This window comes from Carcharhinus amblyrhynchos, chromosome 26 (assembly GCF_965287045.1).
Source record: "Carcharhinus amblyrhynchos chromosome 26, sCarAmb.v2.hapA, whole genome shotgun sequence".
Taxonomy (NCBI): Eukaryota; Metazoa; Chordata; class Chondrichthyes; order Carcharhiniformes; family Carcharhinidae; genus Carcharhinus; species Carcharhinus amblyrhynchos.
The window spans coordinates 34,384,267-34,456,355 of record NC_137349.1 but is presented as its reverse complement, the minus strand read 5'-3'; positions in this window follow the sequence as shown (position 1 = coordinate 34,456,355).

The window sequence follows — 72,089 nt, the reverse complement described above, 5'->3', positions numbered from 1 at the left end:
CAGAGTAACAGTGAAGGAAAAGCAGTGAAGATCAGTGGAAGGGCAAGGTAGAGAGGGAGAAAGGGAAATGAGCTGGAATAGGGAGATAAAGGATGCAGAGAGGCAAGTGAGAAATCACAGAATTCAAGACAATGGCCAGAAAGTAGAGGCGGCACAGTGGTTAGCACTGCTGCCTGACAGTGCTAGGGACCCAGGTTCAATCCCAGCCTTGGGTGATTGCCTGCGTGGAGTCTACATGTTCTCCCCATGTCTCCGTGGGTTTCCATCAGGTTTCCTCACATGTTCCAAAGATGTGCAGATTAGGTGGAATGGCCATGTTAAAAAAAAAAAATTGCCTCTTAATATCAGGGGGATTAGACGGGTAAATGTATGGGGCTACGGGGATAGAGCCGGGGTGGGTTGTTGCCGGTGATGAGCCAAATGACCTCCTCCTGCACTGTAGGGGGTATATGAAAAGTGAGAGTCTGGCAGAAGGAGAAAGAGATGAAGAAACGGGAGAAAGATGCCAAGGGTAAGGAGACTGACAGAGAGAAAAAGAAACAGAGAGAGGAATGGAGTTAGATACAGGCATGGTTTGGGGCCAGCTCAGGGGCTGGCTTATTTATTTTTTTTCCTCAATGAGCTCAGAGTAGTCAGTTCAAAGTTAAAGGATAGTTGTGTGAATTGACTCCATTTTGCTTTGTGTGCGCAGTGGATATTAATGCACATGAGAGACCAATATAAACCGTGTTAAATTGTGCAGAAATAGCTGACAGAAGCTATCTGGAATACTCTGATTTGTGTCACAATAAGCTATTCGAGTTTTCGCGGTGATGGTAAAGTAATTGATGGATGCACATAAAACACAATCGCAGCGAAAACGCCTTGTGACGAACCGAGATTATACGTTTAACGTATTGTTCTGTGAGATCATGCCGTTATTGTCGGGCCCTCGTAGACTACAATAATATCTGGGCTTCAATATAAGTCAAAGCTCATTAGCTGGAAAGCTGTCACATGTCTGAACTCATTTCCTGTGCTTTCAATCAGTACACTCAGTGGACCTTTTTTTACTGAATTGGTCTCCAGTGGTACAAGCAATTCCTTTCAAATTAACACCTTGAAAACGGAAACCTTTTCCGAATAACTGAACCAAACGTTAACAAAAAAATACATTCCAATGCAACCTGATTTCAACGGCTCGGTCCATTTCTCAGCCCAGTGCCTTTTGTTGAGTCAGAATGTTTATCCCACTCACATTTTTCACTCTCCGCTGCTAAATGATGCTCTGTTATCGAAACATAAGAACATGGAGGATAGGAGCAGGAGGGGGCCGTTCGTCTCTTCGAGCCTGCTCCACCATTTATGACGATCATGGCTGATCATCCAACTCAATAGCCTAATCCTGCTTTCTCCCCATAACCTTTGATCCCATTCTCCCCAAGTGCTATACCCCTTGAATACATTCAATGTTTTATCATCAACTGCTTCCTGTGGTAATGAATTCCACAGGCTCACCACTCTTTGGGTGAAGAAATGTCTCCTCATCTCCGTCCTACCCCAAATTGTCAGACTACCTACAGGCAGCAGTTGAGAGTCAACCACACTGCTGTGACTCCAGAGTCGCATGTAGGCCAGACCAGATAAGGACGGCAGATTTCCTCTCCTAAAGGACATTAGTGAACCAGATGGTATTTTTGTGCAGTCAACAATGGTTTCATGATCATCAGTACATTCTTAATCCCAGATATTTTTTATTGAATTCAATTTCCACCATCTGCTGTGGCGGGATTTGAACCTGGGTCCCCGGAACATTAGCTGAGTTGCTGGATTAATAGTCTACCATGAGGGCATCACCTCCCTTTACATGACTGATCTAGTATAATATCTGATCACTGGTAAGCCCCAGGATGGTTACTGTGCGGGATTCTGAGCTCTGAAGTGCAGTCTGAACTTTCCAGTGTTTGCCAGCATAGATTGTATCAGATTCCAGTGAGAATGAGACATTTGCTTTACATGCCTACCTCAATTGGCCTACACCCAGCAATATGGTTCTGCTATGTGATAGTTAGTCCATTGTCACCCCCTCCCCTCAATTGTTCAACCCTTTAATTAAACGTATAGCAGCTACATCGCATCATGGCTTACAATGGGCAAGTGCTCCAGTGCATCATTCTCTTTATAATAAATTTGAAGGTGGCTCATTGTGGCTCCAACAAGCAATGATTTCATAACTAATATAACATATGTACAAGATAAGGGTCTGGCAGAATGCACAAGTCTACTGTCTCCTCCTCCCTGACTCCAACAGAGAAACCTCCCTACCCCAGAATACCCGAAGCTTGCTCCCAATTGGTTCAGCTTCCTGCGCCTTCCTTCCATAGTGTCTGGTTCGATCACATGACCCTCAAGAGATTGCCCCCATAAAGGGGCCATGTTGCTACATTCCTTTTCCCCCCAATTCTTGAGTCCACCTATAAAGGAAAACAAAAAGAAACACCATCATACACAGGCTTACAAGCATTATAACATAGAATCATTGAATCCCTACAGTGCAGAAGGAGGTCATTCAGCCCATCAAGCCTGCACTGACTCTGTGGCAGAACATTCCAACCAGGCCCTATCCCCATAACGCCACATATTTATCCCTAATCCCCTGACCTATCCATCTTGGGATACTAAGGGGCAATTTAGTGTGGCCATTCCTCCTAACCTGCCCATCTTTGGAGTGTAGGAGGAAATTGGAGCATCCAAATGAAACCCACACAGGGAGAATGTGCAAACTCCACACAAGTAGTCACCTGAGGCTATAATTGAACCCAGGTTCCTGGTACTATGAGGCAGCAGTGCTAGCCACTGTGCCACCATGTCACTAATAACACATTAGTGACACCTAAGAAAAAGTCCAGTCACAAAGTCAGTCAACCTGAGTCTGACGGAACATCTCAGCTTGCACTGAATCCTTCAGAAAGCAAGGAATCCGGGACGATAGATGCAAAAGGCTAAACTCACAAACCTGGGATTGAGATGCTCCTGGTAGCTTCTTCCTCTCAGCTTTACAAACCCGCAGGCTGTCTAAGTTCCACATAGGCCGCAGGTATCCCTGGTTCTGGAGCTGGCATACACAAGTCACACATCTGCTGGTCTCCTGGATCAGGCCCAACCTCTTCTTCAAATGGTCCATATGTTTTTACTCACAGCAACTTTGTACTTCTACAACATAGGAGACTGGTAGGTCTTCCTGACACCCAGGTTGGTCTACCCCAACGATTCTCGCCAAAACTAAGTCTTCAAACTGGGAGGCTCAGTCCTCTTTTTTTCGAGACATGATTTTCTTTCTGCCTAGCCTCCACCCTCCTCAACAAATTTGCGAATACCAAATCCAAATGACTTCGCAGGCAGTGCGCCATTAACAATTCAGCTGGTGGAGTCCCTGTGGTAGCAGTCAGTGTAGTATTATACAGCAACAAGAAACATGCCAAATGTAAAGGCAGTGGCCTCTGAACTCGCTTTTTCATACATAGATGCTTCAAATGTTTGCACAGCTCATTCTGCGAACCCATTGGAAGCTGGGTGCTAAGGAGCTGACCGAACATGAGGGATACAATTTGACTGAACAAATTTACTGAACTTCTCAGCTGTAAATGCAGTGTCATTGTCCGCCACTGAGACCTCTGGGATGCCACAGATGGTAACTATCTGCCTCAGATGGTGGTTGTGGCTGTTGTATATTTTATCAACTGGACATCCAGCCATTTAGAATGAGCATCAACCAACATGTGAAACATAAGTTTGACAGCTGTGCTCAGGACAGAGTAATGGTGCAGTGGTAACATCATAAAACTAGTAATCTACAGCCCAGGCTAATGCTCTAAGGACATGGGTTCAAATCCCACTACAGAGGCTGGTGAATTGTAAGGTCAATTCATAATTTCTGGTATTGAGGGATTATTTTATGGATGGCACAGTGGTTAGCATTGCTGCCTTACTGCTCCAGGGACTTGGATTCGATTCCTGGCTTGTGTCACTGTCTGTGTGGAGTCTGCACATTCTCCCCATGTCTGCGTGGGTTTCCTCCAGATGCTCCGGTTTCCTCCCTGAATCCAAAGGTGTGTGGGTTAGGTGCATTGACCATGCTAAATCGTCCCTTAGTGTCCCAGGATGTATAGGTGTGAGGGATTAACGGGGTAAATATTTGGGGGTGGGACGTGGGTGGGGTCGATGTTGGTGCAGACTCGATGGACCGAGAGGCCTCCTTCTGCACCGTGGGGATACTATGATGTCCCATGAACAGTATTGCAAAGTCTATATGCAGTCTTGACCACGGCTGACCTGGCCACTCTCCCATGGATGCATATTTGCTGGTGGCAGCAATGACTCACATCTCCAGCGCTGGCTGACCAATCTTTTGATTTCTTTATCAATGCCTGGCCAACAAATGTAACTTTGTGTGAGTGCTTTTATCCTGCTTTGCAACACTAACTAAATGTTGAGGGTGGCACCAAGTGGGATGAGACGACACATGATCCCTGGGGCACGCATGCATGAAGGGACGGTTCACCCTCCATAAGAGTCACTGTGGATGGAAGGGCAGCACGGTAGCATAATGGTTAGCATTGCTGCCTCACAGCACAAGGGACCTGGGTTCGATTCCTGGCTTAGTTCTGCGTGGAGTTTGCTCATTCTCCCCGTGTCTGTGTGGGTTTCCTCCGGGTGCTCCCGTTTCCTCCCACAGTCCAACAATGTGTGGGTTAGGTGGATTGGCCATGACAAATTGACCCTAGTTTCGGGGGGGGATTAGTAGGGTAAATATGTGGGCTTATGGGGATAGGGTAGGATTGTTGTTGGCGCAGACTCGATGGGCCGAAAGGTCTCCTTCTGCACTGTAGGGATTCCATGATTCTAAGAAGTCACACCAGGATGGGTAAATCTAACCACATCAGAGGTCCTGTGAGCCGTTTTCCAAAAATAAAATGGGCTTCTGATGGACAGCACACACAGAATATGATCAATAAACGAACAAAGGCACTCAGGGCACGAGAGGAAACATTACAGGTGGATTGTGTTGGCTGTGGTTCCGTGGGCAATGAACCAACACGCTTCTTTAGAGAAGAAACATAACAAAACTATTAAGGAAGCTTGTGCAGATAGACAAAAGCCTAATCAAAATCATTATCCGTAGGAACGAAGTAGATATGATGGGTGTCAAAACTAGATTTGCAAAGCCGAGTGGAAACTAATTAATTTCATTCTTCACGACAGGCTCCTACATCAGATAGAGCGGGAGAGGGAGGTGCAAGGAAAGTAAGGATTGATAAGAATTATTACATGTCAGAGGACATCCTTCAACTTTCAGCAAATTCCATTTGGCTAAGCCGTGATTTAAATGTTTTAGCAGTTCAGCTTGTCTTGTGGTAAATAGAAATTGGTGCGAGGGAATTAAAGGGGACATTCACAATCTATAATGACACAGGAGACGCACTGATAAAAGATATCCTCACAATTTGTTACATGTGGAAATTGGAAAAAAATTGCTTCCCGTTCCTCCCCACCCCCAGCACCCAAAGCAAATGAGCTGAACACTTGCAGCTTCTGATCCTAATCAATACTGAAGTATTCCTCGGCTAAGGTTTCTGTCCCAGATGAATTCTCGGTGACCTTGGAGTACTCCGCGCTGGCATTGGATACAAAGAAATGGAAAATTACCCTGTTTTGGAGCAATGATGCTTTCTTTGTGCTGACCACAAATTAAGTCATTAACAACAACATAGAAATAGCTGACAAACAGTAAAAACCACATTCCATGGTGTCCATTTATATATGACACTGCTGACTCCCGTCTTTAACCAAGAGTTTAACTGACTGTCAGCCATGGTTCTGTGGATGTGCTCCCCACCACAGCCAGAGATTGTGGTCCACAGCCCTACTCCAGACACTCGAGGCAGACGCTCCGGTAGAGTGATCAGGAAGTTCGACCCTGTCAGAGGCCCTGGGCAGAAACTTATGGATATGACGTTAAAGTTCAATGTTTATTTATTAGGGCCGCAAGTCGGCTCACATTCACACTGCAACGAAGTGACTGTGAAAATTCCCTAGTCGCCACACTCGTTCAGTACACTGAGGGAGAACTTAGCACGGCCAATGCACGGCCAAGGCCAGCACAACCTTCGGAACGTGGGAGGAAACAGGAACATCCGGAGGAAACCCACACAGACACGGGGGAGAACGTGCAGACTCCGCTCAGACAGTGACCCAAACCGGGAATTGAACCCAGGTCCCCGGTGCTGCGAGGCAGCAGTGCTAACCGCTAAATGCCACCAATGTCTCAGCTGAGACCCTTGCCTCGCTCCTTTTCAGAAAGCAGTGAGACAGGATTAATCGTCAACCTCGTGTAAAGGCGATCCTAGGTGACAGCAATCATAATCTGACAGAATTTCTCATTCAGCTTTTGGTTTGATTTATTATTGTGACGTGTATTGGGATATAGTGAAAAGTATTGTTTTGTGTGTGCTATACAGACAAAATATACCATTTATAGAATACATAGCGGAGACGTTGAGGAGAAGGTGCCAAATTAGTGTTACATTCACTGCTAGGGTGTAGAGAAAGATCAACTTAATATAAGGTAGGTCCATCAAAAGTTTGATGGCAGCAGGGAAGTTGTTCTTGAATCAGTTGGTACATGACATCAGACTTTTGTATCTTTTTCCTGATGGAAGAAGGTAGAAGAGAATATGTCCAGGGTGCGTGAGATCCTTGATTGTGCTGGCTGCTTTTCTGGGGCAGTGGGAAGTGTAGACAGAGTCAACAGATGGGAGGCTGGTTTGAGTGATGGATTGGGCTTCATTCATGATTCTTTGTCATTTCTTATGGTCTTGGGCAGAGCAGGAGCCATACCATGCTGTGATACAACCAGAAAGAATGCTTCCTATTGTACATCTGTAAAAATTGGTGAGAGACGTAGCGGACAGGCCAAATTTTCTTGGCCTCCTGAGAAATTAGAGACATTGGTGGGCTTTCTGAACTATTGCATCGGCATGAAGGGGCCAGGACAGGTCACTGATGACCTGGACATCTAGGAAAGTGAAGTTCTCGACCATATCCACTTCATCCCCATTGATGAGTGGTGTGGGTCTAAGATTAGTGTTTCAAACCAGAATAGAAGCAATTGTAGGGATATGAAGGCAAAGTTAACAAAGGTAAACTGGGAAACTAGATTAAAAGGTAGAACATTAGAGATGCCCAGTACAGACTTTTAGAGAGATATTTAACAACTCTCAACAAAGTGGGAAAGGAAAATGTTTTGAGAACACGGCATCATCTCTGGCTAAATAAAAATTGAAGAATAGTATTAAATTGAAAGGAACACTGTACAAATCTGAAAAGATTAGCAGTAGGTCAGGAGATAGATCAGATTTTAAGAACCAACAAAGAGTGACCAACAAATTAGAGAGGGGGGAAAATAAAGTATGAGAGAAAGTTAGCCAATAATATAAAAGAAGTAGCAAGAGTTCCTACAGGTATTTAAATAGAAAAAAAAAATTAGTGTTGGTCCTTGAGAGGGTGAGTCTAACCAATTAATAATAGATGAAAATGGTAAGGGAGTTTAACAGATATATTGTGTCCATTTTTACTGCAGAAGACTTAGAAAACTACCGAGAGGTAATTTGAAATCTTGAGATGAAAGAAAAGGGGGGATTTAAAACAATCACCAAAGGAAAGATACCCAGGAGACTATTAGACCTGAAGGCAAGCAGGTCCCCAGGTGCAGATGTCCTGCATTCCAGGGTCGTAAAAGAATTGGCTGCTAAGATAGTAGATGCATTAGCTGTCTTCCTAAATTCCTGAGATCCTGAAAGAATCCCATTGGATTGGAAGATAACTTGCATCTTTGTCCAAGAAAAAGAGGGAGCCAGAAAGCAGGAAACTGTTGAACATGAGGACAAGCAGAATAGAAACAGGAGTAGACCGTATTGTCCATCGAGTCTGCCCTGCTATTCAATATGATGACGGGTGATCCTGGGCTTCAGCTCTATTTTTCCGCCTCCTCTCTATATCCCATAATTCGGTGAGAGACCAAAAATCTGTCTAATTCAGCCTTTGATATATTCAACAATATTTATTAGCTAACAGGGAGTGGAGAAGAGTGATAAATATTTACTTATTTATGTTTTTAGTGTCACAAGTAGGCTTGCATTAACACTGCAATGAAGCTACTGTGAATATTCCCGAGTTGCCACACTCTGACGCCTGTTCGGGTACACTGAGGGAGAATTTAGAATGGCCAGACGTCCATTAGTGGGGAGCAGGTGTAAACTCCGTGCCATGCCATGCCTGCTAAATGACCTCCGCTGATGTCTCCCAGCCTGTTGCATTTCTAGAACAGTGAAATGGGCTGGGCGAATCGCCTCCCCCCCATCATAGGCCATCAGCTCTTCTGTATTCAGCAGTACCAGTGTGGAAGTGATGGCTGCTGCCAGTACCTCACCCACCCGAGGCCTGGGATTGAGGAGATGTCCAGGCATTGGTAGGTGATGGTGGGAAAGTTGTTCATAAGTTGGGGTTTGTCAGGGAGGAAACTTAGCAACAGCAGGGGCTGGCACTGAGTGCCTCGCTCCTTCCTGGAACTAACTCCCTCGATTAGGCAGCCAGTCCCTTTCAATGAATGACCTACCCAAAGAGCTAATTGCTCCCTTTAGGCCCTCAATTGATGGACAGCATAGTGAGTGGGTCATCCATCCCACTTATTAGATTGGGATGGAGCAGAAAGTGACAGAGTCCCTATCTGGCAGCCGCCAGTGATAGCCCCGGCAATGCCAAACTCATCAGCGAGGAGGGCTCGAGACTCTGCCTGATGTCCTCAAGGTGATGTGTCAATCCCGAGGTCTTGTTTGCTCCCCTAAGACACAAAAGAAGAGCAAGGGTTTTGTCCCTGGCCTCTTGGTCAATATTCAGCCTGCCTTCAACAGGTCATTATTCACATTGTTTATCTTGTGGGAGCTTGCTAGGCACTGTTTGGCCACATTAAAGTCGGGACTGTATGTCATTGGCTCCAAGCCGTTTCTGGATATCCCAAAGGTTTGAAAGTTGCGGTGTGAAATGCAAATCTTTCTTATTTTTGAGAGTACACACCTGACGTACTTCAGATGCCACGACACTCAGTATTGGACACTCAGCAATAACCTGTTCAGTGATGCCCAGTTTGGGTTTCACCAGGGTCACTCAGCTCCTGACCTCATTACAGCCTTGGTTCAAACATGGACGAAAAAGGCTGAATACCAGGGGTGAGGTGAAAATGACAGCCCATGACATTAAGGTCACAGTCAACCAAGCTTGGCATCAAGAAGCCCTAGCAAAACTGGAAACAATGGGTATCGGGAGGCAACCTCTCCATTGATAGGAATCAAACCAGACACAGAGGAAGATGGTTGTGCTTGTGGACGATCAGTATTGTCAGCTCCAGGACATCCCTCTAGGAGTCCCTCAGGGTAGCGTCCTAGGCCCAACCATCTTCAGCCGCTTCATCAATGACCTTCCCTCCGTCAAAAAGTCAGAAGTGGGGATGTTTGCTGATGATTGCACAATGTTCAGCACCATTCACAACTCGTCAGATACTGAAGCTGTCCATGCTCAAATGCAACAAGATCGAGACAATATCTCGTCTTGGGCTAACAAGTGGCAAATAATATTCACACCACACATGTGGCGTGAATCACCGTCACCACTAAGAGACACTCAAACCACTGGCCCTTGACATTCAATGGTGTTACCATCACTGAATCCCCCACTGTCAACATCCTTCGAGTTACCATTGACCAGAAACTCAACTGGACTCACCATATAAACAAGAGTAGGTCAGAGGCTTGAAATATTGCAGCGAGTAACTCACCTCCTGACTCCCCAGAGTCTATCCATCATCTACAAGGCACAAGTCAGGAGTATGATGGAATACTTCTCACTTGCCTGGATGTGTACAGCTCCAAAAACACTCAAGTACCTTGACACCTCCCAAGAGAAAGCAGCCCACTTGATTGGCACCACATCTACAAACATCCACTCCCTCCACCAACGACACTCAGCAGCAGCAGTGTGTACTGTCTACAAGATGCACTGATGTAATTTATCAAAGATCCTTAGCAGCTTCCAAACCCATGACCACTTCGATCTGGAAGGACAAGGACAGCAGATACATGGGAACACCGCCATCTGCAAGTTCCCTCCAAGCCACTCATCACCCTGTCTTGGAAATATATTGGCATTCCTTTGCAGTCACTGAGTCAAAGCCCTGGAATTCCCTCCCTAATGGCATTGAGGGTCAACCCACAGCACATGGACAGCAGCGATTCAAGGCAGCTCACTACTACCTTCTAGGGCAACTAGGGATGGGGAATAAATACTGGCCATGTCCAACGAATGAATAAAAAAAAATCTATGCAGAGAAATGAGGCCCAGCGCAACCCGAGCTCTCTGCTGGTCTAAAGCCCTGAATTTATAAAAAGCTCCTGCCATTCTGCAATCTTCTCAAAATGACAACCATCCATCTATAATAGTTAGATGTGTGTGCTTCCTATATGCCTTAAGAAACCAACCTCCCCGTAGGTCCATTTTATCAGCAGTTTGTAACTAAACGAGCCCAGAACTTCCTCAAAATAAATTACACTGTTGTTGCACCAGGGAAAAAAAAACTCTGGTGCCTGCTGATAGCCTGAGATAGAATTACATGTGGTTATCGGGACTGTATTCTCGTTTGTGCAGCCATTGGTATACAACACATGTAAAATGAGGACAAAGCAGCTTCATTATATCCAAATTCATGGGAAAACCGTAAAAGCCAGACTAAAACAAGAATTCAGTCATGTTGCGCTGTTACTGGCTCCACCACCTGGGTATACTCTCATATTAGTGCAGTGGGAGGAACTATTTCTCACACAGGGCGTCCTGTGCATGGCATCCATTGACTACAGTGCCTGGCGCAGTTGCGTCTCTTGGTATTGGGGGGGGGGGGAGAGACGGGGTGGGGGGGAGCAATTTTCCTGCCTCACCATCTTGCCCTTTCAACCTCCTGGCGTACACACAATGGGCGGGATTTTCCGGCCACATTCACCCCAAAACCCTGAAACTCCCATCTGAGGTCATCAAATCTTTGCATGGTACACCCCTTGTTCCTCAGCCAAGACGATGAGTAATCTTTCCTGAGTGGAAGAATGTGAAGGGTGTAGGAAGCTCTCACTATTCTGGGTCTTCTTTCTGGAACAAGCTGCTTCACAAACCATCTAGAAGGCAAAGTGTTTTCACACCTTGCTCTTGACTACTGGCTCTGGATGGTTCATCGTGAGACTTCCTAGCTGCTATTCGGAGCACCCTGATTGGGCTTACCTTTGCCATTCAGAAACCAATCACAAGTCAGATTCACTTTCCGGACGAGGTCACTGAGGGTCAGGTGACAACAGATTACGTACATTATTGAGCTTCCTATATAGTATGCATTGACATGCGAATCTCTCTGAGTCATAGAATCCCTACAGTGCAGATGGAGGCCATTTGGCCCACTGAGCCTGCATGGACAACAATTCCACCAGGTCCTGTCCCTGTAACCTCATGTATTTGCCCTGCTAATCCCCCGACACTAAGAGAGAATTCAGCATGGCCAATCCAGCTAACCTGCACATCTTTGGACTGTGGGAGAAAACCAGAGCACCTGGAGGAAACCCACACAGACATGGGGAGAATGTGCAAACTCCACTCAGATAGTCAGCCAAGGCTGGAATTGAACCCGGGTCCCTGGCAGCAATGCTAATCACCGTGCCAGCCCGAAGCATGACATGCTGCCACACACTATCTCCAAATTGTTGAAGTGGCAAGGAGTTTGAGTGGGTTTTTTCTGTGGACTCCCTCAGTTGACACCATTGATTACATTACAGCAATCTGGAGAAACCAGAAACCCCGTGAGACTGAGAGGCTCTGTCTCGCTACTGCTTTGCTGTGATAGTGAGGCTTATGATAGATCTGCTCCAGCACAAAGAGCTTCAGTGGCCTGACAAGACGCGCCCATGCATTCCCGAGCCTCTCCCAAAATGATCCTGCATGCCAAGCATGAGACCACTGTTATGTTGGGGTGTAGCCGCTTTAAGGAAATGGGTCAGCTCGTCCTGGGTGTGGGATAATTTGCCCAGGAAGTGCCCTGAGAGAGCAGTTGTTGATTGTAACGTGGAGCAAAGACCTGTAAGAAATGTTGTGGAGTGAGATTTTGAGGATCCTCCTTTGTAGTAAAGAATCTAACGCTGGTGATGAATTTCATCCCAAAAGAACTCTTCCAGTGTGGCCAATAAAAATATAACAAAATTTACTCCAACTTATAAACCAAAGAAAACGTTTAATAAAGAAACTTCATTACTCCAACACTTGAGGCCTCATCCTGGGCCATTCCAAGCTCCTCACAATTCCCAACATTTTAATTTATACTGAGTCAGCTGATCAGCACATCAACCTGTCATTGGTTACATGGTTTACTGGGTCAGCTCACCCCTACAGCTTGTTACCATTGGTCACATCACAACAGAGCCAATGTTAAATTTGAGCCGGTTAAATTCTAACAATGAAGGTTGGAGTCTTTGATGAATCATAAGGTTAAAGATGAGTCTTTTACCTTACGGGCCGTCTGCCGATATCCTCAGTGCAGAGTGTAAAGAAAACCCTCGGAGGATGAGTAAGACCATGGTGGGTGTTGTGGGAAACAATATGGTCTCGGACGCCATCAATGGTTGCACGTCTGTCTCCATGGCCATCGCTGGCATCGGGTTGCAGTCAATCAGAGGAAGACTTGGTCATCAGGTGACTGGGAATATCGAGCACTCAAGGAGAAGCAAGTGCAGGAGCCAGCGTGGTAAAAAGTAAAGAATTTAACAGCCACCTTCTCCATGACTGAGAGAGCAGTGTTGATGAACAAGTATGACTTCAGGCCTTCATGCAGAGCAGTCACTGAGGTGTCTTGTTGTTTCTTCAATAAAGTTGTCCTTCTTGTACTTTAGGCACACTCAAGAGATCTCTGCAACGGGAGCACATGGACATGTGTTGTCAGGCCACTGAAGCTCGTTACACTGGAGCAGATCTATCATAAGCCTCAGTATTACAGCAATGCAGTAGTGAGACAGAGACACTCAGTCTCACAGGGTTTCTGGTTTCTCCAGGTGCTGTAATGTAATCAATGGTATCAACTAAGGGAGTCCACAGAAAAACCCACTCAAATTCTTCACCATTTCAGCAACTTGGAGATAGTGTGACAGCATTTCACGCTTAAGGCTGGCATAGTGGCTAGCACTGCTGCCTCATCGCGCCAGAGACCCGGGTTCAATTTCCTGCCTGGGTCACTTTTCAGAGAGATCCCAGAATGACCTGTGCTGTCATTCTGTTCCCGAGCAGCGGTAGCCTTCTTGAATAGTTCCTGACTCTTCTGACCTCCATCCTATGTGTTTCTCCTTCCCTGTCCATCATAAGGGCAAGGAGCAGTGTGTCTATAGGAAAGAACATACTCCCATCAAACTTTGGGTGTTGGGGAATGTGATGACTTCAGTCAGGCTAATGAGGTTGGCTTGCTAGAGTATGAACTACCTGATGAGTCCCATCTGATGATTAATTCAAGGAGCTTCATGCTCCCTATTTAAAGCAGGTCTGTCAGACTCTCAGCCTGCATTCAGCAGGGAACAACTGGAGAGTTGGCTGTGTACAGATGTATGGTGTAAATAAAGTAACTTAGTGACATGACTTTTTGCCTTCGTGGAGTTATTACAGGGGGACATTGGATCAACTGGCTTGATTCTGCGAAGGGCAATCAGAAAACAGAGTCTCTGTCGAGAAAAGCACAAAATATATAAGGTTCACAGTGGCACAGTAGTTAGCACCGCTGTCTAACAATATCAGGGGACACAGGTTCAATTCTGGCCTCGGGTCACTGTGTGCGTGGAGTTTGTACATTCTCCCCATGTCTGCATGAGTTTCCTCCGGATGCTCCGGTTTCCTCCCACAATCCAAAGATGTGAGTGTTAGGGTGAATGGCCATGCTAAATTGACCCTAGTGTCACAGGGTTAGTAAGCAGGGCGGTTATGGGAATAAGGCCTGGATGAGATTGTGTTTGGCGCCAGACTCGATGGGCCGAATGCCCTCCTTCTGCACTGTCGGAAATCTATAATTCCATAAAATTCAAACGTTCCCGCTGGTGGGTGGGCCCTGGCACACCACCCGATCGACCGTGACCAGCAGATTGGGCGAGCAACCAAGACGTGGACAAATGGATGGTTTGGTGGAAACATACTTGGCCGAATCCTCCTGTAAGTAAATTCAGTTCTAATGTCCCTGTTATAAAATATGCATCAAAATGAACTAGCAGGTGAAAGACTTAATTCCCAGCAGTGGCTGCTGAGCTTTTGTGAGATTAAGATCAATCATATTTAGTGGTCTGAAAATACAGTTTGGGGAGAGTGTTATGCTTGGATCAAGGCCGGTGACTGGAGTGTTATGACTGGAGTAGGAATACTGTGTAATGAGAGTTAATGTGCATTGATTGGGTCCATTAGAATTTTACGCTTGAGCAAGAATGATGCCTACATCAGTGGTGATGTATTTATTTAGATTACACGCGAGGTCTGAAGAGTGTGGGGGTGGGAAGTGCAGCGCGGGGGAAACCAAAATCAAAATGGATGTGACTCAGCTAAAAGTGTCAGAGACGGCTGTGGGGGTGGGAGGTGATAGGGGCTCAGTGGCCTCGATGGACTAAATCACCTTCCCACAAGAATTGTTTCATAGTCTTATGGTGTGTCTAAGGAAGATCTGTATTTATAAAGCACCTTTGCCAACCTTAGGACATTCCAAGATGTCTTTCAACTAACAAAACACTTTTGAAATGTGGACAATGTTCTAAATGCAACACTGCAGCCTAGTTCTGTGCTAACACAAATACTTTGATCATGAGCAATGTGCTATGAGTTGGAACTGTTTTAGTGATGTAGGTTGAGGGATGAGTATCATAGAATTTCTACAGTGCAGAAGGAGGCCACTTGGCCCATCGAGTCTGTCCCCTCACTTTGGCAGAGCATCTTACCCAGGCCTGTTCTCCCACCCTATACCTGCAATTCCTCACTTTTACTATGGATAATGCATCTCATTTACAGACACTAAGGGGCAATCTACCACGGGGTCCATCCACCTCACCCGTACATCTTTGGACTGTGGGAGAAAACCGGAGCATCTGGAAGAAACCAACGCAGACGTAGGGAGAACATGCAAACGCTACACAGACAGTCATGGAAACCCGACAGTGCTGAAGGAGGCCATTCGGCCCACTGAGTCAGCACCGACAATAATCCTACCCCAAGCCCTATCCCCACAACCCCACACACTTACCCCACTAATTCCTCTAACCTAAACATCTCGAGACACTAAGGAGCAATTTAGCCTGGTCAATTAACCTAACTTGAATAATTTTACTCTCATTTTATGATTCTAAAACTTCATTCTAATCCTTTTAAACGCTAACAATGCTTTAATTCAATGTCTTACAGCTCCACTGCCATCAGACTTTTGAATGGACCTACATTGCATTAAGTTGATTTTTCTCTACACCCCTAGCTATGACTGTAACATTACATTCTACACCCTCTTGTTTCCTTCTCTATTAACGGTATGCTTTGTCTGTATAGCGTGCAAGAAATAATACTTTTCACTGTATACTAATACGTGACAATAATAAATCAAATCAAATCTTTGGAGTATGGGAGGAAACCAGAGCACCCAGTGGAAACCCCTGCAGACACAGGGAGAACGCGCAAACCTCACACAGACAGTCACCCAAGGCCAGAATTGAACCCGGGTGCCTGGCACTGAGGCAGCAGTGCTAACCACTGTGCCACCCTGGCCAGCACACCAGGGAAAAAAAAATCCCTGCTCTTTTGTGAAACAGTACAATGGGGTCTTTTGTATCAATCTGAGGGAGCTGAGTCCTTGGTTTAACAACTTATCTAATAGATGCTGTCTCCGATGGTCTCATTTAGTGTCAGACAGAAGTGTTATCCTAGATTTTGTCCTCTAATCTTTGGACTGGGACTTAAACGATTAACTTTATAAGTTAGACGTGGGAGTATTAGCACCAGGACACAGCGAACGGCTCAAATGACTTAGGCAAACACTGGAAAACACCAAATATCTCAAAGGGGGAATGGTTTTGTACATTGAATCAGCACATGTGCTATGTGGGAGTTATATGATGCTAATGTGGCTGTTGAAAATTGAGGTCCTGCTTTGGGAAGAACTGTGGAAAACATGGAACATGTGGGTGTATTTTCTTACCAGTGCTGTCCCTGCATAAGCACTTAACATGCTCATAGTAAATTCCTGTGAGCACAGATGATAAGAAAAATCCTGGTTGCCTAATAACTGAACATATTCCTCCAAGGTATTGCTGTCAGTAGCACTGTATTATTTTCAGACAATGGCACTTTGTTGACATGGTGCTTTTGAAGTTCTCCACATCTGTGAAGACAATGCCTGAGTAATTGGCCGACTCTTCAAACGTGTTGAACTTGATGAAGAACAAAGCATTGTAGACAAGCGATGAATAACGTCTGTGGGACACGGTAATAATATTTGTGGCCCCAGGTGTTGATTACACTGGATTCTTGGTTTCTCTCTTCTATTAGACGTTGTTGCTACCTTTGAGTGTGCTTAACAATGTGGCTATTACTGCTACCAAACAGGGAGACAGACACACTTCAGCACAGCTACTGAGGGGATTGTTTTCAAAGTGGGTACAAAGGGTGTCCCAGCTGTCTGGATGACGTGGGGAGCTTCTGATAAAGCTATAATCAAATGGCTTTTTGATTAATGATGGGTCTGCGTCAATCTGAACGTGAATGTCGCCTCCAGTGACAAAGCTGTGCACCGCACTCTTCGATGATTCAATAACAAATTAATCATAACTCCTTGAGGACATGCTCTGCAGAGTAAACTGCTGAGGCACCCTGACTAATGACCATTACAAAGCGGGTTATTGAGTTGGGAGTCTCCCCACGCCAGAAATAGGTGCAAGACATGAGAAAGTTTCTTCATGTTTGTTGAAGTATCTATCACTACTTTCATGTGGGCTGCAATGTTACATTGATTGGGAAAAGGTGACTGTGAATGTATTTATGAAGAAAAAGTAACTTCATTGCAGTGTTACTTTAAGCCTACTTCTGACAATAATGAAGGAAGATGGATAAGTCTTAAGTTTATTTATTAGTGACGCAGGTAGGCTTACATTAACACTGTAATGAACTTAGTGTGAAAATCACCTAGTCGCCACACCCCACTTTGGATACACTGAGGGAGAATTTAGCATGGCCAATGTATCCAACCAGCACATTTTTCAGCCTGTGGGAGGAAAACGAAGCACCCGGAGGAAACCCATGCAGACACGTGGGGAACATGCAGACTCCGCACAGACAGTGATCCAAGCTGGTAATTGAACCCGACTCCTTGAGGCAGCGGTGCTAATCACTGTGCCACCGTGCCATCCCAATGGACAGCGTCCTTGCTGCTGAAAAATGTGATGCATTCAGAGAATCTGACTGCAATATCTGGGCTGCACACTCGACAACACTTACTGCTCTGAACTGTGGGAAACACCAGCTACATAGGTGAGACTCCACAGGGCTGTGATTATTAAATTTGTCACAGCCGTGCGGCAAAGCAGGACACACTCTATTCTGCAAAGGTTAATGGTTTGAATGTTTTTACTCAATGATAAATTATTAAAACAAGAACTGATATAATCACAATGTCAACAGCAAATATACCTCAGACAATAAAAACAGCTCATATTCCTGTATGTTAATTATATGAACTGGTTAACTGCAATATTGTGTGAGTTTAATGGCAAGAAAAACCATTTATTATTATGCTTTACTCTTATTCCTTGACACAGCAGCAAGCATTTAAAATGGGATCCATTGGCAGGTAGGTTATCTGTAACATTCCAGGGTTATTCCTTCCGGGGCAACATCTTCAAGGATTTTGCTTTCCAGGGTTTCACTTCCCAGGGTTCCACCTTCTGGCACGTCACCCTCTTTGCCCCACAAGGCTGTGGAGGCCAGGTCATTGAGTGTCTTTAAGACAGAGACAGATAAGTTCTTGATTAATAAGGGGATCGGGGATTATGGGGAAAAGGCAGGAGAATGGGGATGAGAAAAGTATCAGCCACGATTGAATGGCGGAGCTGACTCGATGGGCTGAGTGGCCTAATTCTGCTCCTATGTTTTGTGGTCTTATGGTCTTACCTTCCAGGTTTTTTGCCTTCGAGGGTTTTGCCATCTTAGACACACAAGTCCCAATCGGGGCAATAGTTCTCACACGAGTCCCAACCTGGGATAATAATGTTACAATGTTATCACTGGTTACATTCTATCTGTAACGTGACCAATGGTAACAAGCTGTAGGGGTCAGCTGACCCAGTAAACCGTGCAACCAATGACAGAATGATGTGATGATCAGCTGACCAGCTGAGTCAGCATAAATTAAAACATGTTGGGAATTGTGGGGAACTTGGAATGGCCCAGGATGAGGCCTCAAGTGTTGGAGTAATGATGTTTCTTTATTAAACATTTTTCTTTGATTTATAAGTTGGAGTAAGTTTTATTATATTTTTACTGTTTACACTGGAAGAGTTCCTTCTGGATCAACAAATAGTTCTGCCCTCTGTCTGTTCATCCTTACCTTCAATTGATTATAATTTACAATTTCCTCTCATTGGAACTCTACCTTAAAATTGAGAGTCAGTCTTTGAAGAAAGGTAGGGGAGAGTCAACGATCAGGCAGACTGATCTCCCAGGCTAGGGGAGAGTCAACGATCAGACAGGTTGATGCCCCAGGCTAGGGGAGAGCCAACGATCAGGCAGACTGATCTCCCAGGCTAGGGGAGAGCCAACGATCAGGCAGACTGATAAGGTTTAACCAAGATGTTGCTTGATGCAATTTTTCAAAGCCATCTCGGCCTTTTGGCTGAGATGAAGTATTGGATGAAGCCCAGAGTGGGCTGCAATGCCTCATCCTGTCAATGTGGATCTGGTTTGTTTCTCTTCTTGGGACAATGAATTGGATTCAATTTGATTTTTTTTTGGATGGAATCAAATTAAAAAAAAATGTGTTAAAGTAAAACAAATTAAGTGGATTGTTGGAACTGGACTAAAACATAATTAAATCAATTCTTGGAGGTGGACAATGATTTTCATTCCTATTAATCGGTCTGCCATTTTCCAGCTCTTGTAATCACGCACTTCATAATTCTGATTCTAACAAGTTCATTTCTGCTCACCAAGGGATCAAAGCAGCCTTACTTGCCATTTCCTCACTACCATTGCTGTAGCAACAGCCTTCACACTGTCAGAGGATAAGCCGCACTTTCTCCTTCTCACCCTTCTGTCCTCCTGAATCACGAGCGTTAAAACAAACATGCAGAACCAATAAATTCTTAATGAAATGGCCAGTGCTGTAAGTGCAAGCTGCAAGGAAATGGGGAGGAAGGTTCACATGTGGGAAATTTCATTTAGTTCAAAGATGGTAAAAGGCAAATAACAAAGCAATGATGTATTATAGCTCATTCGGGAAGTCTGAGTTCTTTGGCAACATGCACTTTACATGCTGGCTTCAGGCTGAAGCTATGAATAGTGATGGGAAAGGCTCCAACATTCTCTCCATTGCATATCCTTTTTTTATTCATTCATGGGATATGGGCGTCGCTGGCTGACCAGCATTTACTGCCCATCCCTAGTGCCCGAGGGCAAAGGACAAAGAAAATTACAGCACAGGAACAGGCCCTTCGACCCTCCAAGCCTGCACTGACCATGCTGCCTGACTTATCTAAAACCTCCTACCCTTCCGGGGACCATATCCCTCTATTCCCATCCTATTCAAGACGCCCCTTAAAAGTCACTACCATATCTGCTTCCACAACTCTCCAGGCAACGAGTTCCAGGCACACACCACCCTCTGTGTAAAAAAATCTGCCTCGTACATCTCCTTTAAACACTGCCCCTTGAATCTTAAATCCATATCCCCTAGTAATTGATTCTTCCACCCTGGGAAAAAGCTTCTGACTATCCACTCTGTCCTTGCCTCTCATAATCTTGTAGACTTCTTTCAGGTCACCTCTCAACACTCGTCGTTTCTTTGAGAACAAACCAAGTTTCTCCAACCTCTCCTCGTAGCTAATTCCCTCCATACCAGGCAACGTCCTGGTAAATCTTTCCTGTACCCTCTCCAAAACCTCCATATCCTTCTGGTAATGTGGTGACCAGAATTGAACACTATATTTCAAGTGCAGCCTAACTAAGATTCTATAAAGCAGCAACATGACTTGCCAATTTTTAAACTCAATGCCCTGGCCGATGAAGCAAGCATGTCATATGCCTTCTTGACTACCTTCTCCACCTGCATTGCCACTTTCAGTGACCTGTGTACCTGTACACCCAGATCCCTTTGCCTATCAATACTCTTTTGGGTTCTACCACTTACTGTATATTTCCTATTTGTATTCGACTTTCCAAAATGCATTACCTCACATCTGTCCGGATTAAACTCCATCTGCCATCTCTCCACCAAGTTTCCAACTGATCTGCATCCTGCTGTATTCTCTGATGTTCCTCATCGCTATCCGCAAATCCACCAACCTTTGCGTTGTCTGCAAACTTACTAATTAAACCAGTTACATTTTCCTCCAAATTATATATATATATATATATAGATATCATAAATACAAATATAGCAAAGATCCCAAAACGAATCCCTGAGGAATGCCAGTTGTCACAGCCCAGTTGAGAGACAATCACATTGTTGTGGCTCTAGAGTCACGTATAGGCCAGACCAGGTCAGGGTGGCAGATTTCCTTCCCTAAAGGATATTAGTGAACGAGGTGGGTTTTTCCAACAATCGACAAAGGTTTCATCAGTAATTTCTTAATTCCATATATTTTAGCTGACCAGGAATCTCCCACTCTCACACCAATGTGCAATGGAAGGATTTGCAGACTGGTGCTTAACCCATTTGGCTCCATTATGAACACATTTTCCTGAGCCGACAAATCCCAGGGATGAGACTCAACCCAGAACTTCTTACTTAGAGGCAAGAATGATGCCCATTGTGTTACAAGGTTCCCATTAAATACTAGGTATCTCTCCTTGTGTGAAAGTGTGTTGCAGATTTAGAATTGCCAGGTAATTAGTTGGTGTGCTCTGTAAGTTTGGAGGACAGATTTGTTTGTGGTTACACTTGTGCAGCTAGTCATTGAATGTTCTAGCAGGTCAGTCAGCACTTCAAGTCTGCATTGGTATTTCTCATCCATAAAACAGCCAGTCTAATTCAATTCTTCTTCTCATTTCCGATGCTCTTTAGAATTCTTACAGGTAAATGAATGCATCTGTTCTCCCAATTGCCCATAGTCACAAAGGTGAAAATAGCTATGGGAGTTGTGACAACCGCCATGTCCTATCTCTGGGGTAATGAGGAAACTATCTCACTGCAGGAATTCAACTCCTTTCCTATACCCACTCAGTCTTCTCATGTGTCCATCGGAGACCACATGACATCATTGAAGGTCTCATATCCACCTGCATTTAGGTTATGGACAAGGCACTGTTCTCATGGACTGGCCTTTATTCATAATGGCACCTTGGGGTTGCTCAGAGCAAGAGCGAGAGCACATCCCCCATCACGGAAGCCGTGGACAACCTGTATCCGAGATCACTATCACCGACCAAAACAGAAAGTGCTGGAAAATCTCAGCAGGTCTGGCAGCATCTGTAAGGAGAGGAAAGAGCTGACGTTTCGAGTCCAGATGACCCTTCAAAAAGTTTCAGATTCCAGCATCCACAGTAATTTGCTTTTGTCACCATTGTTGACGTCAGTGCAGCCTTCTCAAAAGTCAACCCATGGAAGGCGACTGGCCCAGATGGGGTACCAGGATAAGCACTCAGGTCCTGTGTAGACCAGTTAGTGGGGGGTATTTGCAGGCATCTTCAACCTCTCTTTACACCAATCTAAGGTGTCTACCTGAGTCAAGGAGATGACATCACCCCAGTACCAAAGAAAAGGCAGCCAGCATGCCTGAATAACTATTGTCCGGTGGCTCTGATACCCATTTTATGAAGTGTTTCGAAAGATTAGTCATGGCACAAATCAATTCCGGCCTCCCAGATCCACTATGGGGTTCACTTATCGCTGCAACAGGTCCACAGCAGACGCCATCTTCTTGGCCCTACACTCAACCCTGGGAACATCTAGATAACAAACACACCCAAGTCAGGCTTCTATTCATAGACTACAGTTCAGCCTTTAACACCATTATTCCTATAAGTCTCATCTCCAAATTTCATGGCTTGGCTCCTCCCTCTGCAGCTGGACCCTAGACTTCCGAACCCACAGACAGTAATCGGTAAAGATAGGCAACAACAACTCCTCCACGATCGTCCTCAACACCGGTGCCCCACAAAGCTGTGTCTCCAGCCCCCAGCTATACTCCTTATACATCTTTGACTGTGTGGCCAAATTCCCCTCCTACTCAATTTTCAAGCTTACTGATGACAACACTGTTGTGTGTCGTATCTCAACAAATGGTGAGACACAGTGCAGGAATGAGAGCGAATCTTGTGAACTGGTACAGCAACAATAATCTCTCCCTCGGTGTCAGTAAGACAAAGGAGATTGTCATTGATTTCAGGAAGCGTAGTGGAGGACATGGCCCTGTCTATATCACTGGGGGCAAAGTAGAAATGGTTGAGAGATTCTGGTTTTGCGGTTTCTGGAACAATCTGTCCTGGTCCCTTGATTCCGACACTATAGTTAGGAAAGCCCACCAACACTTTCAAGATTTCTTCCTTCCCTGCTTTGCTGGTGATTTCTAACATTCTGAAAGTGACTACACCTCCCATGGATTTTAGGTGCCATTCTCTGCAGTCCAGCCCTTCTTGCAGCAATGGAACACCTTTCGCAGCTATCCTATGGACGCCCGAAGAGGAAGAGCGGGAGCAATATAGCAGCAAGGCCAGCAACAAGGGTGACTGTCTTTCTCGCAGCCACGTGTTGCTGTGTGGACCAACTGCAGTTCGAAGGAGATAATATTCACAGCATAGGGTTCACATATAGAGAGAGCGAGATCCAGCCTCCTCTCCATGACGAAGTACTACATTTTAAAACACCTCAGTTGGGCCAAGGACATTTAGTTAAAACCTTTCACCAAACAAGCTTGACAGGCCAATTACCGTTGAATGCAGAGCCATACGGATCATACGGGATTGTTCTTCTTTACTAACAATCCCTGACCTTAATCTCCTCATACTAGTTTGGGGTGGGTAGAGGGGAAAGGAGAACAGAGCATCAAAACAGGCACAGGTTCATGTGACACGTCAACCTACAGCCTCCTGGGCCAGAGCTGCCAAGTGAACATACATTGTCGTTGGTCCTCATGGTTACCACAGTCCAGAATTGCTTGCTTTCCATTTCTTGGCCCTTGGGAGGTTGGGTAGATGAGTTGTTTGGAAGTGTGTGCAATCTCTCTGACACCTCAATTTCACTTCTGCCTACCCCTGGTGAAGACTCTTGATGTATGCAGTGTCTTTCTAATTGAATCTTTTACACATAACTCAGTCAGCCACAAGCCAGGACCTGCCAGGATCTTGGAGAACATGTCTCAAGTGTTTCTGTTGTCCTCCTATGAGTCTCCTGGCTCCTTTGGAGACAACACATTGGCACAGTGGTTAGCACTGCTGCCTCATAACACCAGGGACCCAGGTTTGATTCCAGCCTTGGGTGACTGTGCGGAGTTGGCACATTTTCCCTGCGTCTGCATGGGTTTCCTCCGGGTGCTCCAGTTTCCTCCCACAGTCCAAAGATGTGCAGGTTAGGTTGATTGGCCATGCTAAAATGCCCTTTAGTTTCTCAAGATATGTAGGTTACATGGATTATTCATGGGAATGGGTTTGCAGGGATTGGGCAGGGCAAGACACTCCGTCAGCGAGTCAGTGCAGACTTGATGGGCTGAATGGCCTCCTACTGCATTGTAGGGATCCAATGACTCTGTCAAGACTAAGTCCTGAATTGAAAAGTTGCTTTGAGAGTTTGGTATCGACACGAGCAGCATATCTTGACCAGTGTCTTTTGTTGCTGGACAGGTTGGTTTCAGAGAGGATGCTTCTGTTGGACTGCCTTCCTTAAAGTTTATTTATTCATCACAGGTCGGCTTACATTAACACTGCAGTGAAGTTACTGTGAAACTCCCCTAGTCACCACACTCCAGCGCCTGTTTGGGTACACTGAGGGAGAATTTAGCATGGCCAATGCACCTAACCGGCACATCTTTCAGGCTGTGGGAAGAAACCGGAGCACCTGGAGGAAACCCACACAGACATGGGGAGAACGTGCAAACTCCACACAGACAGTGACCCAAGTTGGGAATCGATCCCAGGACCCTAGTGCTGAGAGGCAACAACGTCATTGTGCCACCCTTGTCACCAGGTTTGGAAGATCTTGCAAAGGCACTGCAGGTGGTTCCTCTCCAGTGCTTGGAGGAGTTGACTGTAAGTCTGCACTGTGTAGGGATCACTCCCCGGTAATCCGTCACCCGAGTCTTGGGTATTAGACAGCACTAAAGTCATAACTTAGTGACAGCAACGAGGATATCACAACATACAAGGCTATATATCATATGCTGGAAAATGGGCTTAGAATAGATGGGTGCTTATTGGCTGGCATAATGGGCTGAGAGGTCTCTTGCTGTGCTGTAAAACTCTATGACGTCCAGCTCTGTACATCTATTCTATTGACTAGATTGTATTCAGGATGTTATCAGATCCCATTGCTCTCACTAATGTAGATAGCTGCTTCTTAATATCATGTGGATTGAGGTCAAGCAGCTGAACACTGGCATTTAAGATGGTGAAAACATGAGGACAAGGCAAAGTAGAATGACATGGTAGTACAGTGGTTAGCACTGCTGTCTCATTGCACCAGGGATCTGAGTTCGTTTCCTGGCTTGGGTGACTCTGCTGAGTCTGCACATTCTCCCTGTGCAGGTTCCCTCCGGTTTCCTCCCATGGTCTGAAGAATGTGCTGATTAGTTGCATTGACCCGAACAGGCGCCAGAGTGTGTGACTAGAGGAATTTCACAATAATTTCATTGCAGTGTAAATGTAAGCTTTACTTGTGACTAATAAATAAACTTTTAAAACTCTCCAATTTTGACTGAAGATATTTGTGACCATTATGAGCACTTCAGCTCAATTTCTTGACGAACATGCTCCAATATCTTTGAGAATGGGATTGCTCATGAAGGCTGCTCCCCTGCTAGTTTCCTGACTTCTCACGGACGTATGTATGGATGACGCTGTTTGCCTGATCTCCAAGTGGCTGGGGCAGCTGTGTTCCCATTGTAACTGGCTGCTTTCAGTGTTTAGCATGAAGGTAGATAGTGTTATGATGCGGAGGTGATTTTTCCCTCTGCACGATTTTGGAACAACCCAAAGGAAAACCTGGCCTTCTAATCTTATACAAATGTGCATGAGATAGTAGGAAGCTTGTGGTTTTGGTAAATTAAAGAGGAATCTGACACGCTCTATCAAGAACAATTAACAGGTCTTTATTTTAAAACTGGTGACTTTATTAAAACAATTAACAAATTGAATAAACTCCTCAATCGAATGCTGTTCGAATATTATATTCAGGAATAATAAAATAAATCCTTATAGGATGCAGTCACTCTCAAATAATATAATACCAGGCATATGTTGGAAGTATGAACTTTTCTCTGTTGGTTCTGTCTAGAACACTTTGAGTTGGTATCTCTTTCTTTTTAGATGGTGATTTTCTGAACATAGATATATTAAACTGCAGGATTCTAAATGAGAACCTTGCCTCTCCCTCCTTCTGACTAAAGAGGTGGCAAGCTTACTCTGACAGTTATTCCCCTTGTTTGGGTTTATACACCTGGAATTACCTCACTGTATTCCTGCAATCTGAGTGGCTTGAAGCTATCAACAAACCTCACATTTGAATTCCATTGGTCCCGTGTCTCTGCGCGCTTGTTTTAAACTTGTTGGTTCAATTCAAAAGCCTGTTTTGCTCTGTTGGAACCCTGACTGCTGCTTTGGATTTGAATGTTGCAAACCTGCTGCTACAGAATCCACAGAAAGATACATGCTTTTTAAAGATACAATGCTATACGCTTTCTTCTCTTGGTTTCAACATTTTTTAACATTTACATCTGAACCTTATATATGCAACTTCATAACAATAGTCATGTATTGCAGCTTTATTAGGCTGCTGCATCATCATGAGATATGCCTGCTGTTGTTCCTGAATGTCATCCAAGCCAACCATTGAACCAATGTTGATTTCTCAGCTTGATGGGAATGGGGGAGTGACAAATGAGTGTTTCAGGGTCACATCCTGTATGGCTATGCTGCTGCTGATGGCTCACAGCACCACATGGATTGTTAGTTTTGGGCTATTGATTTGGCTTTAATCTTTTCTGCTTAGCACACTGCATACTATGAAATAGAGGGTGTGTGCATGGCATCGTAGTAATGACAACAAAACACCAAATTACCTCAGTGAATGCTGAACTTTAAACAAGACCTGTGAGTTTTTAAAACATGGACATACAAGCCAAAAATGCCTAAGGATGTAACATCAGTCATCTGAATTGCTGGTGGGTGATACTTTTTAGAGAGACAATGAAACCACACACTATTTTCAGACAAGGATACTTCTAAAGCATGCGGAAATTAATTGCCATTTCTGGTGGATCTTGTGTGTAATGTCCCAGATGGATCAATGGATTTTGCCTTCTTGGGATATACAAGGACTGCGATAAAAGCCGGCTGGAAAGGCAGCTCAGGCATGTGTGTGCGTGCGCGCGTGTGCGTGCTTGTATGTGTGTGCGCGCGCGTGTGTATGTATGTGCGTGCGCACGTGTATGTGTGTGCGCGCGCATGTTTGCGTGTGTGTGTGTGTGTGTACGTGTGTACACTATTACTGAAAGTGGCAGTGTGTGTGTGGTGGGGTGGACGTATCGATGCCCATCCTGCCACGTGACTAAGAAGCTGCTTGCTAAATAATAACAATGAGCTTCCATGCATAAACTCAGGTGTGATAGTCCACCCCGTCACCATATGGGAAACGCGTTACGCTTCCCGCCTGCTGCCACACTTAATCTCCAGAACAGAAAACTCCGTCCGTGGTATTTGAATCCAGGTTGCTTCTGATTACAGGGAATAATTAGCAGAGGTTATTAATTCTGTGCAAGAGAGAATGTGAGGATTGAAATGGAGAAACATGTGGGGGAATAAAGAAACAGCAAGAGGGTACAAAAGAAAGGATTAATCCTGGATAAGAGGAAAGTAACAGAGTTGGGAGAAAGATCACCTTTACTCCAAGTCTAATATAGAATCACATCCCTACAGAGCAGAAGGAAGCCACTCTGCCCATTGAGTCTGCACTAACTCTCTGAAAGAGCAGCCTAACCCCATAATCACAAGCATTTACCCCTCAAATCCCCCTAACCTACAAATCTTGGGACACTAAGGGGCAATTTTAGCACAGCCAATCCACAAACCTGCGCGTTTGGACTGTGGGAGGAAACCGGAACTCCCAGAGGAAACCCATGCAGACACTGGGAAAATGTGCAAACTCCACCCAGGGCTGGAATCAAACCCGAGTCCATGGTGCAGTGAGGCAGAAGTGCCAACCACTGCGCCACCGTGCTGCCCAATATAGTTTGACAAACGTCAGGTGACAAATATTAACTCATCTTTCCACTTGACAGCCACTGACTAACCTTACTTCTTCCTCCAACCACACCAGCCTAGTATTATTCTGCCTTTAGTTCAGAATAATGAGATACATTTTCCACATGCGCAGTAGCAGGAGAGGAGGGAACATTTGTGATCCACATAGAATGATGTTACTGCAGGAGATTGAGTCCAGCTTCTTCAGTTATGGGTTGTGGAACATTCAGTTATTGTAGCCTAGCCTTCTTGCAATAATTATTACGTAAGATGATATTCAAAGAACTGACTCATCTTCAGTGGAACTAATAGCGCATTGCAGGTTTGAGTACTTTGGTACCAGTTGCATTGATTTACTGTGAATTTGCTGGGCTCCCTACGTTGCTTTAAAAAGCTGACTGATCCCAAGCACTGCAGTCTAGTCGCATCTAGCACAGGCTATAAGGAGCTCAGCAAGCCGGCCCCTGTGGCGTCTGCTACTGTACAAAGTTATATGTGTATTGATGAAAATATAGCTGTTTCTCCAAGCACAAGCTTGCCCGGCACTGGGCAGAGATTTAATGTGTACATTTAATCATGGATTCATACAGTACAGAAACATCGTGTCTGTATCAGTTCTTTCACCATGGCCTCAGTTGGTCGCACTCCCACCTGTAATAGAACATAGAACACTACAGCGCAGTACAGGCCCTTCGGCCCTCGATGTTGCACCAACCAGTGGAACCAATCTAATGACCCTCTAACCTAAACTATTCCAATATTTCCATATGCCTATTCACCATTTGAACGCCCTTAAAGTTGGCGAGTCCACAACTGTTGCAGGCAGGGCATTCCACGCCCTTACAACCCTCTGAGTAAAGAACCTACCTCTGACCTCCGTTTTATAATTACCACCCCTCAATTTAAAGTTATGTCCCCTCGTGTTAGCCATCACCATCCGAGGAAAGAGGCTCTCACTGTCCACCCTATCTAATCCTCTGATCACCTTGTATGTCTCAATTAGGTCACCTCTTAACCTTCCTCTCTCTAACAAAAACAATCTCAAGTCCCTCAGCCTTTCCTCATGAGACCTTCCCACCATACCAGGCAACATCCCGGTAAACCTCCTCTGCACCCTTTCCAATGCTTCCACATCCTTCTTGTAAGTCAGCAGTTTCTGGGTTCAAAGTCCACCTCAGGAGTTTGACAGCAAAATCTAAGCTAACTTCTCGGGTGTGGTATCTCAGGTCTGATGCCCTTCTGCTGAGATCACAGAATCATAGGATTCTACAGTGCAGAAAGAGGCCATTTGGCCCATCAAGCCTGCACTGACAACAATCCCACCCAGGCCCTTTCCCCATAACCCATTTTACCCCACTCATCCCTCTAATTCACACATCTGGGGACACCAAAGAGCAATTTAGTATGGCCAATGCACCTAACCCACACATCTTTGGACTGTGGGAGAAGACTGGAGCACCCGGAGGAAACCCACGCAGATGTGGAGGGAACATGCAAACTTCACGCAGACATTGACTCAAGTGGAGAATCAGATCCCTAGCACTATGAAGCGGTGCTAACCACTTTGCCGTGTTAAACCTGGGGAGGTGATGGCCTAGTAGTATTAATCAGAAACTCAGCTGATGTTCTGAGACTCGGGTTCGAATCCCGTCATCGCAATTGGTGGAATTTGAATTCAATTTTAAAAAAATCTGAAATTAAGAATCTACTGATGACCATGAAACCATTGACAATTGTCAAAAAAAAAATCTGGTGATCTTTAGGGAAGGAAATCTGCTGTCCTTACCTGGTCTGGCCTGTATGTGACTCCAGAGCCACAGCAATGCGGTTGACTCTCAAACTGCCCTTGGGCAACTAGGGATGGACAATAAATGCTGGCCAGCTGGTGATGCCCATGTCCCACAAATAAATAAAACAAAGTCTGTTTTCTTTTCCGCTATCCCAATCCAACGCTCCTGCTTCTTGCCATATCTTAATATCCTCTTATTCCTATAATCCATTTCAGTGTCCATCTTTGATGAGCCGTAGTTTCCTCCAATTGAATATTGGAAAGACTGAAGCCATAAGGTTAAATTCTCCAGTCTCACCTGCCGTAGGAATTGCCACTGGCCAGACGGAATATTTGGCGGACCATTTAAAAGTCCATTGATCCCAGGTGGGAATTACCTGTCTCGGGGCAGGGATGACTGGAAGCCCCGTCCAGTGTCTTTGGGCTCTGCCACAAATTTCGTTCCCTGGTCACCAAATTCAAGTGCCCTCTTCCTCACCATTGTCTCAGGCTCAGCCTGACATTTTACAACCTCGCCATCCTCAGCTTCTGCCTCCATATCCTTCCTATCAACAATCCTGGATTTCAAAGGGGGTCAGTTACTGAATTCCTACTAGTTCCTCATGGGAAAAGGGGGAAAAAGTGCAATCTTGAACATTCAGCCCATCAATTGCTTCTCTCTCCCTTGTTCTGAGAAACAGAGGGGTGTTGTAATTTTCTGTTTGCCAGTTCGTGCCTTCAGTGGTGCCTGCCCAAAAGGTAACCTCCTCCATCTACTTAAATGACCTCTACCTTTGCAGTTCAGGATGGGTGAAGCCCAACGCGCAAAGACGTGCAGGTTCGGTTGATTGGCCATGCTAAATTGTCATTTGGTCATAGAGTATTAAAGCCGGATTTTCTGGATGCGCTCTTTCCAACCCCAAGGTTGGAAAATCCCACCCAAGTTCAACGAACCTTTGCATAGCCCGTGTCCTGCCTGTTACGGTTCCCGTGGTTGGCAGGACTGGAAAATTCCACTATTAGTGTCCCAAGAGGATGTGTAGATTAGGGGGATAAATGGGGCAAGTATGCAGGGTTACAGGGATAGAACCCGGGTGAGATGATCTCTGCAATGTATGGGTTCTATGTTATTTGTTCAATTGAGTAGGAGTCCTGCTATTTGGAACTGATACAAATGCAGGGAAGCAGAAGAGTGTATCATGTTTGTAGTAAAAATCATCCCTTCTATTCTAACTCATTCTTTCTCATGACTTTAAGTTGTAAGGCTCCTTATCTCCCTCAGTCGTTCTTCGCCTCAAAGCTCTGTTGACTTCTAACACCCAAACTGAAATGTTACTTCCTTACTTACTCCAGCCATTGTCCTGCTTAACTTCCCTCATTGATTTCAAATGTCTTAATTTTTTCTTCCATTATCCTCATTCTGTGGGTTGGCTGCACCCTCAATTATTTGTCTCCAGTGATTTCTATTTTCTGTTGCTCTCCCTGCCTGTCCAACAGTAGTATCAGTTCACGATCTCATATTATCCAGCCACGCCATCCTGGATCTTCCAGTGAATGTTTTCCAGATATTTTGCCCTGCATTACCTCCTTTTCATGTTCCTGTTTTCTTCACATGTTCAAGCTATGTGAACATCCATACAACTAAGAGATGTAGGAACTGAAGGCGGCCATTTGGCCCATTGAGTCTTTGCCACCATTCATGACTGATCTGATATGATAATCCTCAACTCCACTTTCCAGACTTAGCCACATAACCCCTGCCTGTATCATACTGACTAAAAATCTGTCTATCTCATCTTTGAACATTCTAGCCTCCACAGCCTTCTGCAGTAAAATAAATTCCACAGATTCGCTACCCTCAGAGAAGAAATTCTCCTCATTCCTGTCTTAAATGGGCAACGCTTTACTTTGAGGTGACGCTCACTGGTCCTAGACTCTCCCATAAGAGGGAACAACATCTCAGCATCTACCCTCTCAAACACCTTGCCAAACCTATAGGTCTCAATATGTCTTGATATCACTGCCTCAGACAAGTTCACCCTAACACTGAAACCTATTCAATTTGTCTTTTTTTTTGTTCATTTGTGGGACATGGGCATCGCTGGCTAGGCCAGCATTTATTGCCCATCCCTAGTTGCCCGAGGATAGTTGAGAGTCAACCACATTGCTGTGGCTCTGGACTCACATGTGGGCCAGATTGGGTAAGGACAGCAGATTTCCTTCCCTAAGGGATATTAGTGAACCAGGTGGGTTTTTTCTGGCTCATCATCATCAGTCGATTCTTGATTCCAGATATTATTGATGGAATTCAAATTCCACCTACTGCCGTGGTGGGATTCGAACCCGGATCCCCAGATCATTAGCTGAGTTTTTGGATTAGTGATAATACTACTAGGTCATCACCGTGCCCCACCCACCCACCCATGACAAAATTAACATTTATTGTAATTTTTACAAAACCACAACTTCAACTACCCTTTTTTGGTGGAATTCATCTCTTGTACATACTGATGAATCTGATTCAAGTGACACAACAATCCCCAGAGATAATGTCTGCCTGAGTCCTTTCGTTTCAAAAGCTCTTATTCCAGCCTTGTCCCTGCTCTTGATGTTCCAGCCTTCACAGCCCCACATTGTCACTGGCCACACAATAGGATTTCGGTTCAAATGGGTTGATACTTTCTTGGGACATGCGTCACGGAAGACAAATCCACTAAAGGAATTTGGGCTCAACTTTGGCATTTTGAACACACTCAAAAGAGCAACGGGGCAGTCACAGCGTCCCAAATCCAAATGTGGAGAGGCAAAATGATGGGGCTTTCCTGCCTCAGCTACACTGGGGTAAAACTGAAGCTTGCATATGGAGTGACTGAAATATAAGACTGTAAAGTAACAACATCGAGAACACATCAGTTTAATTACCAAATGACTATTCTTAAAGGAACATGTTTGGTTCCGTGAATAGCAATGTAATAACCTTATAATTACAGCATTAATCCGTAGTAGTACCGTAACTATCATATCGTATTTCATTGTGGTTCTGTGGCTAACAGTGCAATTATAGTTGGATAACTTGTAATTAACCAGAATTACAATGAAATTCTATGTAATAACAAAGGCACTACTAGCAGTTTGTATTGTAATTAAAATACATTGTTATTTATGGCACTTAAGGTAGGAGATTACCATTTAAATTTGTAATGTAACTAAAGTGTTGCTTAAAGAAGACTGCTTTTCAAAGCAGTCTTCTTGTAAATTGTGTTATGTGATGCTGCAATATAAATGTTTAATGTAGTGCTCACAGTGAATACTGGTCAGAGTGATTGGACCCTTTTGGGCTAGTGTCAGTACTTAAGAACAAAGAGAAAATAATAACATGGGAACAGGCCCTTTAGCCCCCCCAAGACAGCGCCAATATGTGGCTTCTATCCTTCTGTTTGCCTCCCGTTCATGAGTTGATCAAGGTACACCTTCAACATTGTTAACGTGTCTGCTAGTTCAGATCAACGTCAGCCCAGGTGAGTCAGCAAATGCCCCACATCAACTCTCAGGCCATTCCAAAGTGTACATCCCTGTTAGGTGAGTGAAGCCACCGGGGTTGTCTCTTTCTGTGTATCAATGGTGCAGATCTGAAGTGGAGAGCTGGAAGTGGCAGCGATGTGAACATTTTCTAATGGGGCTTGGCTCGTCATTAACTTTCCTGATATCCCCCACTCCATCTTCACCGGAGTCGACAGAAGGGTAAACCTGTGGTGCACAGAAACAGAGCATGCCGGAAATGCTCAGCAGGTCACGTAGCAACTGGTGGAGAGAGAGATAAAGTTCATATTTCAGGTCGATGATATGCAGGCTGATGACCTTTCATCAGAATTCTGCTCCATTTGGCGACCTTTATTCCCTATCCTTTCACACACACATACACACACAACACCTTGAAAACCTCAACTGACGAGCATCGATGGGAGTCAGAATTCCAGACGTCCAAAACCCTTTGTATGAAAAAGAAAAGGTTTCTCTGATTGTTCACCCATTGCCACATTCCTTCACCACAACCTTAATCTTTTTTTCTGTGTTCTGATGCCCAGGAAGTGGGTGATGATGACGATACAAAGCCCTCACTCGGTTTCACATTCACCACAGTTAACTGGTGCTACACATTTCATAGAGAGCAGATTAGAAGCAGATCTTCATAGAGAGCAGATTAGAAGCAGATTGTGGTGGGACATTAGGTATAAGCAGGCCAGGAGCAAGTTAGTTAGCTTGCTGGACGATAAGGTTCCTCTGTAAGGGACTCAGATGAGGAATTCACCAGGATGGAAAGATGGCTGAAGGGTGTTCCCAACAAAATCCTGACTGCATTGGGATATCTGCCTATGGTAAATGCCAAGGAGCATGGAGGAGTTTTTTATTATTCGTTCAAGGCCAGCATTTGTTGCCCATCCCCAGTTGCCCTTCCGTGATTGACTTGCTAAGCCGTTCCAGAGAGCAGTTGAGAGCCAACCACTTTGTTGCGGGGCTGGAATCACACGTAAAGTTCAAAGTTCATTTATTACTCACAAATAGGCTCACATTAACACTGCAATGAAGTTACTGTGAAAATCCCCTTCGGGTACACTTAGGGAGAATTTAGCATAGCCAATGCATGTAACCCGCATGTCTTTCAGACTGTGGGAGGAAACCAGAGCGTTTGGAGGAAACCCATGCAGACACAGAGAAAATGTGCAGACTCTGCACAGATAATGCCCCAAGCTGGGACTCGAACCCAGGTACCTGACACTAACCACAGTGTCACCATGAGACAAAACAGTGCCACCCACTGACTGGGAGAGTGTCATTACAAGCTGTCAAACTTACATGGATGGCACCACGTTGAACTGCACACACACACCTAAGATTTTAATATTTATATCTTTTTACAGGAGTGATTGCTGCTCCATGGGTGGGGTGCCTTGAATATAATGGAGGCATTACTAATTAAAAGAAGATATGAATGTAAAAGTGAGCGACTGTCCACCTTATAATAAGCATTCTCTTGTTAGTAGACAGATGCATCTCTTGTGTGTCCCAAGTATAAATGTATTAATTGAGTTGTTTGCTATTTCCTTCACTTCCTTCCCCTGCAACCTGAGCTGCCACTGGACAGGCCAGCATGTGGCCATCTGCTCGTAGGTCTCCATCAGTCCTGGTGAACAGCAGCCAACAGCAGTTGTATGAAACTGGTCTCGAGGGTTTACTTCATGTGGGCAAGCAGCTGGGCTCAGTGACTGAACCCCTGGGCATTGTCGTATGTTGCTGCTTTGTGGAGATTGCTGCTTCAGCATGTGACATGTAATTTGACTTGATTTATCGTTGTCACATATATTAGTATACAGTGAAATGTATTGCTTCTTGCACACTATACAGACAAAGCATAGTGTTCATCGAGAAGGAAAGGAGAGAGTGCAGAATGTAGTGTTACAGTCAGAGCTCGGGTGTGGAGAAAGACCAACTTAATGCGAGGTAGATCTATTCAAAAGTCTGACAGCAGCAGGGAAGAAACTGTTCTTGAGTCAGTTGGTGCGTGATCTCAGACTTTTGTACCTTTTTCGCTTTGGAAGAAGGTGGAAGAGAGTATGTCCGGGATATATGGAATCCTTGATTATGCTGGCTGCTTTTCCAAGGCAGTGGAAAGTATAGACAGAATCAACGGTTGGGAGGTTAGTTTGAGCGATGGACTGGGCTTCATTCACGGCCCTTTGTAGCTTCTTGTAGTCTTGAACTGAGTAGGAGCTATACCAAGCTGTGACACAACCAGAAAGAATGCTTTCTAATGGTGCATCTGTAAACATTGGTGAGAGCCATAGCTGACATACCAAATTTCCTTAGCCTCCTGAGAAATTAGAGGAGCATTGTCTTCCAAATCCTCTCTTACCTTACAAAGTATTGCCATCTTTAACATGTATTGATGGGAAGCATCGCGTTGAACTGAGACACTGCCAGACTGCTCATGTGCCACATCAGTGCGGTGGCAAAGTGGTTAGTACTGCTGCCTCACAGCACCAGGGACCCAGGTTCAATTTTGGCCTTGGGTCACTGTCTGTGTGGAGTTTGCACATTCTCCCAATGCCTGCATGTGTTTCCTCAGGATGCTCTGGTTTCCTCCCACAGTCCAAAAAAATGTGTAGGTTAGGTGAACTGGCCATGGTTACAACAAAAAAAAAATGCCCCTTAGTGTCCCAAGACGTATAGGGTAAATGGATTAACCATGGTAAATGTGTAGGGTTACGGGGCTGGATGGGAGAGGGCCTGGGTAAGATACTTGTCAGAACGTCAGTGCGGACTCAATGGCCTCCTTCGGCACTGTAGGAATTCTATGATTCTATGATGTGGGCAGTAAAAATGAAAGAATGGTGAATCTTCAGGGAGCACTATATCTGACATCTCTTCTTCAATCAACTCCTATCTAAAAGAACAAGGTCAGCTAGCAATTAACCTCATCGCTGTTGTTGGGAATTTGCTTGTGCAGGATTCCTGGGTGAAGGATAGAAATTTTTGGTATTTAAATAGCGCCCTTCAGGACCTTAGGACACCCCAAACTTTACAGCCAATGAAGGACGTCTGAAGTAAAGTTGCTGCTGCGATGTCAGGAATGCAGCAACTAAATTGCAGTGCACAGCAAGATCCCATTCACAAACAGCAATGTGTTTTTTTCTGGTGGCATTAACTGAGTGCTATATATTGGCTGAGAACATATTAAGCTCCTGACTGACGCTGTATTAGCCGTTGATTGTGGGATGGGCCACCCATTGACAATCATCCAAATGGATTCTGGTCCAGCTGTAGCAACGTACGTCCACTTCTTTTCCTCAAAGTAGCTTCCAGAAGAAGGTTGACGGGAAATACACAGCTGTATCCTTACTGTATTGGGAAGTTCAAGGCAATGGGAAGTATAGACAGAATCAATAGTTGGGAAGCTGGTTTGCCTGATGGACTGGGCTTCATTCACAGTCCTTTGTAGTTTCTTGTGGTCTTGGATTGAGTAGGAGCCATACCAAGCAGTGACGTAACCAGAAAGAATGCTTTCTATGGTGTACCTATAAACATCGGTGAGAGTCATAGCTGACATACCAAATTTCCTTAGCCTTCTGAGAAATTAGAGGAGCATTGTCTTCCAAATCCTCTCTTACCTTACAAAGTATTGCCATCTTTAATGTGTATTGATGGGAAGCATCACATTGAACTGATGGTATGGAGGGTATTTTTTAAAATCATTGTGTTATGGTTCAGGTTAGGAACTCGAAGGTGTTTTATGAAGCCCTCCTAAATTTTAAGTTTTGCATTTTGAATTTGGCTAAGATATACATGAGGTATTTTGTTCCAGGTATGATTCAAGTGACCCACTAGGGAATTTTTTAATCACACAAAGTTTATTTAAGAATATAGTTAACATGTATAGTAAGAAAATTAGCAACAGCTTTTATCAATTACAAACAAGAACAAGACAACCACTATAATGTATAACCTTTGATAAATACCTCTAATATGTTCCCATTAAAACTAAAACCCCACAGATAACAAAAACTCCTTTTCACAAGTTTAACGCAGCAGGGATTAATGCTCAATTGATACTGGGATCGAGCCATTTGTTGAATTCTGTAATCCAATGCTCTTGAATTTTCTTGTCAAGACAGCTTCCCAAAACACCAGAGGAACTCTTGGTCCAGCTCCCAGCAACCAATTCTCTATTCCAAGAAAGCTTTCAGCTAAACAGCAAAATTTCCCAAAACCAGGGAGAGAGAGAGAGAAGAGACACTGCTTTCAGCCTGATATCTGCTCCCTTTTAAACTAAGACTCAAACAGAACTGAAAATGAAAAAGAAATCTTCTTCCCACCTGATCTGCCAACCAATTTTTTTCCCTTTCCTAACAATGCAGAGTTACAAAATAACCCAAGGTAAAAACAAGCAACTGCATTGAAGTAGCAACAGAAGAGCATCTGGGATCTAAATTGGCAACAGTGACATCACTGAAGCTATGAGCTGCAGAAATCCTGTCTTTAAAAAAAACCTTTCTTAAAGGCTCACTAACGTCACAATTATTCTTTCATGGGATGTGGCCATCGCAGGCAAGTTCAGTAAGAAGTCTGACAACACCAGGTTTAAGTCCAACCGAATTATTTGATCGTAAACTCACAAGCTTTCGAGGTTTGCCTCTTCGTCAGGTGAATGGAGAGTGAGGTCAGCAAGTTGTCATAGAAAAATTGACATCCACCTGGGCAGGAAGGACTCCGTTTATGTCTCAGCTGAAAGGCAGCACCTCTGACAGTGCAGCACTCCCTCGCAATGCACTATTTTCTGAATTTGAGGAGAGAGTGTCACTAGGAGTTACCCTGTGTAATGTTGTAACCACAGTCAATGCATAGTTCCCGTGAGGAGAAGATTGACAATGCTTAAGATCATTATTGTTCCTTATCGTATTCTCAGTAGCACCTGTGCCTCTGGTGTATTGGAAGGAGGATGTTAAGAAGATCTACTAGTCCACTTTATTATCACTGCCAAATTTGAACAGCATGTCAGTCTCTGCCAGCCCACTGCTGTGTTAAATTCATTATTAACTAAAACAAATCATTAATATTCATCTTCACTGAGTTTATTAATTACTGTTTAATTAAAATGAAGCCCCAGTGGATCCAGCCATTTGTTGTCCTGCAAAATTATTCAGAGAGGAAGGAGACTGGAAAGAGAATAATTTGACAGTTAAACAGAGAAGTCGGCTCAGAATTAGACACAGACCCAAGTGACAAGGAGGATGCAATGCGGGAATAAATATGTCATGCGTAGCGCAGCTAAAACTGAAGGCAGTTTCCGAATGGTTCACTTGGGAAAAGAAGTGTGTTCCAGAACCATATAAAGGTCGGAATTCTCTGGTCTCGCATGGCCTGCCATGGCTGCCAGTAAGAATGGGGGACCTGGCGCTCAGCCCAAGTCTCTGTTCACAGCAGCAGCACTGGAGAATCCCAGCTGCAACCACTATGAACGGTGGCGCAGTGGTGAGCACTGCTGCCTCACAGCACCAGGGACCCGGGTTCAATTCCACCCTCGGGTCACTGTCTGTGTGGAGCCTGCACATCCTCCCCGTGGCTGCGTGGGTTTCCCCCGGGTGCTCCGGTTTCCTCCCACAGTCCAAAGATGTGGATTGGCCATGATAAATTGACCCTAGTGTCAGGGGATTAGCAGGGTAAATATGTGGGGTTATGGGAACAGGGCTTGGGTGGGATTGTGATTAGAGCAGACTCGATGGGCTGAATGGCCTCCTTCTGCACTTTAGGGATTCTATGGTTTAGATGAGGTCGGAGATCTCAAAATTTGAAAAAAAATACCCAGATACTCACTCACCACAGATCAGTGATGAGTTAAATTACTTTACTGATATGTTACAATTACCATCTCTACCTCAGGCTGAATCAGCCAATGTTCACACTTCCCATTACTATCCGAGTACCCCTGTTGAAATATATGCATATCGGGTAAAGATAAAAAGGCATCAGCTGAAATTTCCCCTGGCAATGCTGTCAATGTAGTTTCACACATAAATATTGATCACGTGGGTGAGGCAGTAGAATGCTAGCAATGACCTGTGACAAACTCTATTTCCAAAGGGTAGCATATCATAAATGAGAAATTGGTTGCAGTTTGAGGTTAATGGAGCTGTCAGTCACCCCCCGCCCTCCGTATTGTCACTCTGTACATAGACCTTCCCCCAACATCCAGAAAGACTTGTAGTTAGAAACACAACTGTTTCCAACACCTGGGAGGTAGTGACACAGTGATATTGCCACTGGACCAATAATCCAGAGATCAGGGGTAATGTTCTGGGAACCTGGGCTAGAATTCCACCACAGTGGGATTTGAATTCAACAACCTTCTGGAATTAAATATCTAATGATGACCATGATCTCGTTGTTGTAAAACCCATCTGGTTCACGAATGCCGTTTAGGGAAGGAAACCTGCCATTCTTACTTGATCAACTTGGCTAAAGCAAACCACTCAGTTGTATCCAACCATCCAAAAGGAGTGAAACCAGTATCAACTTAGGCATTGGCAATGACAATGCAAACCCAACCCTGTTGACCCTGCAAAGACTTCTGAAGAATGGAGCCAAAATTGAGAGCCTGACAAAATCATACTGAGACAACCATACCTTACAGGCAATAGGCGGGATTTCCTGGCCACACTCACCCAAAGCAGGAAGATCCCACCTGAGGTTAATGGGCCTTTACATGGTCCATGTCCTGCTCGCTATAATTCCCACTGCACAGTCATTGTGGAGGCAAAGGTTCCATCCTCCCATTGTGTGGCACTACCGATATGTTATATCATGGGATAGATTTTCGAACAGGTCTAGCAAGACTGGACATCCATGAGGCTGTGGGCCATCAGCAGCAGTGGAATTGTACTCCAGCACAGTCTGTAACCTTGGCATATCCCCCCACTCACCATTACCACCAAGCCAGGGGATCAGCACTGGTTCAATAAAGAGGGCAGGGGGGTATGCCAGCAGCAACACCAGGCATACCTAAAAATGAGGTGTCAACCTGGTGAATTTACAATACAGGAACAATTGCCTACCGAACACCATGAGAAGCAAGTGATAGACAGGGATAAGCGATCGCACAACCAATGGATCAGACCTGAGTTCTGCATTCAAACAAAGAACAAATAAAATTACAGCACAGGAACAGGCCCTTCGGCCCTCCAAGCCTGCACTGGCCATGCTGCCCGACTTAAATAAAACCCCCTTTGCTTCCGGGGACCATATCCCTCTATTCCCATCTCAGTCCTGCCACATCCAATCGTGAATGGTTGTGGACAATATGGAGGATCCCAGTGAATCAGTGGACAATCACAGTTCCTGACCTCACTACAGCTTCCCACCTGCCACAGGAATTAGAGCGAGCGAAGGGTGGACAATCGAAAAGTCCGTTGACTGGGGTGGGATTTTACGGTTTTGGGATGAAACATTTGCTACAACCTTCAGCCAGAAATGCCTAGTGAGTGATTAATCTTGGCCTCAAGATGTCCCCAGCATAACCAATGCCAGCCTTCAACCAATTTGATTCACTCCACATCATATTAAGAAATGGCAGTAGGTGCTGGATACACAAAGGCAATGGGCCTTGACAACATTCCTCCAATTAAACTGAAGACCTGTGCTCTAGAACTTGCCGCTCCCCTAATTAAGCTCTTCCAGTACAGTTACAACATTGGCATCCACCTGGCAATGTGGAAAATTGCCCAGGTATGTCCTGTACACAAGAAACAGGACAAATCCAACAGTCTACTCTCAATCATCAGTAAAGTGATGGAAGGGGACACCAAAAGTGCAGTCAAGTGGCACTTACTTCACAATAATCTCCTTACTGATGTTCAGTTTGAGTTTGGTCAGTTCCTGACCTCACTCCAGCCTTGGTTAAAACATGGAATAAGGAACTGAACTCCTGAGATGAGGTGAGAGTGATTGCCCTCAATATCAAGGCAGCATTTGACTGAGTGTGGCATCATGGAGCTCAAGCAAAACTGGAGTCAATGATTGGTACAATGGGAGATGGTCGTGGTGATTGGAGATCAAGCATCTCAGTCCAGGACACCACTGCAGGAGTTCCTCAGACTAGTGTCCTAGGGCTATCCATCTTCAGCTACTTCATCAATGACCTTTCTTCCTTGATAAGGTCAGAAGTGGGGATGTTTGCTGATCACTGCACAATGTTCTGCACCATTCGCAATGACTCAGATACTGAAACCATCAATGATCAAATGTAGCAAGGCCTAGAAGATATCCAAGTTTGGGTTGACAAGTGGCAAGTAACACTCATGCCACACAGGTGCCAGGCAATGACCATCTCCAACAAGAAAGTATCTAACCACCACTCCATGCCATTTGATGGGATTTCCATCACTGAATCCCCCACTATCAGCATCCTGGGGGTTATCATTGACCAGAAGTTGAACTGGGCTAGCCATATAAATAATGTGTCTACAAGAACAGTCAGAGCCTAAGAATCCTGTCCACAACCTAGAAGAAACAATTCAGGGATGTAATGGAATACTCCCCACTCGCCTGGATGAGTGCAGCTCCAACAACACTCAAGAAACTTGACACCATCCAGGACAAAGCAACCCGCTTGATTTCTACCCCATCCAGTAACATTTACTGCCTCCACCCCCAATGCACAGCAGCAGCTGTGTGTACCATCTACAAGGTGCAACGCAGGAACTCACCAAGATTCCATTCTGAAAGTATTTTTGTGCTGACTGGTGTGTTTCATTGTGACACACTTCACATCAAATAGAGGATGTTAGAGTGAGGAGTGGGAAAAGGGAGTTCTCTTCCTAGCTGAGAGGGAGTAGAATCCCAAAACGAGCATGGAGAGATGTTACTGAGATTCTCAGCTGTGAGAAGCATTGCTGCTGGAAGTTTGATGCAATGTATTATTGGCATCTTCCAGAACATTGAAGACCTGCTTGATACATCTGCGCACTAGGAGATGGGAGGCATGGTGGCACAGTGATTAGCACTGCTGCCTCACAATGCCAGGGATTCGGGTTCGATTCCCAGCTGGGTCTCTGTCCGCATGTTCCCCCGTGTCTTCATGAATTTCCTTCAGGTGCTCTGGTTTCCTCTCACCGTGCTGGTTAGGTGCATTGGCCAAGCCAAATTCTTCCTCTGGATATCCAAACAGGTGCCAGAGTGGCGACTAGGGGATTTTCACAGTAATTTCATTGCAGTGTTCATGTAAACCTACTTGTGACAGCAATAAATATGAATGTCATCTCCAGTAGCAGCCTTAAGAACCCTGTGGTGAGGAAGTTAAGAGTGCATGATTCTAACAGCCACTGTAGAAGTAAGCTTGTCTAGTCCAGGAGGCCACATATAGGCCTGCAAAAGGCCAGCCAATGCAGCACATATCTTCTTACAGTGCCCCTTGACACTAATACAAAGCTATCTCTTGATGGAACAACATTGAGAGTGCGATTTTCCAGCCACATGCGCCCTAAGACCAGAAATTTCTGTTCGAGGTTAACAGACCTTTAAATGGTTAGGTATTGACCGAACAGACCTGTGGCAACTAGGGGAATTTCACAGTAACTTTATTGCAGTGTTAATGTAAGCTTTACTTGTGACTAATAAATAAATTTTAAATTTCCTGTCCCATTCACTACGATTCCTGTGGGGGGCGCTGGGTGGGTAACTCCCACCTAGTGTGTTGGACGATGCCTCCAATGAGTAACTCCTGTCACCTTCGCTCTTTCTGAATGACCCATCTACTATTTGTCCTGGGTTTCCAGGCTTCCATCGCTGCTTTTGCTTCAACTTCTGCCCGTTCGAAATATGAAGAGAAACAGCACACCTGATCAGTACACGTGGGTAGGTAGTGAGGGGGATATCAAAAGTAAGCAAACTGGAAGATCTGGGCTGTCATCAAAGGGAAATTAAAACTGGATTGCATGATGTACCTCCTTCTAATGATGTCACGCTGCAATCTCTTAAAGCAAGGACTGCCTTCAAAATGCACTGCTCACAATGCCTTCCAAATCGTAAAGACCCAAGGTGATTAGCCTTTAAAATCAACCTCCAGTCAGTCAGTTTGTAAAACTATTCCCATAAAAGGTGCTCAAGGGTGTTTTCTATTGGCTGAAACTTCTGACCCCTGGTTAAAATGGCATTGAGGTCCACATTGCGCAACTGAACTCTCATTTGAATGTATTCATGTGGTACCTGCCACTTTGTCCAGGTGCCTTTGTGATATTTGTATTTCTATCGGCTAAAGAGTTCCTGGCAGGAACAGCAAGCTGGATTTTGTGATTTTAGTCGCTCACCTGTTGGGCTAGGTTGGGGTGGAGTTGGCTTAAAATCAGGGCCAAAACCTTTGAAATATATTCCCTCCCTGCCTCTCACACCCTTCTACTGATGAAAAAGTAGCTTCGGGCTCTTCTTGTTAAGTAGAAAAATGAAACATGAAATTCCAGTCGACTCCTCCACGTTGGCCCAATTCCAGTTGTACAACGCAAATTACTTCCGACTCTGTGTGCATTGCCATTTGCTATGGCTGCATCCCATCTGGAGCCAGTGGCTTACCAAAGGAGTAGCCAGGCCTGAATGCTATCACAATCATCACTTCAAAGCCTTGGCTAAGAACGTCCTTCATTCTCTTTGATTCATCCATTGACTCTATCAACACTTCCCACTGCTTGGAAAAGCAGCCAGCATAATCAAAGACCTCACACACCCTGGACATAATCTCTTCCACCTTCTTCCTTCGGGTAAAAGATATAAAACTCTGAGACCATGTGTCAACTGACTCGAGAACAGCTTCTTCCCTGCTGCCATCAGATTTTTGAATGGACCTACCATATATTAAGCTGATCTTTCTCTACACCCTAACTATGACTGCAACACTATATTCTCCACTCTCTCCTTCCCTTCTCCCCTGTGTAAGCTGTAAATGGTATATTTTGTCTGTATAGCGCGCAAGAAACAATACTTTTTACTGTAACCCAATACATGTGACAATAATAAATTAAACCAACTGATCCAAACTAAGGAATTCAGATATGGCAATATGCTGCACTTCATTCCTCTCATGTATTTTTGGTTGGATGTCTTCTTTTGAATATGGATGAGAGTTTTCCAGTCTCGCATGTCCGCTACCGCTACCATCGAGAACAGGGAATTTGATGGTTGGGCAAATCTCCATTCACAGCAGGGAGTCCGGATAATCCCAGCCATGGGCGAGGTTGGAGAATTCCAGACGTAATGTTTTCTCTCTTGGCTATCTCACACTGGTATATGATGTGAGAGTTTGATCAATCCCAGGTTGATCTCCCTGGATATTAGAAATGATACCTATACTGTGTATTTCGACATTGGCATTCAATAAGCCAGCAGCGACCTAGACAGGCATGAACCTTGTCTAAGCCATTGTTGCCCTGGTGACAGACTTGGTCTGTCGCATCTGATACTTTTCTCTTTATCTTAACTGAGCTTTGTATGTTTTTTTTGCTCTGCCATTACTTTTGTCAATTAAGTTGAAAGCTTCTGGTGTCATGAAGGGAGTTGGTGAGAATGAAGAGCAACATTCGCCACCATCATCTTCGTCAACTGCCTTTCCAAATGAGGATGGCTCCTGCCAGATTTCATGATTTGTGTGCCTTCGGTGACTTTGCAGGCCAATCCTGGAACCACAGGTCCTTGGTCAGAGAGGACAAGAGTGTTCCTGAGGAAAGAAGCTTCTAGAGCCAACATTCTGCTCTCACTCTCTCTCCCCTGCATTTGTCACTCCTCTGTGGTGTCCAGACCAGCAGAGTTGGTTTAACATGATCATAGTTCCAAAGCTTGATTAGTTGAATTTGGTGAGAATCATAGAACTCTACAGAGTAGAAAGAGGCCCTTCAGCCCATCGAGTCTGCACCGAACACAATCCCACCCAGGCCCTACCCCCATATCCCTACATATTATACCCACTAATCCCTCTAACCTACACATCCCTGGACACTAAGGGGCAATTTCTTAGCATGGCCAATCAACCTAACCCGCACATCTTTGGACTGTGGGAGGAAACTGGAGCACCCAGAGGAAACCCACGCAGACACAAGGAGAATGTACAAACCCCACACAGACAGTGACCCGAGCCGAGAATCGAACCCAGGACCCTGGAGTTGTGAAGCAGCAGTGCTAACTGCCGTGCTACTGTGCCACCCATATGGAGTTTGTTCAGTGATCTTCCACTTGAGGCTGAGTATCCTGCAGAGACAGCACTGGGAGAAATTCTCCAGAGACCACAGATGTCTTTGTTAGGTAATTCGAGTCTCACTGTCATTTGGAAGGTGGTGACCACCACAGCATTGTGGGCTAAAACCTTCCTTTCTATGGGGATGTCTCATGTTGAAGAAGAGGGTATGGAATTTTTAGAAGGCTGTGCCAACACAATTGATGATTCTGCACTTCAACAGTGACCCCCTTTGTTGCTGCATTTATTCTCAGCTTTTAGCACACCTCTCCTAGACATCCCAACTGCAGTCTTTGTTGGCAGATAGGTGAATAAGAACATAAGAACTAGGAGCAGGAGTAGTCCATCTGGCCCCTCGAGCCTGCTCTGCTGTTCAATAAGATCATGGCTGATCTGATAGTGGACTCAGCTCCACTTACCCACCCGCTCACCGTAACCCTTAATTCCTTTAGTGTTCAAAAATTGCCTTTAAAGCATTCAGTGAGGTAGAATGCGTCTATTTAACTCACGGCAAGATGCTACAAACAGCAATGAGATGAATGATTAATTCATCTGCGTCGGGCGAAGCAAGAAATAGCCATTGCAGAGAATGCAGCCTGGTGATAAGCACAACCTTGTCGCTTTAAGTGGCATTGCTGCTGCTGCGACTTGAAGCACCTTGGGATCGGGTTTCATCGGTTGGACTCGTGCTGTGTAACGAACTCATTAGCACGCTCAGATGAAATCCCTACCTGCAATATTTGAACAAAGGTGTCAGGCTATTTATTTTAGTGCGTGAGACAGCCTTATTAAAACAAGGAGCTGAGAATTATGTTCATCATCATATTCATTTTGAATACTGCATTCCACCCATTCAATGTCTGAATTGTACAGCATGAATTGGTAGTCTTAGAAGATGTGTACGAGCGGTCATGTGTTAGTTATATTGGAGGTTCCTGGGGGGGGCAGACTTCTTTAATCTGTGGAAGGTAGATGTAACGCTGAGGCGAAGATGACAAAAAGCAATCCCATCGCGTCCTGGCTGTTAGCTGGTCTGTCCTTGGGTGTCTAAAATTATTTGCCTCAATTGTGCAGCCTGTGACTGTACGTGGCCTGAACTCCTGCCAAGGTGTTTGGAAGGAGAGGGTGTTAATGATTGCACTTAATGCATTTTGGTTTGCCTGCTGAAAGAAATCTGCTCAGCCTTTAGGCTCACAGCGGGGGTTGACTCATCCGCAGACCATCTCCAACCAGGAGGCGGCTGGGAAAATTACAGAGCGGGTCGCGCTAAGTGGGCAGAATCCTTTGGGAGCACCGAGTGCCCGGAGGGTGGGATCGCGAGTGTGTTTAAAGTTTATTTATGAGTGCCACAAGCAGGCTTGTATTATCATAGAATCACAGAAACCCCACAGTGCAGGAGAGTCTACACTGATAACAATCCCACCCAGGCACTATCCCCTAGCCCCACTAATCCCTCTGAGCTACACATCCTGGGACATGCAGGGCCAACTTAACATGGCCAATCAACCTGACCCGCACATTTTTGGACTGTGGGATGAAACCGGAGCACCCGGAGGAAACCCACTTAGACACGGGGAGAATGTGCAGACAGTGACCCAAGCTGGGAATTGAGTCTGAGCCCCGGGTGCTGTGAGGCAGCAGTGCTAACCACTGAGCCACGTGTGGGCCTTGCACTTGGAAGCTGGCCATTCACATCACAGGCGGAATGGGAAAATTTGATGTCATTATTAAACTGCACCAAGGCAGATACTCACTCACTGAAAACAGCATTCAGCAGCTTGACTGACCAACTACTCTCCGCACCTGCCACCCTCGGGCCACTGTGGCTGTTTCACCCCCTCCCTACGACCCCCGGCCAAATAATATTAACAGCTCCCGCCCCGCACCCCCTGGCTATACATTCACCCCTAGACATATTTTCAAACCTTGCTGATGTGACGTCCCGTTTATAACGGGTGGTAAGGTTTTGGCCATTGAGTGTGTCACTGGCCAGTCACATCACCCACTGCCCTGGCATCCCAGCAGTTCAATCCACCCCCTGACCCCGCGATCCTCAATTCTTCTGGTCCCCAATCTTCGGTGCTCCTCTGTAATCTTTCCCTGGCCCCGATGTTTGTCATTCCCCAGCCAAGTTGGACACGTGCTCTCGGCTAGCTTTCCAGCCCACCATTTTTCCAGTGATTGGAGCACAAGATATAGCTGACACTTCACTGCAGTGCTGAGGGAGCCTGGATGAGACGTTCAACCAAGGCCCCATCTGCCCTCTCAGGATACAAACGTCAAGCCCATAGAGACTTCCTTCTGGGTGGAACAGTGGCACGGTGGTTAGCACTGCTGTCTCAGAGTGCCAGCGACCCTGGTTCAGCTCCCAGCTTGGGTCACTGTCGGTACGGAGTTTGCACATTCTCCCCGTGCCTGCATGGGTTTCCTCCCACAATCCAAAGGCATGCTGGTTAGGGTGCATTGGCCGCGCTAAATTCCCCATCAGTGTACCCAAACAGGGGATTTTTATGGTAACTTCATTGCAGTGTTAATGTAAACCTACCTGTGACACTTAAACTTAAAACAAACATCCCTTGGACACTATTTGACAAAGAGTAGGCAAGTTCTCTCCTGCGTCTCGGCCAAAACTCTCTTTATATTTTCAGGACGAGGCGCAGCCAGTAATATTTTCCTCAAAAAGAGTGACCTGCTGGGCCTTTTCAGAGATGACCGCTTTGCTGTGGCCTGGACTCGCTTGTAGACTTTCCTTCCCTGAAGGGGCATTAGTGAACCAGCTGGGTTTTCACAGCACCCGATGATCGTTTCATGATCACCAGCTTTCGATTGCCGATTTTACGAATCAAATTCAAATTCCACCAGCTGTCGTGTTTGAACCCCTGTCCGCGGGGCATTAGCCTTTGGATTACTCGTCCAGTGATGTTACCCCTTCTCCGCCGTCTCCACCCTTATCCCTCAGCAGATGCCTCAAAAAAAAAACCATCGCTTCATTGTTAATTGTGGGATCTTGCTGTGCGTACAATGCCTTTGCAACACCATTCGTGAGCCACACTTCAAGAAACACTTCACTTGCTGTTAAATGCGATACCCTTACTTCATTTTTTTTTGAAAGAAACTTTGTTTCTTGATTTTACTGCGTTCGGATCTGCTGACTGAGAAACAAGAGAGATGTTCAAATACTGATGACCAGGGTGAAGAAGGGCACCTAGCCAATATCAGGGGGGGCTTAGCACAGTGGATAACACTACTGTCTCAACGCGCCAGTGACCTGCGTTCGATTCCCGGCTTGGGTCACTGTCTGTGTGGAATCTGCACATTCTCCCCGTGTCAATGTGGGCTTCCTCCTGGTGCTCTGGTTTCATGATGTGGAGATGCTGGCATTGGACTGGGGTAAATACAGTACACCAGGTTAAGGTCCAACAGGTTTATTGATAGCAAAAGCCACTAGCTTTCGGAGTGCTGCAGCTTCATCAGGTGAGTGGGAGTTCTATTCACAAACAGGGCATATAAAGACACTAACTCAATTTACAAGATAATGATTGGAATGTGAGTCTTTACAGGTGATCAAGTCTTAAAGGTACAGACAACGTGAACGGAGGGAGTGTTAAGTGAGAACTCTGACCATGACACCGCACAACCCTGCCACAGCAACCTCTGCAAGACATGCCGGATCATCGACACAGATGCCATCATCTTAAGTGAGAACACCATCCACCAGGTACACGGTACATACTTGGCAACTGGGCCAACGTTGTCTATCTGATACACTGCAGGAAAGGATGTCCCGACACATGGTACAAGGGGAGACCATACAGGCGCTATGACAATGAATGAATGAACACTGCTCGACAATCACCAGGCAGGAGTGTTCTCTTCCTGTTGGGGAACCCTTCAGTGGTCATGGACATTTGGCCTCTGATCTTCGGATAAGCACTCTGCAAGGTGGGCTTCACGACACATGACAATGCAGAGTCGCTGAGCAGAGACTGATAGCCAAGTTCTGCACACATGAGGACGGTCTCAACTGGGATCTTGGGTTCACGTCACACTATCTGCAACCCCTACGACTTGCCTGGGCTTGCAAAACCTCACTAACTGCCCAGTCTGGAGACAATATACATCTCTTTAACTTGTGCTTGACCGTCTCTCCCCTCACATTGTCTGCACCTTTAAGACTTGATCACCTGTAAAGACTTGCATTCCAATCATTATTTTGTAAATTGAGTTTGTGTCTTTATATGCTCTGTTTGTGAATAGAACCCTCACTCACCTGACGAAGGGACAGCACTCTGAACACTAGTGCTACCAAATAAACCTGTTGGACTTTAACTTGACATTGTGAGACCTCTTACTCTGGTTTCCTCGCAAAGTTCAAAGATGTACGGGTTAGGTGGATTGGCTGTGCTAAATTGCCCCTTAGTGTAAGGGGGACTGGCTAGGTTAAATGCATGGGGTTATGGGATAGGACCTGGATGGGATTATGGTCAGTGCAGACGCAAAGGGCCGAATGGCCTCCTTTTGCACGTTGGGATTCTATGATTCTAGCTGCGATGAACAACTGGAGGAATTTGGACTTTTCAATCCGTGAAGGAGGCCTCTGAAAATTGATGCCGCAGAGGCACACACAGTTATGGCGATGGAAAAGCAGTCCAGAAAGATCACTTTGAAGTAAATTGCTGAAGTAAGACAAAGTGACCCCAGGGTCGAACTAGTAAAAGGCAAATTTAGGACAGATATCAGGAAGTTGTTCGTCACACAGAACGATCAAGGCATGGAATTGAAAAAGAACATACATTGAATACTAATATTTGATATACCTATATAAAAAAAAACCTGCAGCCAGAGTACAGGATTGAAGATTGGAAGAGGGAAGTTGAACAGTTCAGATTTGACTACACAGCCTATAGGGACAGGTTAGTCAAGGAAGAATGTCAACAGCATTGGAAAATTCAAGGGGGAGCTGGATAGATACATGGCAGAGGAAGCATTTCAGGGATTTGCAGGACAGAATAACGTATAAGAGTGTTGAAGCTTACAACGGTCTCCAATAATTGACTGAAAAATCCATGATATAAGTGAGAAATTATTTCATCTTGACCCGATTCACCATTTAGATGACAATCATTTGGTCAAAACATGAGATGCAATCTGAAGACAGGGGAGTCTAAAAGTAGAGGGCATCGGTTTAAGGCGAGAGGGGAGAGATACAAAAGTATTCAGAGGGGCAATTTTTTTTTTACACAGAGGGTGGAGAGCGTCTGGGACAAGCTGCCAGAGGTAGTAGTAGCGGCAGGTACAATTTTGTCCTTTAAATAGTGTTTAGATAGTTACATGGGTAGGATGGGTATAGCTGGATATGGGCCAAATGTGGGCAGTTGGGACTAGCTTAGGGGGTAAAAAAAAAAAGGCAGCATGGACAAGTTGGGCTGAAGGTCCTGTTTCCATGCTGCAAACCCCTATGACTTTATGACTTTATCTTACCGCCTGTTTATGCCACACTCCCACTCTGACAAAGATGGAGAATTTGACTACAAGTTCTGCAGCAGGATGGGGAAATCTCACTGGCTTGAACAATCGGAACATTCCAGCTAGACTGCAGCCAAACTGAGTATTTTATTATCATTTCCTCCGCCTATCTTTTCAATCTTCTGTCCCTTTCATTATCAGACACCCATCAATACAATTTCCAAATTATGTAAACGTTGCAACTTTGGTTAAATTGATCTCACGTATACACTGCGATGGAGGCCAAGTCTAAACTAATGTTAAATTCTGATTGTAGTTCACGATTTGGCATTTTGTGCCCTTTGCTTTCTAGATATATTTGTTAAACAGCCCGTTTATGTGCATTTAAATCCATCAAGACCACTTCAATGACCTAAATCAAGTTCATTTCTAATCTTATTTTCCCCTGAATACTTCAACGTCAGTGCCTTATTGATTCCATCGTTAAGAATTGTTAATGCCAATTACTATGTTCAGGTTAAAAGAAACAGGTGATGGATAATAACGGTTTTTGAGCGCAAGTAGTGTAATAAGTTCTCAGAGGCAGAAGTCCCTTCACCAAAATCCCTTTATTTACAAGTCTGAGAGCAGCATATAGAGTGTTTTCAGTTAGCAGTCTACACTAGGAGTCCCAGAGGGACTGCCGCTCCTGGTTAAGTACAGAGCAAGAGGCTCCCTGATTTGCCCATCAAAGCAAAGTTTATTTATTAGTCACAAGCAAGGCTTACATTAACACTGCAATGAGGTTACTGTGAAATTCCTCTAGTCGCCACACTCCGTCGCCTGTTTGGGTCAGTGCACCTAACCAGCACGTCTTTCAGACTATGGGAGGAAGCTGGAGCACCCGGAGGAAACCCGCGCAGACACGGGGAGAATATGCAAACTCCACACAGTGGCCCAAGCCAGGAATTGAACCCAGGTCCCTGGCATTGTGAGGCAGCAGTGCTAACCACTGTGCCATTGTGCTAGTTTGGCCCTTAATCAGGGAGTTCATATTCTAACAGGTCCACCTCAATTGCCTGATTAAAATCATCATAAAAAGGTAGGGGATGGAACTGGAGTGCATTTGCCATTTTAATTGGCTTTTGTAAGTTTCCATTGATGTTTTGATTTTGCTACACTACCCCATCAGGGGTTTATGCCCCCCAAAATTTGTTATATTATTCAGCATTTGTTTTAATCAGAAGAGCATTTATAAAAAAATCATTCCAGCAATGTCGACACCACTAACCAGGCCAGCATTTATTGCCCATCTCTAGCTGCCCTTCAGAAGGTGGTAGTGAACTGCCTTATTGAACCACTGCAGTCCCTAAGGTATAGTTATACTCACAGTGTTGTTAGGAAGGGAAGTTCCAGGATTTTGACCCAGTGACAATGAAGGAACAGCGATGAATTTCTGAGTGACTTGGAGAGGAATTTCCAGCAGACAAATGTTTCCATTGATCCGCTGTCCCCAACATTCTCAATGAAAGGTGTTGTGCATTTGGAAGATGCTGTCTAAAGACCCATATGGGACCCCTTTAGGGTAGCACAGTGGTTAGCACTGTTGCCTCACAGCTCCAGGAACCTGGGTTCAATTCCCGACTTGGGTCACCATCTGCATGGAATTTGCACATTCTCCCCGTGTCTGCGTGGGTTTTCTCTGGGTCTCCAGTTTCCTACCACAGTACAAAGATGCGTGGGTTAGGTAGATTGACAGAGCTAAATTGCCCCTTAGTGTCAGAGAGACTAGCTAGAGTAAATGCATGGCGTTAAGGGGATAGGGCCTGGGTGGAATGGTGGTCGGTGCAGACTCGATGGGCCAAACGGCCACCTTCTGCACTGTAGGATTCTATGACCCATGTTGAGTTTCTGCACTGCATCTTGCAGATGGTACACACACTGCTGCCACTGTGTGTCAGTGGTGGAGGGAGTAAATGTTTGTGGATGTGTTGCCAGTCAAGGGCCCTGTGTGGCGTTGACAACATCTCGCATGTTGTTGGAGCTGCACTCGTCCAGGCAATTGGAGAATATTCCATCCTGACTTGGGTCTTGTAGATTATGGACAGGCTTTTGGAAGCGAGGAGGCGAATTACTCACTGCAGGATTCCAAGCCTTTGACCTACTCTGGTAGCCACAGTATTTATATGGCTAGTCCAGTTCAGTTTGTGGTCAATGGTAACCCCCCCGCCCTGGATGTTGATAGTGGGAGATTCAGCGATGGCATTGCCATTGAATCTCAAGGAGTAATGGTTAAATTCTCTCTTGTTGGATATACTCATTTCTTGACACTTCTATGATGGAAATGTTACTTGTCACTTTTTTTTTATAGAAACCCTACAGTGCAGAAGGAAGCCATTCAGCCCATCAAGTCTGCACCACCCCCACCTTATCCATGTATTTACCCTACTAATCCCCCTAACCTACACATCTTGGGGCACTAAGGGGTAATTTAGCATGGCCAATCCACCTAACCTGCCCATCTTTAGATATGGGAGTAAACCAGAGCATCCGAAGGAAATTCACACAGACACTTGTAGAATGTATAAATTCTGTGCATACAGTGACCCAAGACCAGAATTGAACTTGGGTCCCTGGTGTTGTGTGACAGCTGTGCTAACCACTGTGCCACCCTATGTGGTGACTAGATCAGTTTGTGGTAAATTTGACAGCAGTTTTGTTCTGTTTAACCTCAGACAGTTGCCAGGGAGCAGGATGGAATTGGTGGTTAAGGAATGGCCTTTGCAGGCAATGACTTTGGTGCTCCCAATATTTAATTCCTGTTTGCTCAGTACTGGATATCAGGAAATCAGTGCAATGATGTAAAGATAGAGGAAGGGTCCAATACATCTGGCATTGTTCGCCTGTGAAAAATAACACAGTGCTTTTGGATGATGTTGCTGAGAGGCAGCATGTCGATGAGAAACAGGAAGGGGCCAAGGATTGATGGTTGGGATTTCAGAGCTGATAGAACCTTTGTGGGTGATTCTCTGGTTCCGATTGGAGAGATATGGAAAGCAGCCAGGTGTTGAATGAGAACAGTGCTGATGCAAAGTGATTTTTATCAACGTTCTTTAATTGATCCGTTTCCACTTCTGGCTCAGTTTGGATCTCTGTTTTAATGGATCTAACCATGGGGGGCAGCAGAGGGCATTTCTGCTCAGTGCCGGTGGACAGCTGAAATGATGCAGACACAATCACTTGTAACCATCGCTTTTGGCATTGACCTGCACAGTTTGGCTCCCTGCAACGGGACAAGATCCACGTTTCCTGAGTGTGCCCATGAATTGTCAACTGCGGTGATCAAAGATAATTCCAGCCCTGAGGGAGACAATAAAGTCTGTTCATTTATCACATTCTTCCACCTTTGCCTCTTATCCACTTCTAATCTCCCTTGGACCAGAGTCACAGATCGGAACAATTAATGTACGCCTGAAGACTTGTCTCCTCTACACAGATGAACCAGGCAACAATATAACCCATTTCCCAATGAATTAACCCTTGCAGTTTGAATGCTACCCTTGATTCCAGCGCTTGATACATGTGCCTCGGATACTGAAAGTTAGGAGAACTCAGAAGCAAGAAATTCAACTGCGTGGGTCTCAGGATCCCTAATCCTATTCTTTCTCCCTCATGTAGTTATCCAGGTTTCCCTTAAATGTATCTAAGATATTTGCCTTGATCACTCCATGTACATATACTGCTCCGAACCCCGTATTTACAGATTTGACTTTAAGTGACCGTGCTTTGTTGGAAGTGACTAACATGTTGCACAGATATAGTAAGGTTGTTGTATCGCTGCTGGCATCTTCCCATCTGCAGGAGACAAAGGACATGCATAGGGATGGCACAGCAGCACAGTGGTTAGCACTGCTGCCCATAGCGTCAGAGACCTGGGTACAATTCCTAGCTTGGGTCGCTGTCTGTGTTGAGTTTGCACATTCTCTCTGTGACTGTGTGGGTTTCCTCTGGGTGCTCCAGTTTTGTCCCACAACCCAAAGATGTGCGGGTTAGGTCGATTGGCCATGCTAAATTGACCTTAGTATCGGGGGATTAGCAGAGCAAATATGAGGGGTTACGGAAATAGAGCCTGGGTGAGATTGCGGTCGGTGCAGACTCGAGGGACCGAGTGGCCTCCTTCTGCACTATAAGAATTCTATTAATCTATGATAAGGTGTGCCAACTTTACACCTTGACATGTATGTAGAAAACTGATTGCGCTTTGTTTGATGGCCAGTTTTGAAACCATCGCAATGTTCTTTCAGATATTTTAAGAGCAAAGTACATTTTTGCCAAACAAAACCCGTAGGAGATGGGATTGCGACATATTGGGCCTGTTTTCGGGCACAGAAACGTGGTAAAATTGAGCACGAGGCCATTGACGTGATCTGCGCCTGCCTCCGCGCAGATGGTCGCTTTACTGAGGTCCGAAAATGGCCGCGATCCAATTTGCACCCAAAAACGGGCACAACAGTGATTTAAATGCATTTGCATGCATTTCAATTGAATTAATAAACTGCCCACCCAACTTTATCAGCATTTCCCCCTTTACCATTGTGTTCGCCGATCCGGAACTGCACCATAATGGACCTGCTAAATAAAAGTCTGAATCGGGCGCTCCAGCTGCTGAAGGGGGAGGTTCAGAGCTTCCAATGTCTCTCGTCGGTAGTGATGGTGGGCGGTGGGGAGAGGGAGGTGGGCCAGATCATTCTCTGGTGAGGGCAGGAGGGGAGGAGGGAGGCCTGATAATTGTCTAGTTGGAGAGGGGGGGAGGGAGGAGGAGGAGGTAGGTCAGATGTACCCTTGGGCTGGGGGGTGGGGGAGGAGTGAGGCCAGATCACATTTTCTGGTTTGGTGCAAGGGGGAGGCCAGATGGATCTTTGGTGGAGGGGACGGGCGAGGCGGGGTGGGGTGGAGGGGACGGGTGGGGGGGGTTCTGCTGCCACTCTGCAGGCGATCGGTAAAGGGGGAAGGGGGGCAGGTGGTCACGATCGGTCTGGGTAGTGGGGGGATGGGGAGAGGTGGGTGGATAAAGGGGGACAGTGATGTCTGAGGGGCCATCGCTCCCACTTTTCACTCCCGTGTCACTTTCTGCTGCCCGAAAGCGATCTGACATGGGCGCACTTTTTCAAATTTCTTTTCTAACTGTGTACACGCAGGTCAGAGTCCGATCATTTCAAGCACGCTAAGCTCCGTCCACAGCGCGATTTAGACCCGTGATTTTGTTTTCAGGCTGAATGCATTTGGGGGCGCCTGAGAACAGATTTCCAAATTGGATCTGAATTGTGCCCAGATTCAGCACTTGGAATGAAAATGGTAAAATCGGGTCCATTGTGAGCGTTTTGCTGATGGCTGAAGAGACCAATCTGCGAGAGGCTGAACCCATCTGCAACCTCGCCCTCTGGTAAACTCAAACCCGCACCATCCTTTACACCTGAATCAGCTGGTGCCCACTCATGCCCAGTGAGTAACTGGGTCCATGGTGAGGGCAATGCCAGTGCCTGGGTTGATACCACGCCTGTCAAATCAAGTCCAGGGACCCCCACATTGGTGCTGTGCTGTTGCTCTCTCTTCGCTTTCTCCTGTAGCCGGTCAGCCAGCAATTGTTGGGTATCCGAAGGCAGGGATTCGGAAAGGGGAAGGTTAAGATGATAATGTAATAAGCCGAGGGGGGTGCGGGCATGGGAAGCAAGAGGCTCGTGGTGATGTGATCTGCTGCTTGTGGATGAGTTGGGCATTGGGAAGTGGGATAAGATAGAAGCACATCAGCATTTCCAGTCAGAACTGTGGATATGGGTAACCTGAAATAAAAACAGAAAATGTTGGATAAGCTCAGCAGGAATGGCAGCAGCTGTGGGGAGAGAAACAAAGTTAACATTTTAAGTCCATATAACCTTTGTATGGGATAGAACTTACGTAGATGAGGAGGCGGATGCAGGAGGTGAGGCAGAATGCCCCTTTTGGCACACATCAATCCTTAATGGCACCATTAACACCCCCTCAGTCTAATATCCATCACACCTTTTGTCAATCTCTCCTTTTGCTCTGACCTACCTCTGTCTTTCCTTTCGGCCCACCTCCTCCTCCCAGCTCTCCAACTACATAATTCATTATTTCTTCTGCTCCAGAGAAGTCGTATTAGGCTCGAAATATTAACTGTGTGTCTCTCTCCCAGATGCTGCCGGACCTGTTGAGTAGATCCAGCATTTTCTGTCCCTATGTCATCATTTCCAATGTTCTCAGTACTATTAGGAACATGGGAATGTAGGAATTCGGAGCGGGAGTGGCAATTCAGCCCTTCGAGCCTGCTCCATCATTTAACAGGATTGTGTCTGATCATATCATGGTCTCAGCTCCACTTTCTTACCTGCTCTCCTTAATCCTGCTTTTTATCTGAAACAGATCTATGTCTTTCTTGAATCTGTTGATTGATTCTGCCTGCACTGCACTCTGGGGCAGTGAGTTCCACAGACTCACAACCCTCAGAGAAGTAGCTTCTCCTCATTTCAGTTTTGAGCCTACCTGCTCTCACTCTATAACCCATGACCTCTTGTTCTAGACTGTCCCACACAAGGGAACATCTGCTCAATGTCTACCTTATCAAAACCTTTTTGCATTTTATATCCTTCAATCAAGTCCCACCCCTCATTCTTCTGAACTCTAGGGAATGCAAGCCCAAGCTATTCAACCGCTTCTCATCCGACAGCCCTTTCATCCCCAGAATCAATCTGGTGAATCTCCTCTGAATTGCCTCCAGTGCCACCACATTCTTTTTCAAGTAAGGAGACTAAAACTGGACACAGTAATGTAGGTATAATCTCACCAATGCCGTATACAATTGTAACAACACTTCTTTACTTTTAAAATCTAGTGCTTTTGCAAATAAGACAAGTTTATTTATTCGTCTCACAAGTAGGCTTACATTAACACCGCAATGAAGTTACTGTAAAAATTCCCAGGACCACAGCCTGGCGCCTGTTCGGGTCTACCGAGGGAGAATTTAGCATGGATAATGCACCTAACCAGCATGTCTTTCGGACTGTGGAAGGGAACCGGAGCACCAAGAGGAAACCCACGCACACAGACACGGGGGAAAAAGGTGCAGACTCCACACGGACAGTGACCCAAGCTGGGAATTGAACCCGGGTCCTTGGCACTGTGAGCAGCAGTGCTAACCACTGTGCCACCCTGCCGTTCACCCTCCAAGGCCAGGGTTACGTTTGCCTTCCTTGTTATATGCTGCAGCTGCGCACTCGATTCCAGGTTCGGGAGAAGCAGTTATCCCGCTGCCCAAAGGTGAGGAATCTTTTATGATTAAGCATCACGTGAGTGGTGTCACGTGATCGAATTCCATGCAATCAGACATCACGTGATCAAGTCACGAGGCATGTGTCAAAACAGAGCTGGCAACCGTTAAGTTATGCTGACAGCGAGGCGATAACTTGGTGTAATGAACTATCATCCTTTATTTCGCCTGTAGCTATTTTTTTTTGGTCCTATTGCATTGGAGTGAATTATCACATCAGTGGCAGTGAGATTATTAGCAGTGACAGATGAATAAAAGCTACAGGAATAAAAGTGGCAGCTTTTAATAATCCACTTGCAACAAAGTACGCTTTGAAATGATGTAATTTTCTTTAGAAGTGAAACCCCTTGCCTTTGGTAAAATGTTTTTGCTCCTCACACAAAAAAAAATATTAATTCACAAATTATGTCTGGACTAACAGGTTGTGTGAAGAGTGTGGAAAGCTTTGAGTGTGGTTCGCAATGTATTTGACCTTAGGCTGTTCATTTGAGTTTATTGAAGTGCTTGATGATGTGACAAGTTCTATTTAGGTGCAATTCTGGCATTCTTCGACTTACCTGCTGATTGTTTGCTGCCTCCCTGCAGGAGAGTGTACATTTCTTTTTTTTTTACAATTGTTTCTGTCCTAACTAGCCAGGACTTCAGGTAAAACAATGTCATCACAGCTCGTCAGGAAGATACTCCTGCTTTGCTGTCCTGCTCATCCATTCCACCACTCACCTCTACTCCTCACTCTGTCTAACCTGCCTGTCACGTACCAAGGAATCAGGATGAAAAGCAAGTAACCTGATCTTGTAATCTCCATTGGAGAACTACTCGATTATCTTAGAACCACAGAATCCCTACAGTGCAGAAGGAGGCCATTAGGCCCAACAAGTCTGCACCAACTCAGTATTTTACCCCCCACCACCCCGTATCCCCCCCTCCAATTCCCGTCACCCCATGCATTTGCATGGCTAATCCACCTAACCTGCATGGCTTTAGACACTAAGGGCCAAATTACCATGTCTTATCCACCTAATCTACACATCTTTGGATACTAAGGGTCAGATTTGACCATGGCGCTGTGAGGCAGCAGTGCTAACTAGTTCGCCGCCATAACCTTCTCAATGGTTTGCACAGAGAACAATATTTTAATGTATAGCTTGCAACAAGAACAAACAAATAAACAGTCATCTGCTAGTGGCTCTGTATATTGTGACTTCAAAATTCTGTTGCTGAAAATTTTTAAACTTGCAGCTGTAAATCATCTTTCATGAGCTCACCTCATCCAAAATGCTTTAGAACCAATGAAATGCTTCTGAATATAGTCACTGAAACACGCAAGTTGAGAACATGCAAGGTTCTTTAACGCTTGAAAATGTTAACGAAGTACCTGGAGACAGCATTATCTAGATCTAAGGCTGGGATTCTCTGTCCGTTCACACCAGCGGGATTCTCTGACCCCACTGATGCGAATAGAGAATTGGCTGAGCACCAAGTTCTCCATCCTCGCTTACAGAGGCGATGGGTGGGGGTAGGGAGGGTGAATGGCCAGGGAGTGTTTCAGTGCGAGTCTGACTTTATATGCAAGAATTTCATGTGGGAGATATCTGGGCCACAGCATTGTATGGTTTTAGTTTACGTGGGCGGCCAGTAGCACGGCTGTTAGCACTGCTGCCTCCCAGCTCCAGGGATCCGGGTTCAATTCCAGCCTTAGGTGACGATCTGTGTGGAGTTTGCACATTCTCCCCGTGTCTGCGTGAGTTTCCTCTCAAAGTCCAAAGGTGTGAGGGTCAGCTTGATGGGCCATGCTAATTGCCCCTTAGTGTTGGGGAGATTAGTCGGGTAGATAGGGGGATTGCGCCTGAGTGGGATTATCGTCAGTGCAGGCTTGATGGACCAAATGGCCTCATTATACACAGTAGGGATTCTCTGAATTGGATAATGAAATTAAAGATACTGAGAATCTTCAGCTTGCACCATATTTCAGACAGCAAACATCACTAAAATGGTAGACGGCTTGAAACCGGTTAATTGGTCGACCTACAGGGTGGCGAGATCCAATACAGAATAAAGATGGAAAGTTTTTGAAAACAAGATAAAAACATTTGAAAGATAAATAAGTACACTAAATGTCAGCGGATCAATACATGCCCATCTGCTGTCAGATAAAAAACATGGAATGGATTCCATCAAGTATCTGATCCAAATCCGCCTTAAATTGAAAGGATAAAACACTCTTCCCTCTGACAAACTGAAGGGCCCTCAAACAAAAGATAGCTTGAGCAGCGCAAACTTTCTCATAAATTGGCAATCTCACTGGCAATGGCCTTAAGGAGGCTGGTGTGGGAAATAAAGATGTTGCATTGATGTAAGAGGGGATTAAGTGCGTTGTTGGGACCAGTAGTTTTATAGCGACACTCAACATTTAAAGAGACAAGTCTCTGATCCCTGGCTCTGAAATTACTCACCTTGATGAATTATACTGGCAAGTCCACTGAAAAGTAACATGATGTACGCGATACTCCAGGGTGCAAACCTCTCACCATTTCCCCGCTAGAGGCCTGACTCTATCAGCTGTGACTACTTGGCAAGCCTTTTTGCAAAAAGCTTTGACAAAGGGTCACCTGGACTCGAAACATCAGCTCTTTTCTCTCCTTACAGATGCTGCCAGATGTGTTGAGGTTTTTCTAGCATTTTCTCTTTTGTTTTCAGTTGCAACGCTCCTGTCAGCTTGTGGAAGGCAGAAGCATAAAATTGAGGTGGCTTTTATAAATGTAGTTTCTCATTATTCAAATGTGTCTGTAATTTCTTTTAAATATAGTAGCCAACGGGCTAACTTGGCCCCAGGTAGACTGGGATTTTGATTTGATTTATTATTGTCGCACGAATTGGGATACAGTGAAAAGTATTTGTTTCTTACTTGCTATACAGACATAACATACAGTTCGTAGAGCGCGTAGGGGATAAGGAAAAGGGACGGTGCAAAATATAATGTTACAATCATAGCTAGGGTCTAGAGAAAGGTCAACTTAATGCGAAGTAGGTTTGATGGCAGCGGGGAACAAGCTGTTCTTGAGTCAGTTGGTACCTGATCTCTCACACTTGTATCATTTTCCCAATGGAAGAAGATGGAAGAGAGAGTTTCCAGCGTGCATGGGGTCCTTGATTATGCTGGCTGCTTTGCTGAGACAGCGAGAAGTCCAAAGTCAATGGAAGGAGGCTTGTTTGCATGATGGACTGGGCTTCATTCACAACCCCTTGTAGTTTCTTGCGGACTTGGTCAGAGCAGGAACCATACCAAGCTGTGATGCATCTGGAAAGGGTGCTTTCTATAGTGCATCCGTAAAAATTGATGAGAGTGGGGAGACAGTCTGTGATGATTATCCGTTATCTCAAATTGTCTCTTTTAGATTGTTGCTCAGATACCCCTCCCGGGGGGTAGTTGTCTGTGCACTCTGAACTCAATCAAACTTTGCTGAGGGGGAAGTACACAGATGGATAGATGTTTGTTTATTTCAGACTCCAGCACAAAATGACTGACTTCTTCACTCCTCGAGGACTTTGAGGCATTAGAGGCATTAGGTTCCTTATAGTCAGCAGCAACAGAATTCATAATGGGGAACAAAAATGGCTGATAAATTAAATTTGTACTTTGCTTCTGTCTTCACGCAGGAAAACGTGAATAATATACTGGAAGTTCTGAGAAACACAAATTTTAGTCAAGAGCTGGAGGAAATCAGTAGAGAAATGGCTTGGGGAAAATTAATGAGATTGATTGTTTTCGTTAGAGAGAAGGAGGTTAAGAGGTGACCTAATTGAGACATACAAGATGATCAGAGGATTAGATAGCGTGGACAGTGAGAGCCTTTTTCCTCGGATGGTGACGGCTAACACGAGGGGACGTAGCTTTAAATTGAGGGGTGATAATTATAGGATGGATGTCAGAGGTAGGTTCTTTACTCAGAGGGTAGTAAGGGTGTGGAATGCCCTGCCTGCAGCAGTTGTGGACTCACCAACTTTAAGGGTGTTCAAATGGTCATTGGATAGGCATGTGGATAACATTGGAATAGTTTAGGTTAGAGGGTCATTAGATCCTTCCACTGGTCGGTGCAACATCGAGGGCTGAAGGGCCTGTACTGAGCTGTAATGTTCTATGAAGACAAATAGATCTCCAGGGCCTGATAATCTTCATCTCAGGGTACTTAAGGAAGTGACCCGAGAAATAGTAGGTCCATTGGTGCTCATTTTCCAAAATTCTTTGGACTCTGGAATGGTTCCGACAGGGTAGCTAATGTAAGCCCGCTATTCAAAAAGGGAGGTAGAGAGAAAACAAGGAACTACAGTTCTGTGAGTCTAACGTCAGCAGTAGGGACATTGCGAAAGTCCGTTATTAAAGTTTTCATAGTACAGCATTTGGAAATCAAGCAGTAACTAGTGGGGTGCTTCAGGGACCTGTGCTAGAACCACAAATGTTCACATTATATATTAATGATTTGGATGAGGGAACTTAATGTATTATCTCCAAATTTGCAGATGATACAAAGTTGGTCAGGAGGGTGAGCTGTGAGAAGGATGCAGAGATGCTTCAGTGTGATTTGGACAGAGTTGTATATGCATAGCAGATGCAATATAATGTGGATAAATGTGAGATTATTCACGTCAGTAGAAAAAGTAGGAAGATTAATTATTGTTGAAATAGGTGTAAATAGAGAGAGGTGGATACAAAGCAAGATCTGGGTGTCCTCATTCATTAGCCGCTGAAAGTAAGTGCGAGGTACAGCAGGCAGTAAAGAAGGCAAATGGTACGTAGGCCTTCATAGCAAGAAGATTTGTGTGTAGGAATAGGGATGTTTTACTGCCACTGTGTATGGTGTTGGTGAGGCCACACCTGAAGTATTGTGTGCAGATTCAGAAAGAATGTTCCCAATGGTGGGGGAGTCCAGAACTAGGGGCATAGTCTGAAGATAAAGGTAACCCTTTGAGGACTGAGGTGAGGAAAAATTTCTTTACTCAGAGACTGATGAATATGTGGAATTCACTACCTTTGAAAGCGGTTGAGGCCAAAACTTGCCCGATTTCAAGAAGGAATTAAATATAGTTCTTGGGGTTAAAGGGATCAAGGGATATGAGAGGAAAGGGGAATCAGGTTAGGTTGGTACCTGATCTCAAACTATTTTATCTTTTTCTCAATGGAAGAAGGTGGAAGAGTGTATGTCCAGGGTGTATGTCCTTGATTATGCTGCCTGCTTTTCCGAGGCAGTGGGGAAGTGTGGACAGAGTTAATGGATGGGAGGGTGGTTTGTGTCATGGACTAGGCCACGTTCATGAACCTTTGTAGTTTATTGCGGTTTTCATCAGAGCAGGAGCCATACCAAGCTGTGATACACCTGGAAAGGATGTTTCCTGTGATGCATCTGTAAAAGTTGCTGAGAGTGGAGAGATGGTGACTTGCTAATCCAATTTGTGTCAGACTGCTGCTCAGAGACGGTTCAGAGAGAAAAGCAAATATTGAATTTGATCGTCGGCCACCATCATAATGAATGGCAGGGCAAGATTGAAGGGCCAAGTGGCCGACTCCTGCTTCTGGTTCCTACGTGCAGAGAGCAGTGAACTGTTACAGGTTTAGGTGAGTACTTTTTAATCATGAGAAAGAGAAAACAAGACAAGCCCAAGCAGGGGATAGTAAGGAAAATGATGGATGCATAGTTACTTTGCATTAGAGTGATCATGTCAGAACTGGCAGGAAGGTGAGGCCAAGTAACAGGAAGCACACAACAGAAAAACGTATGGGTGGATAATAAAAGTCAAATACTGCAGTTACTGGAAGTCCGAAATTGAAACAGAAAAAGCTGGCTAAACAGTGCAGCTCTGGATATATCTCTGTGGAGACAAACAGAGTAAGTTTGACTTTGACAGTGTAAAATAAGTGATTTGAACTGGCTATCTGGTGTATATCTATTTCAACTGAAATGTATAACAGGTAGCTGGTACGATGTTAAAATGTGACTGTTCCCAACTTTGTATTGGATGTAATGTGATCAATGGGAACAAGATGTAAGGGTCAGCTGACCTGGTAAACTCTGGAACCAATTACAGAGTGATGTAAGAGTCAGCTGATTGACTATAAATAAGGAACTGCGTGGGAGCTTGGAGGGTAAGGCCCTAAGTTTGGAGTAATGATGTTTCTTTATTAAACCCTTTCTTTAATTTATAAGTTGGAATAAGTTTTGTTGTATTTTCACCAGCTACATTGTGAAGAGTTCCTTCTGAAAAGAAAAACAAGCAATATGGTTTCCTTTACACCATTGCTCAGATAATATTATCTCCAGGAATAGTAAGAAACAATGTGCTGGAAATATCCAGCAGGTCTAGCAGCACCTGTGAGGAGAGAACAGAATTAACCTTTTGAATTTAATGCAACCCCTCTTCAGAACATCTGGTTGGAAGTCTTGCCATGAAGGCTTGAAAGGATTGAAAAGTCTTTCAGTACTGAGCGTTTTGCTAGTTAAGTGCAATGTGAGGCTACTTCCATATCTCACTTACTCGTAGGCAAGGCATATTTCCATAAGCCGTAAAACATTCTTGAAAGTGATGCATAGCGTTGAAAACTTTTGATTTGTGTACACCTCCAAATTGCCCACACGATCAGGTCATAGAATTCCAATGCAGAGTTTATCCATCAATGATGTAACACTACTCAATCAAACCTTCTCCAGCTCCAGAACATTCCAGCAAGACGAATGTGCAACCAAGAGATGTAGGCCTAACTTGACCTGACTTCCTTGGGCTCTGAGGTTCAGATCTCCAGAGATTTCATGTAGTCCCAAACCACCATCTCCCCCGAGTCTCCACCTTCCCCAATACCACAATTTCCCCCCAATCTCCACCTCCCCCCACCCCCGACCCTCCCCAATACCACAAAGTGGACATCTCCACTCTCCGTTGAAATCAATATGGAATCTTATCCTGGAATTTTCCGTGACATATTGGTTTATGGCCATGTTTGCACAATAAATCACCGGTGAAGCAATCAAGGAAGGTTGTTCCTGTTGCAAATGAATGATACTCAAATGAAAAATGCAACAACTCATGAGGAAATCCTATCTCTGCTATTACAAACAGAACTGGTAACAGCACACAGCTAATCAATACCCTTTTTATATTTATTGTTCTTCAAGACAGGGAAGATAATTGGGGAGAGAAAAGGGAAATTCTAATCTTGATTTTGTCTCGTTTCAGACCAGCCTCACCCCTTATTGAAATGATCGACTTGCCTTTTTTTATGTAGCTGGCTATCACTCTCAAGTCTTTGTCTGCCCTCATTTTGATTCTGCAATAGGGAGAGTTTAGAGCAGAAAGCATTCTTCCCGCATGTATCACAGCTCAGTATGGCTCCTGCTCTATCCAAGGCCACGAGAAACTATCAAGGGTTGTGGGTGAAGCCCAATCCACCACGCAAATCAACCTCCCATTCATTTACTCTCACCAGCATAATTAAGGATCCCACGCGCCCCGGACATTCTCCATTTGCCCGTTGGGCAAAAGATACGTAAGTTTGAGATCACGTAACAATTTGACTCAAGAATACTTTCTTCCCTGCTGCCATCAGACTTTTGAAAGGACCTCCCTTGCACTAAGCTGATCCTTCTCTCCATCCTAGCTGTATGACTGTAACACTACATTCTGCACTCTCTTTTCCTTCTCTATGAACAGTATGCTTTGTCTGCATAGTGCGCAAGAAACAATACTTTATGCTGTATACTAACACATGATAATAATAAATCAAATTAAATATGTATGTTTTGTTTTTGATAGGTTTGCATTAACATAAATTGCACATTGCTGCTAAAAGTTTGACCTCATTTCTCAAATTGGCTCATCTTATTCCAATAAAGGTTATGCAGCATTAGAGGGATTAGTGGGTAAATATGTAGGGATATAGGGGGTAGGGCCTGGGTGGGATTGTGGTCAGTGCAGACTCGATGGGCTGAATGGCCTCTATCTGTACTGGAGGATTTCTATGATGATGATTGCTATGATGAAGACCTTCACTCTCTGCTCATTCTTCATCAATGCAATTACTAGAATATTGAATTTCCACATTGTATTCTCTGTTGTGGGGACCCATGGTGACCCTCAGACATGTCCCCGACATTAGGCAGTTCAGTGGTGAAGCCAGGAACCACTTCTTTGCATAAGTCATAATGGGAAGCTTGAACTCTCCTCAAGAGAGTTCAAGTGAAGTGGGGGGAGGGGGCATTAATTGAAAACTGAGATTGATAGTTTTTTTTTAAGAAAAATCAGGCCAAGGCATGGAATCAAGCTTGGTAAATGGAGTTAAGATACAGATCAGCCATATTCTATTTCAATGTCGTCATGAGGGACTGAATAGTCCTGTTCCTATGCTCCTTCCTAATTTTTCAGCCAAAGACTAAGTTGATGAACATGGGATATTCTGTAATCCTGATCGTCCAGGGGTAAGCTACACTCACAGGAATTGTACATTGATTGATTACAGCTACTGTAAAAGCTCCCTGTGGGTATGGTTTCTCATCCAGGGGCCAGAGGTTCCCCCCTCTTATAATGGAGCCCCACTAAAAAAGAATGTTCTCTAGAAGCTGCTTATTGTTAGGAGAGGAATTATAGTTCCAGGTTCTCCGATTATTTTCCTGAATTTGAGTACAAATCAACCTGGTGCGCAATAGTTCAGCTAGTTGGAATATTGCAAGAGGAAATGAATCAAATTCACATTTAGCACAACTCTCCACGTCTTGTCACAAGGCCTAGGAGCAGGCCTCAGTGGTTAGCACTGCTGCCTCACAGTGTCAGGGACACAGGTTTGATTCCCAGCTTGGATCACTCTGTGGAGTTTGCACATTCTCCCCATGCCTGCTTGGGTTTCCTCCGGGTTCTTCCCACAAAGGTGTGCAGCTTAGGTGAATTGGCCATGCTAAATTGCTCCTTAGTGTCAGGGGGACCACTTAGGAGAAATGCATGGGGTTATGGGGATGGGGCCTGGGTGGGATTGAGATTGGTGAAGACTCAATGGACTGAATGGCCTCCTTCTGCACTGTTGGGATTCTATGAAGAATCATATATGGTGCAGTTGAGGCAAAGGAAGACGACATTGATTAAATCTGCGTCTCCTGTCCACATGCAAGACAGATCAATGTCAGGCAGCAATAGAAAGGAAATTTAATGACAAGTGCAAGGGATATATTTGCTCTAGCTAAGGAAGCTTATCAAACTAGGATTGTAGCCAACTTAATCACCATGGTATCATATGCAAGAGAAATATCAAAGGAAACCTTTGAATTTAAAATCAGAGGAGATAACTGTGCAGAAGGGTGATGATAAGTAGCTAAGTGACATTTAGAGTGATGTATCTGATACTAATGCCAAAATTAAACAGATAACTCTACCTGGTTGCAAAGTGGCTTTTTTGATCACAGCATTGATACCACCTCCAGAGATGCATGTTAATTAAGGGTGTTAACGGATCAGCAAAGAGGAGACAAAGGGATAAACTTGCTGCTACTGAACGAGCAACATTATACTCTGGCCTTGATATCACAGGCTTAGCTATCAGTTTGCTCGCTATCTTCGCCGGAACGCTCCAAAGATTTTTTTTCTCCCCACTGCTTTTGCTGCAAAGTACGCTTGGGTTTGCAAGTCACGTGTTTTCCATAAATTGTGTAAATATCAACTTGGTTCAATTAGGAGCGCTTTTGCCTCTGGGTTTGAAGGGAATGGATTTAAGCCTCATAACACAACTTGACTATAATCTCCGCAATATGCACCGATGCTTCCCAAGAAAATAAATGCATAAATTATACAAAGTTTAAATCAATGTTCCCATTAATTTCCACCGGCCTTAAGTTGCTGATACTTACAGATCTTTGAGTTCTGATTTAGGATCCATCCACCAATAAGGCAGCAGAGCTGAATTCTCCAAACCCATAAAAATTTAACAGCACAAGCCAGCAAAGAAAGAAATTGAGGCAGGAGAAACAGACATGGGCTGCCACTTCATCTAGGGCTAAATCACACTGCAGTTTGCAAGACCTGAATTCAAGGTGATACTCAAATGCGGTATAGCCAGGTCATATTACTCAACTGCGTGCTGTATTGCTGGACCTAAGGATGAGCCTTAAACCTAGCCACCCACCCAAATTTGGGCATTCAAGACCTTGTGGCATATTCTAAAGGAGAGTGGAAAGTTCTCCTGACAAATTCCCTTAACCAGGCTAGCTGCACCGTGGCACAGTGGTTAGCATTGCTGCCTCAGAGCGCCAGGGACCCTGATTCGATTCCCAGCTTGGGTCACCGTCTGCATGTTCTCCTCATGTCTGCGTGGGTTTCCTTCGGGTGCTCCAGTTTCTTCCCACAGTCCGAAAGACATGCTGGTTAGCTGCGTTGGTCATACTAAGTTGTCAGTTAATGTCAGGGGGACTAGCAGGGTCAATAGGTGGGACTACGGGGAGAGGGGCTGGGAGGGATTGTGGTCAGTACAGACTCGATGGGCCAAATAGTTTCCATCTGCGCTGTAGGGATTCTGTGATTTCAGCCGAGTGCTGTGTTTGGAATGTTGTTGATAGCCAGCGCACTGTAAAGTGAATTCTACTGTCCTAATATGCAAGTGTTTATAGATTTTGTTTCTGGCATTATTTTAAGAAAGTAATTTATTTTATTGACATCTATTATTTACCATGAAGTCCAGCTCTCAGCTAGAAAAGTAGAATCACCGTCAATGCCTCTGGGTTAGGGCAGAGGAAGCTTGGTCATAGTTTCCACTCATGGTACTGTGACTGGAAGATATCAGGTTGGCTGTGTTGCCTTCCTGTAACCGTACAGCCTCCAACACTCCTCATCAAGGCTCATTTGTGAAGGGTGACCACTCGTGGGGGGGAAAAGGCAGCCAGGGCCTCGGGATCAGGGCGAGCCTTTAGGACAGGTGGAAGCTTTGGCAAAGGTGGTTTACCAGGATGTTGCCTGGTCTCAAGGGTATTGGCTATGAGGAGAGGTTGAATAAACTAGGATTGTTTCCACGGAGGCTGAGGGGAAACCTGATGGAGGTCTGCAAAATGACGAGAGGTGTAGACAGGGATAATCAAAGGTTTTTTTTCTCAGTGTGGAAGTGTCAATTACAAGGGGGCAGAAGTTCAAGATGAGAGGGGGAAAAGTTTAAGGCAGATGTGTGGGGGATGTTTTTCACGGAGAGTGGTGGGTGCTTCGAACGCACTGCTAGAGAATGTGATGGAAGTAGGCACATTAGCAACATTTAAGAGGCATCTGGATGGATACATGAATAGGAAGGAAATAGAGGGATACGGACCAAATAAGGGCAGAAGTTTTTTTTTAGTTAGAGCATCATTATTGGCACGGGCTTGGAGGGTTATAGGGCCTGTTACTATGCTGTACGTTTGTTCCAGGCAGTGGGAAAGTGAGAAAGTTAATTTATTTACTAGTGTCAAAAGTAGGCTTACGTTAACACTGTAATGATGTTATTGTGAAAATCCCTTATCGTCATACTCCATTTGAGTACACTAAGGGAGAATTTACCACAGCCAATGCACCTAACCAGCACATCTTTCAGACTGTGGGAGGAAACCGGAACACCAGGAGGAAACCCACGCAGACACGGGTAGAACATGCAGACTATGCACAGTGACCCAAACTGGAAATCGAACCTGGGCCCCTGGTGCTGTAAGGCAGCAGTGCTAACCACTATGCCAAGCTAATTTCAGAAAGATGTGTATCCGCTATTAGCCAGGGGCCTAGTGGTGTGGGTCTGGGGGTCAGAGTTTACCCTCATCCATATAGTTAGGGAATCTATGCACTGACAAGATAAGCTATGATGTGGAGCCACCTGCGTTAGACTGTGGTAAACACAGTAAGGAGTCTCACAACACCAGGTTAAAGCCCAACAGGTTTATTTGGTAGCACAAACCACAAGCTTTCGGAGCTCTGCCCCTTCGTCAGGTGAGTGGGAGTTCTATTCACAAACAGGGTATATAAAGACACAAACTCAATTTATAATATAATGCGAGTTTATGAGGAGAGGCTGAATAAACTAGGCTTGTACTCGTTAGAGTTTAGAAGAATGAGGGGAGATCTCATTGAGACGTATAAGATGATGAATGGGATGGATAGGATAGAGGTGGAGAGACTCTTCCCGCTCAGAAAGGATAGTAGGACTAGGGGGCACAGCCTCAAGATAAAGGGGGGGTGATTTAGAACGGAGTTGAGGAGGAACTTCTTCACTCAAAGGGTGGTGAATCTCTGGAATTCTCTGCCCGTTGAAGTGGTGGAGGCTACCTCGCTAAATATTTTTAAGACGCGGGTTGATGGGTTTTTGATAAGAGAGGGGATTAAGGGTTATGGGGAGAGGGCGGGAATGTGGACCTGAGCCACGACAGATCAGCCATGATCTTATTGAATGGCGGGGCAGGCTCGAAGGGCTAGATGGCCTACTCCTGCTCCTATTTCTTATGAGTCTTTCCAGGTAATCAAGTCTTAAAGGTACAGACAACGTGAGTGGAGAGAGGGTTAAGCACTGGTTAAAGAGATGTGTATTGTCTCCAGCCAGGACAGTTTGTGAGCTTTTGCAAGCCCAGGCAAGTAGTGGAGGTAACAGATAGTGTGACATGAACCCAAGATCCCAGTTGAGGCCGTCCTTGTGTGTGCGGAACTTGGCTGTCAGTCTCTGCTCAGCAATGGAGTTTAGAAGGATGAGGGGGCAGGGGGGATCTCATTAAAACTTACAGAACATTGAAAGGTCTGGACAGAATGGATGTGGAGAAGATGGTTCCATTCGTAGGCAAGGCTGGGACCTGAGGGCAGAGCCTCAGAATAAAGGGATGAGCCTTTAGAACTGAAATGAGGAGGAGTTTCTTCAGCGAGCGGGTGGTGAACTTATGGAATTCATTGCCACAGAAGGCTGTGGAGGCCAGGTCATTGAGCATATTTAAGACAGAGAGAGATAGGTTCTTGATTGGTAAAGGGATCAAAGGTTACGGGGAAAAGGCGGAAGAATGGGGTTGAGAAACTTATCAGCCATGATTGAATGGCGGAACAGACTCAATGGGCCAAATGGCCTAATTCTGCTCCTATATCTTACAGTCTAATGATTTTGCAAAAAATTATTAAAACTCGTTTTCTTCATATTCTGAACGTTACTGGTAAAGTTTACTTTTGTATCTTCCAAACCTATGGGATTTTGTGGCCTTATTCACTTTGGTAAGCACCTTGATTCTCAAATGATCAACTTTAAACAATGTGTTATCGGTCCCTGAGCAAGTCTTCCTCCACAACCCGGGGTCTGTCCAAGAACCATAACGAGATAAAAGAAAATGCACCAACTGGTCAAACCTCCTGCCTACCCTGTTCTCAATGCTGTGAGGTAAAACAGGTGCTTGCGCAGGTAAATCCTGAGGTAGATTGGCAAGAGTTTGGGATCTTGTGCACCGATACCCAAGCAAATGCAGGTGTTAGAGGGTTTAAAAAGTACTGTCAGGGTGAATCCAGTTGTCCAATGTCTCCATATGGAATAAAAACTCTTGAGGCAACTGTCTTAAGATATGACAAGCATAAACCAAAAATAGCATGAACCAAAAATAGTATAAAAAGTGACACACCAAGTGATCACCCAAATAGTTTACAAGTAGGCTTACATTAACACTGCAATTAAGTTACTGTGAAAATCCTGTAGTTGTCACACATTGGTGCCTGTTCAGGCACATTAAGGGCAAATTTAGCATGGCCAGCATGTTTCTCGGACTGTGGGAGGAAACCGGAGCACCCGGAGGAAACCCACACAGACACAGGGAGAACGTGCAAACTCCACACAGACAGTGACCCGAGCTGGGAATCGAACCCAGGTCCCTGGCGCTGTGAGGCAGCAGTGCTGACCACCATGCCACTGTGCTTAACCTCTCTCCACTCACGTTGTCTGTACTTTTAAGACTTGGTTATCTGGAAAGACTCACATTTCAATCATT